We start from the raw sequence: 72,089 nt of genomic DNA on the forward strand, positions 1-72,089 counted from the left end.
AATGGGTGCACTAAGCTTCGCAACCGGAATTATTTTTATTTTTTTACTAATTATGATTTGCAATTAACTTTTTAAATTTCATATCAAAAATTTATGGGTAAAACTACCCTCATGTAACATTATTTAAATAAACTTTCCTACTCAAATAAAAATGCATGTGGGTCCCATACATGTAATAAAAATAAAAAGTAAAAAATGATGGTGCGAAAACCAATGAGTCAGTAGGTAAAAAATCTTATATCATGTTACATGATACTCCTTTTCCCCAAAATTTATATATAGGTCTAGATGTGTTATGATTCATGATTTGAGTAACTTACAGTATTTGTTTGAATTGAAATAATTGCAGGAATAGAGAAGTAGTCCTGGTGAAAATAATTTTGCCCCTTTTACTCGCATGTATCCTTATATATTTCACCATGGAGATTTAATCGATTAAATCTTCAAGTCAACTTTTTTTTGTCAATTTTGACCATTTAATCGATTAAATCTTCAAGTTAATCGATTAAAGAGGGGCAGATTAGTGAATAATTTTAAATCAGGGGCAAAATGATTATTAATTAATTAATAGTCATATCTTATATAATATTTAAATTTAAATGTACACGTACCTAGTATATATGACTTGTCAACCGTTTTTATTTAATTTGATGAAGGTAAGATAACAAAAGGATTAGCTTTTATATATTTAATTTAATTTGGTATACCAACCTTAATTATCTCTTTTTCTAAATTTTGAATTCTAAACCTAAGACTAAACCCTAAACCCCCTATCCCCACAAGCTAACTACTATCTTATATAAAGAAATAAATTCAGGAACTAAATTACAAATGTAAAATATTTTCAAGGCTTAAGTTGTTCATTTATTTTCAATATATTTTGTACATAAATTTATGTATAATTGTCAATATCTCTTCTGTTGGTGCATTTGCATTTAAAAATCACAAGCTTCAACAATATAAGTTAACAAACCAAATGCTATTTCTCGTAGAGTCTAAAACTCATAATTCGCACAAATATGATACAAATTATTTAGCCAACTATGAGATAAGGTGTATTCTATTTATATCTCCCAAAAAGAACCCTATATGTGGATGGATAAAAAACAATTAATCTAAGAAATGAATATATGTTCATTTGAAGATTGGGAAAAATATACATTAAGATTTCATGTTCTGTTTTTCCCAATAACTTTTCTCCCATAATTCCACTTGTTGAATTGAACCTTCCTTTCTCCTTAATTGCGCATGCAAAGATGAAGGATCATAAGGGGGAGGCAGGGTGCAGGGATTGGTGTTTGCAGGACCCTTGACCAATGATTCCATCATAAATTTCTTTTCCAATCCTTCTGCATTGCAAACCATTGACTCCACACATAGTTCAATTGCTTTATCACTTATAGAGGGTTTGTATCTAAAGAGTTTAGCGTAAGAATTCAGGAGATGAAACATGTAATCGTACACATAATCCGTCTTTAACTCTTCTTGAATGAAATCACTTGCTGCCTTTCCAATATTATGTGCCTGACGGATTCCAAAAATAGCAATGAGACATGATGAAGTAAAACATTAAGCAGCTTTTTTCTCTACTCCAAGAAGGTTGACATTAGTAATTCTTGTTTATTATTTGATCTATAAGCACATATTTTAGTATAATATACAGATTATGCAATCATATAAGGGTTGAAACATGCTAAGCTTCTTTACCAATGTCCCTTCCATCATTGAATAATCCATACTATTAAACCACATATTCAGAAGTGAAATCTTATTGTATGTAAGATTAAATTTGGTAAGAATTATATATTCTAACATCAATGAATAAGCAAAACTTTGAGATTACCTTTTTCTTGTGACCATTGCCCCAATCCACGGCAAATTTAATGGATCTGCACTTGTCATCTTCCTTAATGGGCCAATAGTGATGCACCGGAATTAACCCTCTTGTAAAAAAATCATAGTAATGTGGTTTTACAAGTAAAGTGACAGAATCACATGCCAGAATGTATTTTTCACTGACTGACCAAGCAGAACCTTCAATGTACACCTTATATCTGCACACATCATGATTGGAATAAAATTTTATTTATTGATAACTATACATATCCAAATAGCTATTAAAATATATTACTATAGATAATTATATAAAGCAAGCAAGAATTCAAACTTTGTGATCACTTTCAATGCTATACCTATGAGTGCATTGGCCTGCCAAGTCTGATTTCTTGTACCCTTCTTGTGATTCTCGTCCCCAATCCTGGAACAAATTTTTCATTTGTTAAGAAGCTAGTTGTAATTTTCATTATTGCAAGAATATCTTGCTTATAACTTTTGTTTATAAAGGAGATGGTGAACATAATCTTTTTTATCCAAAATAAGGTCTAATTTCATTTCAATAAGGGAATATTTTATACATACATAGAACAAAGTTATAATAAGATTGATACCTGGGAATATAAACGAGCATTCCATTCTTGTTTGTCAGAAACATTGCATTTCATAAGGTCTTGTCTAGTTTCAGCAACAGCAGGATTACCTTTCCAATAAGCATAAGGCTCTCTGTTTAACCATGTTGACCTCTTGTTACCTTCTTTCAACTCTCCCAACAAAATCTCCCATGGCTTTATATTAACCTCAGGCCTATCAAACACAGACACATTATGCATTAAAATACTTTATATTAACCATTGGCTAACTCTTATCTAAGTGTTCTTTCACAAAATAAAAAGAACCAAACTTATATTCTTTAACATATTTTTGTCGTGCTATATACCAACTCATATCGCATACCATAATGACCATACCAAAACTCCTCTTTTCTTAGTCATATAATTTTTTTGGTCAATTATAAATTAAATTAAAGAATAAGAACAACCTTACTATTAGACTTTACTTTGTAGATCCTTATAATAAATAAATAAAACTTAAGGCTAAGTGAAATTAATTTTATTTTTTTTAAGTTAGATCATATATTTTCATGAAAACTCTAGACTAAACTAACCTCTAATTAAATTTAAGAAAAAAAAAGTTATGAAATGTGCTTACCATCCCCAAAAGGACCAATCAGGGAAGACAATATCCAAGGTGGCATCATTACCACAATAGCGAAAGAGTGGTGGTGGGTTCTCAGCATTAGGCCCATTATAATGATCTGTTAAAACCACTGGCCAATCAACACAATCAAACATGAGTTCCAAATCAGGCACCTTTCCAGGGTACCTCCTTAACAATTGTAGAATACCCCACAAAGTATAAACATCCCTTGTTTGAAATGCCTTTTCATAAGTCTCCAAATAAGCCTTCCCTTTCAATATCACTAACTTGAAGTTTGCTGTTGCTTTTGCCCTCTCCACCATCTCCTTTGTTATCCCCGTGTGGGCCCAGGGTCTCAGATCTTCGTGGATCCAACGGAAGTACTCTGGACACGTGGGACTCGATGAACGGTGATGATTATCCCTTGAGATTGGATAATTGGTGGGACATGTTCGGGTGAGGTTGTATGCATCGCAGTTCAATGGGATCTCTTTGGGCTTTGGTTTTTCGGAGATTGTGTAAGGTTGTGTGTCAAATAATGTAGTGGTTAATATTGGTTTGGTAGATGAACCCCCGGAAACGACCTGCTACACACAACACAAAATGGCCACAAAGAACAATGTGTTAATTAGTATTGTTTTCTTTTGTTTATTTAGTAAAATTCAATTGAAGACATGAAATAGACAAATTAAACTACATCAGAGTCCACCTCTAATGCTTTAACGCAACGTTGCCCCTACGGCCTACATATCCAATTTTGGTAACACTTTCTGAATGCATTATGTAATTATTCGATAATCGATACATCATCAACAAAGCAAGTTAGGCAAGGTACATACATTGCTCTGAGAATATTATGCAATTTAAAGTAATGTCACAAGTATAAAAATTGAATATAAAATATTCATATCTCTATAATTATTCAAACAGTATAAGTGCATGACAAAAAAATATAACTCAAGGGATAACCCAAATCTCTAAAAAAATTGTTACTTTATCAAATCTTATTCACGACACAAAAAGTGAAAAAGAAAATCGGAAAACCCCTCCTCTTTCATTATTTCAGTTTTATTGTGCATAAAATAATTCATAAATAAAGTTATTAATGTATTATAATAAATTTGGTTTTAGTCATCTATAGATATTACAAAAAAAATTAATTCTATAAATTGGTAATCAAACAATTAATAATATAAAAAAGTGTCATATAACTCAACTACTTATGTTATAGTAACTCAATCACTTTTTCTATATTATTTTATTTGTACAGTCCATCGATAAGCATCAAATGCAAATAATATATGTATCTAAGTTAAATAAAGTCAAACAATAAAAGAATATAAAAGGATTAATGTCTATTATGTTGTAGGAGATAATTTTATCTCCTACACACATAAAAATATGTTGTGAGACCTATATGAAATTTATAATATTCTTTAATGTATGAATTCATCTAATCTCATGTTATATGAGAGAAAATCTCTCATATTATAGACACATATATGATGGGCCTACCATTTACAAAATGAGAAAAAAATAAAAAAAAGTGTCACAATTTTTAATGAATCTATTGAAAATAAAATTACTTGTTGCATAAGAATAAATTTTTTCCTTAATAAATATGTAAAAAATAAAATTTATAACATTAATCTCTTATATAAAAATAGTCAAACAAATCACAATACAAACAACAACGCGTCACGCACGTAATTTGACTGTTAAACTAAAAAAAAACAAAAATTACTGTTTGTCGCATGCAAATTAGGTTAGCGTAAGACTTACTCCAAACCTTTAAAGGGGTCAGAAAAAGTAGAAACTTGACGAGAAAACTGCGTCATAGTTAGGTGCAGAGTGCAGTGCAGTTCTAGCATGGTCCCCTTAAAATAGCACCATTTAATAATGTAAGGTTACAAAACAAGTTATACGGGTCTAAATACTTTATGTGCAATGTTTTTCTTATATTATATGAGATAATATTATCTCATGTAGAAACATAATTAGGTAGATCCCACGGTTTAAAGAAAAGAAAAAGAAAAAAGAAATGCTGACTCAGATTGGAAGAGATAAAAAATTTTATCTAACATGAAAAAAACATTTCTTATTCTTTATGTGCATAAAACAGGTGGCTGTACATTATCAGTGAAAGTCATAAGTGGACCCCACTTTTCGGTCTGTCATAAAATTTGAGGGACACGTGGAATGCAAAATACTTCTTACAACTCACGATCTTCGAATTTCTATGTCTGGTTAGCCGACACTCGCGGCGCCTGTTAAGCCTTAAACCCTATTGATTTCAATAATTAAACTAAAACGACGTCGCTTTCTTGTTATTATAATATTGGTATTATATTATTCAAGTCGCATTCCATGCCTTAAACCTATCTCAGAATCAAGAAGCATAAACTGAAGAGTCAAAAAAAAAATAAAAAAAGCAAAGTTCTCAGTGATATTAGAATGTAGATATTTTAATCAGGCATTTTTTTAATTCAAATTTAATTTGGCATGGCTCAACTTATAATTAATTCCTATAAAACGAAGAATCTAGTTAACAAATCCCAAAAATGTAAATGAAATATATAATATCGTCATAAAATTTTAAAGGTCAAAACTTAAAAATTAAGACATATTTTAGAATATAATTTTTAAAGAGTTATATTAATAAAAGATATTATTCTATTATGCAAAAAATTATTAATTTGAGTCTAGAAATCTCATAATTTGATTTTTATTATTAAGAAAAATTATAAATTTCAAAATATTACATAACATTAGACTCAGTCAATCAATTCAAAATGTGGCACGTACTCAGCTCAAAAAAATTTTACTTTTAATTTTCAGAACTCAAACTCAAACTCAAACTTGATTAGCTTTAGGCAAAGTCAAATCATTAGGTTGAGTGAGATCCTCTTTCCTAACTTTGTTGGCAAGAGTTAAACCTACCACATTTACACCTTTCAACTAAGTCACCTAAATAGCTGACATTTCTTTCACTCATACACTCTTTATCTTTTATAAAATCTCATGTCATTCTCATAATTTTTTAATTAATATGTTTTAATTTATGTAAAATATATTTAATTTAATTTAATTTATAAACAGATTTATGCGCAATCTAGAGTTCTAAGTTATATAAGCATAAATCACACACTCCTAAAAAGAGGTACGTTGTTAAATTATCTATGTAAAAGGTTATAAATATTATTTACAGATCAAATTTTTGTTATATAATCTTAACAACACTACCTTAATAGAGTTTCATTCATGGGTTTTATAATTACATGAGAATTGAAATCTTATACCATAGAGATAAAAAGTACATTAAATTCATATGTTATAAAAAGTTGTATATGGGACTCATATAAGCACAGAAATTAAAAAGATTTCAATTCTCATATTAAATTAAAATTATAAAACCCTTCATTTATTTCTTAACCTAGATGTTTGTAGTTGTAGGTCCATCGGCCTAAACCATACACACACAAAAAGGTGATATAAAGTACTGATTAAATGGACTTCTATGCTACATACCATGTGCATAATAATAATAATTACCATTTGAAAATGCAAATAATGGGTAAGAAATTGGGCGAGGCATAAGGCACACCAATCAAGTAGTGGGCTAACTAAGCAAACGACAATTTTTGGGGCATGCATGTCTTGGGCCAAGGGAATTCACTCACCTTCCAGAGGAATTCCCCTGCCTCCGTCTCAGTCAGACAACAGTAACGTGGGAAACAAATAACTAACGTTAAAAATAGTAAAATCATTGAACCAATCAACATTGGACGCAGAGGTATTAGAAAACTCACATGTGTGTCGAGCAAGCGCGTGCACAACAACGCGCCGACGATTAGGAAGATGGGGAAGCCGAGAATGACAGTGGATCTCGATTTCATGAATGGACGCCAGATTCCGTCCCTGAAATGACGAAAAGGTCCTGATCCGTAATTCTCTTGTCCCTGCCCAACAACCACGTTGTTCTCTCTCATGCTCTGCTTCTATGGCTATGTTATTGTCACGCTCTACCCTTTTGAGGTTTCGAGCTTCTCGTCCCTTAAAATACTCAAAGATTCAAACTTTGGAATGGTTCTTCAATTGGGTCGGTGAGTTTTGGCCAATTGGATGTGTCTGTCTGATGCAAAAATCGAACGCCTCAAGACCCTTTTTCTGTTTCGTTTTTTTTTGCGGGGTTCTGGTTGGCTGAAGAAGAAACAGAAAATCAGGTGAGAACATAATGCAGTTGTGATTAATTAACTGATGAGATAAATATAGAAGAAGATCACAACAACCAACAGAAAGACAGAGAGATAGAAATGAACCTGTGAATTTTTTCCCGTGTTATATGTGAATGGGTCTGAGTAAGAGTCTCAAAAAGATGTGTAACTTTTTAACATATTAAGGGACTGTAGATCGGAGATTCAAAAGGACAAAAATAGAAAAGGAAAGTGGTAAGTGTCAATTCAAAATGGAGATGTGAAACCTTTTGAGGTTAAATCTCGTGAGTATACAGCTACACAGTGTCTCAGTTAGGTGTTTATTTGATTGCTTATATATATAGACTATAGTGGTAGGAAATTAAATGGGACGAAGAGAAAGGGTTCACATGTATTTAATGGCGTTTGGAAATTAAGGCCAAAATTTGCGAAAAGTACAAAAGTTGGAGAACTACCGGTACAGTGGTCTCTGTTTATCAATTGGGAATTTTAGTTATTGCCTCAACCTGTTTTTCCTCAAGCATTTCTTTGCGGTTTTGAATCTTATAATTGCGAAATTTCCTTAAACCTAGTTCTCATACCTACATACCACCTAACCACTATTGAAATAAAATGCAAAATAAATAAAAAAAAGTTTGTCATCTTATAAAATTATAACTCATTAAATTATAAATCTTAAAAAGGAAAACTCTGTTTTCTCTTTGTGTGGTTAAAAATTAAAGAGTTAGTGAAGTTGCAAGTTTTTTATTTACTTTAATTAATTAATTAATACTTTGAGACTTTACAATGAATTCAAACCATTTTTCGGTATTATAGTTAATTTAAAATTATGCACGTATATCTTCTCCGTTCTTCCATCAAATATTCTACTTTTTCCCGGATATTCGGGCTCAAATATCCATGGATTCGATGTTTGTTTACTAGCTTCATATAATTCAGAAAATACTAATTTTCTCGAAGCCTAAAAAGTGCAAAATTCCTTTTACTCTGCTTTGATAAAGGCAGAAAATAATCATTTTTTATATAATACTCAAGAAACACATTTTCTTTCAATACATTTTACAAAAATATAAATGTAGATTTAGTGATCTTGTTATTAAACTACTAAGAAGTATAATGTGTATTGAACAGATATTTTTAAACATACATAAATTCTTAAAACTTAAATTAAAATATAAAAATAAATATTTTTGAAATTTTTAGTTTTAAAACATCTGAAAATTTGGTTTAATTGATGAAAATATAAAGTTATGCCATTTTAAGTGAGAGATAGACACAAGAAAAAAAATTATTTAAAATTTAAATTAAAAAAATTATCCACTTTCTCTCTCCAATAATTTTTATTTATTGTGTCTATCTTTCTCTTAAAATGACATAACTTATGTCATTTAAAATAACAAACATCAAACCTTAAATGAATATCCAATTATGCCTAACGTTTACTGAAATAATTTGAGTATTGATTAAAGAAATTAAGCAAATTAAAAAATTTCTTTAAATGAATAACTAACTAAAAAGGGAAAATATTGATTCGATTTGATATGAAATCTGTTGAAATATATACCTGAAAATAAAGATGGCGCGTGGATATGAATGGAAAGTACTTGCAGAAGATATTTCACTCTCCATAATAAAATCTTGAATTTGTCACATAAAAGTAGTGTTGCGAAAATCGCACTGGCCCGGCAGGTCCGACTGAAACCGGTCCATCAACCAGTTTGATTTTTGCAATAGACCGGACAAGCAATCGACTCGGTATTGATCCGGTGAACCGGTCAAGAACTACGGTTTGACCCGATTTTACAATTCAACTCGATTTTTGAAAAAATATTTTCAAAGTTGCAACCGCTGGGATTCAAACTTGAGTCCTGTGAGGATGTCCAACAACAGCTTATCACTAAGCTGAGTTTATTTGTTGGTTATTATGCACCATATATATATATATATATATATATATATATATATATATATATATATATTATTTAATAAAATTATTTCAAAATAGCATTTAGTGGAAATTGAACCCTTGTTATGAAGATATAAATTATAGTCTTTACCACTAAACTACATTTGCTTCTTTTTCTTTTTTTTAGAGTTACCCAACCCTAATTATCTCTTTGAGACGAGTTGGCTCCCTCCGGTATCCCCACGAGCTTCAACTCTTTGAGCCGGTTATGGGACTAATCAGGAGTGCGGGGGAACAGTGATGGCTAAAGGTTCAGCCCCCTCCCCAAGAATGCATTCAGCGGGAATCGAACACATATCCAACCCCACTAACTCAGCGCCAAGTTACCAACTAAGCTGCACCCATTGGGTAACTACATTTGCTTCTTAATTCGCTTGTACCATTCAAAATATTTATTATATAATTGAGTATAAAATATAAATTTATATATATATCCGGTTCATGCGGTTGAACCAAGGACTCACTGCTTGAACCAGTGACCCATTGCTTGAACCAGTGACCCACTGACCCGGTACCCCGACCGGGTCGATCACCGGTCCGGGTTTAATAACATTGCATAAAAGTGTACCAGAAAAAAAATTATTTTTTATTTTTTTATATTTGTATTTACTATGTAGAGATGTAATAGCCAAAAATAAAAATAAGAGTTTAAGGAAAATATTTAAATTAGATATGTGAAAAAAGAAATCAAATATTGTTTTTATAACATTAAGCCAATATATTTGTTGGTAAATGGGGATCCAAATGCATATAAATGGAATGAAGATTTCTCATTAACTATCCAGAAATTTGATTTAACTTAATTTTATATTGAAATTTGAAGCCACTAAGAGTAGTGGACGTAGTCTAATGAAGAAGAACTCATCGTCTGTATGAAGTTATAGATTAAATATGAGTATTAATATTATATTTAAAAAATTGAAATTCCATAATGAACTAGTTTAGGACTTTCCTGTTGGTTAGAACTAAAGCCAACTATGTTAATTAGTTATAAGTTTAAAAGTGCCTTGGACAAATTAAATGTATCCTCCCCAAGAAGTAATTATATTTAGGATAGGTTCGGGATTAAAATTTTAAAATTTTTAAAAAAAATAATATTAGAAAGAATCAAACATATACTCTCACTTTTATATACTCAACTCTTATATATAAATTGAAATACCGTAAAATGCTTTTGTAGATGGGCCATGAAATTATTGGGTTTAAACTTTAAAGCTCGCCGCTGATTAAAAGGTTGCCCTCTTTTTCAACTAACATGATTGAAACCTAAAAGAAATTTCGTAATAATAATTAAGGAAAAATATTTATACTTTTAAATGACACAACTTATATTATTTTACTTTTATAAAGAAGTGGAACCTACACTTTTATTTTTTTGGTCAACTCTTTCTTCTCCTTTATCTATCTTTTTCTCTCTCTTAAAATGACACAATTTTATATCCTTTAAAATGACACACATTTTACTTTAATAGTTAACTTGCTTTCCCATACATGATTGAACCACGTGCCGTGGCCGGCAGCATAAAAGGCCCGCCCTGTAATTTTTACAGAAGTTTAATTCCTTGTATTTAATTAAAATAAAATATAAAATAGTGACGTTTTTTTTAAACGAAGAAACAAATTGGGTTGAAGAAAAAAACAAAAGAGAAGAAATTAATAGCAATAGTTAAAAAAAATCACTCTAGTTATATTTTAAAAATAAAAAAACAATTAGTGTGATTTACATTCTTGATTTATCTTTGTTTATTTTGCCTCCTTTTTTCATCATAGCAGCTAGTTTGGTTGTGTTAAAATTAGTTACAAAGTTTAATGGTTAATGGAAAGGTGGTCTGGATTTGTGAATCGACCATGATTAGATGGCCCAATTCTCACGCTCCATCATAGGACAAAACATTCATATTATTTAACTTTTTTTTTTTTGCTTTCTCATCTAACAACCTATCATTATTCATTACATGAAACGGACACCCTCACCATTGACACGGTACACAGTCACTTATCTACAGAATCACACCACCATCTATTTGCATCACTCTCTAACCATAAGAAAAGAACCTTGGGCCATTTCAATATTCACCCAGGCGTTGCACTCTCTAAGCACCGCTATTTCACTAGGTGGGGCGTTGCTATGTTTATTTTATATACTTGGTACGTCCCTAAAGTCATTTTTTAGTGGGAGGTGTTTACTTTCACGGACTGGCCCGTGAAAAATTACTCTTATATTTTGTTTTGTTTTTCATTTTTTTAATGAATTCTGCAGATTTCCTACTTTCAAATTCCATGAAGATCCCTGGGGAACTCATGGATCATACCAAATGGCACGATCTCAGTTATTCAAACCTCCTAACCCTTCAAATAATATTGATGAATTTCCCAAAAAGAATATGCAAAACTCATTAAAAAAATTTAAAAATATTTAAAAAACAGTCTAGCAGGAGCCAATTTGTGCCTCCCATAGGAAAATAACTTAGAGGACACCACATCGACAAAAATTACTATTCAGGAACCCCTAAATGATCAAACTGCCCTCTAAGCACTTGAGCACTCTGTAGGTGACTCGCCACCCTCTCTTTATTGTATAGACGACGGAAACCACTACACTTCACTTCTAACAAATCACTTTGAGATTAATCAATGTATTGTGAAGTAAGAGAAAAGCGACAGAGTGAGAGTGGTCAGAAAACAGTTAACAAAGTGAACATATTAGTGGCAGGAAGGGGCTATTTCCTTCCTAAACTAGGCTCAAGTAAATAAAGACCGAACATTATGTATTGAAATTGACCCTTTAATTATTTTTATTATTATTTTTTAGATAAACCACGGGTATCTTCCGAGACCTCCACGAGAGGCAATTCTATTTGGGATGAATTCAAAATTAAGACTTTAAATTCTTCCCAAAAATAATACCGAAAAAAGATCAAACGCATGCTCTCATCCTTACCTGCTCAGCTCTCATACGCCACACTTTAATTATTTTTGTTATTATCATTGTACAAGTCTATCTCATGCAAAAACAGCTTAAGAGTTCTAAAATGCACAATCAATATAAGGATACTTGATCTTAAAACTGAGGTATGCAATATACAAAGAAAAGTAAAGTAAATATGAGTTTAATTAATGGGAGATGATTTTCTCATGTAGTTGGGGAGAAGTCATCTTTTGTTATCTGATGGACCTGTTGGGCCTGCACATGTTAATGGGCCTGCATCTGCACCTGTGGTTGAGGAGTTTGGTCCCTCTCTTGCATTCTTTGACAGAGTTCATAGAAGGAAAGCTTACAGGAGAGCCCAAGGGAGGAAAGCATATGACAAACTGAAATTGGTTAGGACCCTTGACACGTGGAATGTTGCACATGGGGAGGGAAGCGTGGAAGGAGAGAGGGGAGCTGAGGATATAAGTTAGTTATGAAATAGGGATGGGGGAGGAGAAAAAGGAGGTGAGAGTAGTAGGAGCAGGATACTGAGTATGTGTAACTCAGTGACTGTGTATGGAATAAGGAGTGTAGTCCGTTGAATCGGATAGATTGCTTACAAAGCTGTTTTCATTAATATTTGCATCTTGTTCATTGTAATCGGTTGACTCAGGCCATTGATCTGAGCAGCACAGTTATTTGGTTTAATATCGTTCTGAGTATTTGTCTTTACTGATATCTTGCTACCTGTAATTGCCTTTATTGCTGTGATTGTCTAAATTGAAGGTCAGGTGCCAACATTTTGGTATCAAAGCTCTTACGGTCGTTGGGGAGAGCTGTATGGTCAGGACAAGAATGGAAAATAGAGTAGAAGAGGTCGAGAGGAGGGCAGACCGAATGGAGGAGCATTTCAGAGAAGTTAGAAATGAAGTGCGTCAGATGAGGGAGGCATTGACCGATTTCTTTAATCGGGTGGAAAATGGAGGAAGGGGACCGCGGGGAATTACCGGAGGACCAGAAACAGGGGGTCCTAATGGAAACTTAGGTAGGGGGCCATTGGGGAGAGGGGAGGAAAGGATGCGTCGCGTGGAGGTTCCCTACTTCTCTGGCGAGGACCCTTACGGTTGGATATTTCGGGCGGAACGTTATAGAGTCCCTCCGGAGGAACAAGTGGAGACAACATCAATTTGTTTGGAGAAGGAAGCCCTTAGTTGGTTTCAATGGTGGGAACCAAGGAATCCATTGACCGATTGGGCAACGTTCAGAATGGCGGTCTTACAACGCTTCCACATCTCACCTTCAGGAAATCCGTATGAAGCACTGATGGAGTTGAGGCAAGCAGGCACGGTGGCGGAGTTCCGCAAACAATTTGAGGTCCTGTCAGCGCCGTTGAGGCAAGCCGATGAGGAGATGATGCAGGCGGCATTCCTGACTGGGTTGCAACCGGAGATTCGGGCGGAGATCCGTTTACATTCACCGGACGATTTGGAGGGGATGATGGTCATGGCACAGCGTGTGGAGGACAGGGACTCAGTAGTGGGTAAAACTTATGCTGGGTTGGGCCATGGGGGACATGGGCCCAATGCCCATCAGACTGGGTGGGGAAGGACGGCTTTGTCTACCAAGGGTGGTGGGAATGGACCCAGGGGAGGAAATTATGGGCCAGGATCCACAACCCAATTCACCAATTCTACTAATTCGAATTCTTCTCCTCAGGTTTCCGTGGCAAGCAATGCCACTCATACCAACACGAATCGGGTTGGAGGAGTAACATCCGAAAATGGGGTTTCGTCCCAAACTGGTGGAGGAGCGACGACTGGCGGGCGAGGCTGGAACCGTTACCGCCGTCTCTCGCCGGAAGAAGTAGCTGAACACCGGCGGAGAAATTTATGTTTCAAGTGTGATGGAGTTTTTGGTCCAGGACATGTGTGTCCGAACCCTAACTTATGGGTTATGGTGTTGAATGAGGACGAGGAGGAACCGACGGATGGAGACGTGGTGCGTGGCGACAGAGAGGGGGAACCTGAGGAAGTTCTTCAGCTTAATGTTCAGAGCGTGGTGGGCCTCACCTCAAATCGTTCACTGAAATTATGGGGAAAGGTAAATGACCAAGCAGTCGTGGTTCTCATAGACACGGGGGCTTCTAATAATTTTATTACGGACGGCACAGTGGACCGGTTGGGAATTCCGATTGATGATGCAAAAAGCTTCCGTGTGGGAGTGGGTGATGGTACCCAGGTACAGGGGAAGGGATTCTGCAAGGGGGTGCAATTAACACTTCCAGGTTTGTCAATTACCCAAGATTTCTATGTTTTCCATCTTAATGATGTTGATTTGGTGCTGGGTTACTCTTGGTTGGAAGAACTGGGAAACATTCAAGCTAACTTCAGGGAGAGAATTCTTCGCATTCCTTGGCAAGGAAAGGTTGTTCAATTACAGGGGGACCCTACTCTATCTTGCAGTCGGGTGTCATATAAGGGCATGTCACGTTCTTGGAAAAAATGAGAGGAAGGATATTACGTGGAACTGGGGTATTGTGCAATGGAGGTGCTTCATTCTCAGGAAGTGACTCCAATGATCTCTGATTTATTGCAACAATACAAGGAAGTGTTTCAACCACCACAGGAGTTGCCACCGTCCAGAGATTGTGATCACAAAATCTTACTGAAGCCAGATGCTACCATCCCCAATATTCGGTCGTATCGCTATCCTTACTATCAAAAGGAAGAGATTGAGCGGTTCGTTAGGGATATGATGGCAGCAGGGATGATTCGTCCAAGTTGCAGCCCTTATTCCAGCCCATTGATTCTGGTTAAGAAGAAAGATGGGAGTTGGTGCTTTTGCGTCGATTATAGAGCATTGAACAAGGTCACCATTCCTGACAAATTTCCGCTTCCGGTTATAGATGAACTTCTGGATGAGCTGAACGGGGCAGGAATCTTTTCCAAATTGGATTTGAAGTCCGGATATAACCAGATCCGCATGCGAGTTGATGATATTGAAAAAACTGCCTTTCGTACTAATGAAGGGCATTACGAGTACCTTGTGATGCCCTTTGGATTGAGAAATGCACCGTCTACATTTCAATCCTTGATGAACTCAGTCTTCAAGCCATTCTTGCGTAAATTTGTCTTGGTTTTCTTTGACAACATTTTAGTATACAGCTGCGATGAAGAACAGCATGTGGCACACTTGAAAGCGGTGCTGGAGATTCTGAGAAACAATCAGTTCTCTGCTAACGAAAAGAAATGCACATTCGCTCAGAAGGAGTTGGAGTACTTGGGCTATTTGATCTCTCAAGATGGGGTGCGGGCAGATCCCCAAAAATTGGCAGCCATCAAACAGTGGCCTGTTCCCAGGAATTTGAAGGGACTCAGGGGTTTTTTGGGTCTAACAGGCTATTACAGACGCTTTGTTACCCAATATGGTCAGCTGGCTAAACCACTCACCCAGTTACTGAAGAAGGATAGTTTCCTATGGAACGCTGAGGCACAAAGTTGTTTTGAGGTATTGAAGGAGGAAATGATGAAAGTACCCACCTTAGCCTTACCGGATTTCACTGCTCTGTTTGTCTTGGAGACGGATGCTTCGGGAGTAGGTATGAGGGCTGTTTTGATGCAAGCTGAGCACCCCATTGCTTTCCTTAGTAAAGCTTTTTCTGACAGAGACAAGCTGTTGTCGGTATATGAACGGGAGTTGAAAGCTATAGTATTTGCAGTGCATAAGTGGCGTCATTATTTATTTTAGGGGCCATTTCCTTATTAGAACGGACCAACAGAGTCTGAAATACTTGACGGAGCAACGACTTATGGTAGAGGGGCAACAGAAATGGGTTTCTAAACTCATGGGCTACGATTTTGAGATCCAATACTAGCCGGGACCTGACAATAAAGCGGTTGATGCACTGTCACGAGTTATGGATTGTAGGGAGCTCACACTTATTACCAGCCCGGATCTCCAAAAATTGTCTGAGGGTATCCTACTTGACCCTGCCACTAAAACCATTTTTACTGACCTGTTGTTAGATGCACAATCCCATTCGGGTTACCATGTCATTAATGGCTGCCTCTGGTATAAGAACCGATTGGTTCTCCCAAAATCTTCTCCTCATATTCCTATTATTTTGCAGGAATTTCACTCGTCCCCATGGGGAGGACATTCTGGAGAGTTACGCACTTTTAAACGCTTGGCTGCTGTATTTTTTTGGAAAAATATGCGTAAAGATGTGGCAGTTTTTGTTCAAGCCTGTGAGATATGTCAACGGCAGAAATACAGTCATTTAAAGCCAGCTGGTCTCTTGCAGCCGCTTCCAATTCCCCAGCAAGTGTGGGATGATGTCTCAATGGATTTCATTGGGGGTTTACCAAAGTCTTTGGGAATGGACACTATATTAGTGGTGGTGGATAGACTCACCAAATTTGCTCATTTCATGACTCTTAAACATCCCTACGATGCTCAAAATGTAGCTGTGGTTTTTATGAATGAGGTGGTGCGTTTACATGGTGTGCCTAAGTCTATCATCTCAGACCGAGACCGTGTGTTTGTAAGCAAGTTCTGGACTGAACTATTTAAATTGACAGGCACCAAATTACGGTTCAGTTCGGCATATCACCCTCAAACGGATAGGCAAACTGAGGTCGTTAATCGTACCTTGGAGACTTACTTACGTTGTTTTGCAAACGGGCATCCCAAGGCATGGGCTAAATGGTTGTCATGGGCGAAATTCTGGTTCAACACGTCTTACAACCGCTCGATACAGATGACTCCATTTCGCGCTTTATATGGCAGGGATCCACCCTCCGTCATTTCCTTCCAACCGAACAGCACTGCAATGGTTGCTATGGATTCTTGGATGGGGGCCAGGGATGGTATTTTGCAGGAACTCAAGAGCAATATGCTCTTAGCACAGCAGCGCATGAAGGTTCAGGCCGATAAGGGTAGAAGGGAGGAAGAGTTTCATACGGGGGATATGGTCTACCTCAAAATTCAACCATATAAGCTGCGTTCCTTAGCTAATCGTTTGAATCAGAAGCTTAGCCCACGGTATTATGGACCCTTTTCTGTACAGGAGAGGGTGGGGCCGGTTGCTTATAAATTAGAACTCCCTTCATATTCAAAGGTTCACCCAGTTTTTCATGTGTCCCAGTTAAAGAGGCATGTGCATCCTTCATTGTCTGTTTTGGAGTTGCCTCGTTGTCTATCTGATTCGTTGGAATTGCGTGTTCAGCCATCTGAGGTGCTGCAGACTCATCATCTCTCGGATGGACAAACATAGGTACTTGTCAAATGGGAGGATTAGCCGGATTGTGAGTGTACTTGAGAAAATTTAGTAAATTTGCAAATGCAATTTCCTACCTTTCACCTTGAGGACAAGGTGGATTTTGAAGGGGGGTGTTGATGGACCTGCTGATGGACCTGTTGGGCCTGCACATGTTAATAGGCCTGCATCTGCACCTGTGGTTGAGGAGTTTGGTCCCTCTCTTGCATTCTTTGACATAGTTCATAGAAGGAAAGCTTACAGGAGAGCCCAAGGGAGGAAAGCATATGACAAACTGAAATTGGTTAGGACCCTTGACACGTGGAATGCTGCACATGGGGAGGGAAGCGTGGAAGGAGAGAGGGGAGCTGAGGATATAAGTTAGTTATGAAATAGGGATGGGGGAGGAGAAAAAGGATGTGAGAATAGTAGGAGCAGGATACTGAGTATGTGTAACTCAGTGACTGTGTATGGAATAAGGAGTGTAGTCCGTTGAATCGGATAGATTGCTTACGAAGCTATTTTCATTAATATTTGCATCTTGTTCATTGTAATCAGTTGACTCAGGCCATTGATCTGAGCAGCACGGTTATTTGGTATAATATCATTCTGAGTATTTGTCTTTACTGATATCTTGCTACCTGTAATTGCCTTTATTGCTGTGATTGTCTAAATTGAAGGTCAGGTGCCAACATTATCTCACAATGATTTTTTTTTAAGTGTTTTTTTTTTTTTCAAGAAATTGGTGGGATCCACCATAACAATGTTACTAAGGCATCGGAGAAAAAATTGACTCCAACATAAGAAAAGATTTTGCCTTAATTAATATGCATTAATTATTATAGATTTATGATAAAAGAATTTCGCACCAACATTCATTAATATTTTAATTCATTATTTATAATTATATTATTCTCTTCGTAATTAAAATAAAGACAACAAAGATTATTATGTCAAAGCATTATTGGATGTCGGTGCTATTATAGTGAGTGTACAAACAAATTAAATTCAACCTTCTAACCAAAAAATGGGCAATTGTTGATATGGATTTAGATGAAAATTTACAATTAATCAAAAAGGGATTACCATAAATAAACAAAAAATCACATAATCATTCTTAAATCAATTTATACCATTAATTCTAATCAAACACAAATTATTTCTTTATTCTTAAGATTATAAATGAAATTTTTTTTAAGGAAAAAAACAAAACTTGGCTTTTAACATACATATGACAGCTTATCCATCAACAGTTATTATCATGCTCACTGTAATGACAGCTTTTGCTATGATTTAAATGTCATAAGCAAAAGTGATTCTAGCTTATCTTAATCAATACGAATTTCTTTTACTTGGTATATTTAATATTTCCATTACTAACAAATGAGGATAAACAACAGGATATAAATAAAAAGGGAAAATTGAAACCCCCATTACTTCTTCTTCCCTGCTTTTCCTTCCTTTCTCCTTACAATTTCATCAGCATATTTGACACCCTTACCTTTGTATGGTTCTGGGGGTCTCCATCTCCTAATTGAAGCAGCAAACTCGCCAATCTCAGACTTGTCATATCCACTAACTGTGATTCTGGTGTTTTCTTCCACCTTCACTTTGAGGCTACCAGGGATTTTCATCTTAACAGGATGAGAAAATCCAAGATTCAGCACTAACTCATTTCCTTCTATCATAGCACGATACCCAACACCAACAAGTTGAAGTTTCTTTTCAAAACCTTTAGATACTCCAACCACCAAGTTGTCTGTAAGCGTCCTAATAACATTTATATGCAAACCGCATAAGAGTCATATATATGAACATATAGACAAATGAAAAATAATCAGAAGTTATATTTGTCTGATTCCAAATTGTGACGCACAAATTAAGCTTTCAAAGGTGAAACCTGTGTTTCCACTCATACAAGAAAAACATCCATCCATGTAATGGAACTAGAATAATAATAATAATAATAATAATAATAATAACAATAACAAAAATAGCATTATGTAGCCAAGAGTTCAGTTCCCCCCAACAACATATGAAAAGTGAATGAAGAGTATCTGAAAAATGCACTGCATAAATTTGCAAAGTTTAGAGTCTATTCACAAATGCAGGTATAAGGCTAACTTGAATCTTTTAGGATACTACTATATCTCAAGTTTAATAACAAAAAATAACCAATCTCTGAAACTACCAAGGGTTAACTGTACAAGTTAATTGCACTGGGAGTGAGATGGATGTTCTCACCACCTCCAGTTTTAAAAAGCTGCAAAGAACACAAGCTTTTCATCACATATACACACACAACAAGAAAAGGGGGCAAGAGAGTGAGGGGACCATCAAAATGGAAGTTCCCAATAAAAATTTAATGGCACTCTATACCCAATATGATTAGTTACTTCCATTTTTTTTTTCTTTATGGAGAAATTTCTAAATGACTGTTTGTTGTAGAAGGGGCTAGGAAAAGAACGAGAACCTTCAGGGTTCCAATAACCAAGAATTCTCTGAATTCATTGGGTTTCTATACACTATTCTTTTTTAATCATTATAAAATCTGAATATCATAGGTATGTCTTAAGTAATTATTAACAAAATACTAACTACCAACATCTAGCTCAAATAATTCATTATCATTGCTCATGATAAAGCAACACCAACAAATGAATCAAAGGTTATAAATTTACAATCATGATGTCACAAACATTGGCAACATCTCTTGTTTCCGATTATCAAATAAAATGTTTTCTTCCTACTTCTTTTAAGCGTGTTGAGAAAATAGTTTTGAACATAGGTACACAAAGGCAATTAGCATGTATTGAGACAAAAACAGAAATGAAAGATTCCCAAGTCCCAATTGAATAAAGGTTCAGTAAACTGAAGTACCGGAAAAGCCCATGCATTTGATTGGCCCTTCTGGTTTCGACTGTCTTTCTAATTCTTAGAGTCCCTGGCTCCTGCCTCTCAACTGTCACTTCTCGAGGATAAGTTAATGCAAGTTCTCCTAAAGGTCCTTTTACTTGTATATCCTGCCCTTCCAATTTGATTGTAACATTGGATGGCACTGCAACTGGTTGCTTCCCAATTCGTGATTCCTTACACTCTGTAGTCTTTCTAAAGAAACCAATATGAACAGCAGGAACACTTGAAACTCTGAATTTTTTCCTCTCACCCAAGAAAACAGAATTCAAATTGCTGAAATACAACAGCAAACTACCAGTGAGATCTCAAATTTATAAAATACTTATCTTTGAATTAACGAGATTTTCATCAACTAAGAAATTATATCAATCATGTGAAAACATTAAAAGATAATAGAGAATAACAAAAATCAAGATTGTCCAAAACAGATACAAGGCCTGGTTAACTTGATGTTCTCCTAAAATATAGAAGTTATTTTTGCACTTCATAGTCTTGTGTTCAATGTTAAAAAATGCAATTTCGAGGAAAAGTAAAATGCAATGTCCCAAAAGAAACCAATGAAGTGGCAACAAGAATAATCTCCCAAGCCCTTTTTTTTAATAGTAAAAGTATGAATATTCCCCATGAATAAGTTAGTCAAGAATTCCCTGTTGGACTTGAACTTCTCTGCAAGCCTGCACATGTCACTTGTAATATGGAAAACAGATTCGGATTCATAATTCTTCAAATACTCACTGTGCTACTAACAAGCATTTCATCAAACATCCTCAGCGCAACATCCATTTTATTGAATTCCAAGCACAGATTGACAAGATTATTATCTTCAAGCAGGGCATTTTGACAACCAAATTCAATTGACAACCAAATTCAATTAAAGACCCATAAATTTCTTGAGCCAGCATATAATCCTAAACTACATTCAGGTATTGAAACATGGAGGGAGTTCAGAACACTGGGCTTTCCTCAAAGTTTGAGACTTTGTGTGCTCTTACGAAAAGGGTAGCCGAATCCCATAACGGGTGCTTTTGCTTTCAGTGAGATGTAACACTTGACAACCATATATAACCCATTATAATGAACAACAGTGAAGTGCAATGCAACATATGAATTTATCAGCATGATGATGCTTCAAAACACAGGAAATGAAGAAATGGGGTTTGCATACCTGAACCAAAGAAGAGAAAGAGAAAAGGTAGCAGTAGCTAAAGTTAGGGTCTTGACCTGATTTGGAAAGAGGAAGTAACTGAGGAAACCATTGTTCCAGCAACGTGCGAAATGTCTCGGTTCCACCAAGAACAAAAAAATGCCTTATCCAATGAGCTACCTGTTATCTGCCACAGTGGGGTGATCGGTAATTTCGGTTTCTGATCCATGAAATTTTGTTGCCTTGTCCTTCTTGGACCTTGGACTTTACCATTTAGGGCCCAAAAGCCCAATATCAAAGTATGCTCAAGTATCTTTCCAATGAAACAATGGGTTATTTGCTTCTTCTTCTTTTTTTAATTTAATGTCAGAGTATATCCTATACGGGTTATATTTATCTTATGTTGTAGGAAAATGATTGTCTCATATTATAGAAATAGAATTACAAGTGAAACCCACATGTAAGAGGAGAGAGAAAAATAGATGTGAGACCCATATCCACTTTGTGTGTGTAGAAAACTTGTTTATCTTACGCAACATAAGATAAATATAACTCATCCTATACTTAGTGTTCTAAATCCTAGTGCATTATCATATTATAGTCTTTTAAAGATTTTTTTTATCCAATTTCATCATATTTGTCCTCATAATAACACAAAAGGACCAATTTGATAATTGTTTTGTATTTTTGGGAGAGGCTAACTTAATGACAAAACTTTAGATGACTAATGTGGTGATATCTAGTCTTCAAGGGATGAATTTGGTAACAAAATTCTTTAAAAAATATATATGATGATACCATAATCTTTGAATGATCAAATAGAAGGTTTATTACTATAATCTTTGATTAAAGCAAGAATGATATGTTTTCCCGTCAAAGAAAAAACAATAATTTGTGTAAAGTATGGTAAAAAGTTTATATTATAAATAGTCTACACATTTGAGCAATTCTTTGAGGGTACACTTCCTAAGTGCAGTCCATGATGTTCCTTTTTCATATTGGTTTGTTACGAGATTACACGCAGTGATTTAAGTTTAAATAATAAGCGTTCTTCTCCGTTGTCTAAGAGGGGAGATCCTACTAGGATAGGTTAACTTGGACAGAGGTTATAGGTTTTTCATGATAACATCTATATGTGTTTAAAAGAGAAGTTACGTAAAGAATATAAAATGAGATAGATTTTGCTAATCCATTCTGCTTTTGAAAGAACTAAGAAGACGCTTTTGAATTGCTTCTTCAATCTTCAGTGGTAAAGTAGATTTTGCCAAGTTGGCTCAGGTCCTTATTTTAAGAGTAACTAGCAGAGCCAAAGCTGGATACTACCCAACTTTATGCTGTAAAGCCCCTCCATCTTTACATACCTAGTTTGTTGACTTCTTTTGCTGATAAATTGGTGTCAATACGAATATGATGATGGTATATTCAACAAGTTTCATGTGTACTTGGCTCTTTTCATCACATGTGAGAAGATCGTTGCACACTGCATGAAGATCTGTGCAGATTTTAAGCAGCGTGAGTTGTTCACCATTTTTTATACACAGCGTTTTGATATTGTTTGACGCATTTTTGTAATACTTATGAGGATTAATGTTTTTCATGTATTAAACTTTTAGAAGATAATCTTATGTGTTAGACGTATATAAAAGTGCATGAATCACATAACTATTATTATGTTTTTTTCTTCACATAATCTTACATGAGTTTTACACATTTTTATATGTATAAGAAATAAAATTATCTTCAGAAATAATAATAACTTTTGTTTGCAAGAGTTACTTTTTGTGAAAAGAAGCTTTTATGAGAAATATTTAAAATCAACTTTACTCCAGAAGATTGTTTTATGCTTTTTAGTTACGATTTCAAAAGTGCTTTCAACAGGTGGTCAAACTCCAATAAACAATAGTAAGATTTTAGTATAATTTATTTCAAAAAATTAATATAAACAAACTTAAAATAATTTATGATAAAAAACTTATTTGTGTTTAGAGTGATATAACAGTAGCTTCATATTAAATTTAGGTAGTTGAAACCAAACATTTCTTTTTGGCGTTTAACCTTTTGATGAGTATTGATGGAGGCACACCCATAGTTTTATTTTATTTTTAAATATCCACCAATCTCCGAAATTCTAATAAGCCTTATTAATCTGATTTTAAGTTTAAATTTCTCTACCCTTCTCATAAATTGCGATCATGAGAAATCAAATACATTACTTTTTGGACAAGTCAAATCCTAAGACGTGGGATGCTACTAAACAACTCTTGATAGCACAATCTTAATTTTAAGGGCAGTGCCCTTTATTCGATATAAGAGGAATTTCAATTTTTGGTGCGTTTACCAGTATCAAATAAAGTTTTACATACAATTGAGCACGGATGTGATAGCAGAAATTATGTAAATAACATAATCAATTTAGTTTCTGCCGTTACATGTCTAGCACAAATCTCCACTCCGGACACAATAATAACATATTGTTCTAATGCAAGAAAGATAATGATAAAACATTACTAATTATAAAAAATTAATTCAACCCAAAAACTTAAGCTATTCGTGAAGGTCTTTTTAATAGTTTATATTATATTTTAGGGAAAAGTTCATCAATACTCCTGTGATTTGCTTCAGAATTATCTATGCTCCTGTGATTTTTTGTTTATCGTATATGTCCCTGTAGTGTGTAAAAAGTAAAAAATCACAGGGGCATATATAATAAAAAAGACATACTCTTTTACAAATCACAGGGACATATATGATAAAAAAAATCACAGGGGTATAAATGATTCTGGAGTAAACTAGGGTATTGGTGAACTTTTTCCTATATTTTAATAATGGATAGGTCTTTTTAATAGTTTATATTATATTCTAATAATGGATAATGTATCAGGTCCAGCCTACCTGTACTAAGAAATTCCACAAAGAAAATGAAGGGCAAAATCGGAATTCGGGATACGAAACTCTGATACCATATGAAGTTCCAATTCAACCCAAAAATTTAAGCAATTGAACGAGGGACTTTTTAATGGTTTATATTATACTCACGGGATTTATTACTCTTATGTTGCATAAAATATAATCTATCTCCTACACACACAAACTCAAAATGGGTCCCACTTTACTTTTTATCTCTCTTCCCCTAAAAATGGACCCCACCTGCACCAATGAGTGTGTAGAAGATAATACATATCTTCTACAACATAAGAAAACTATTACCCTATACTCTAATAGCTATTATAAACTCGACAAAAATGTATGGAAGTACACCGATTGTCCATTTTAAAATCTACATTATATCTGTTAATTAATTACATAGCGACCCTCCATGCAACCACAGAGTGTACACTATGCACAAGCAAGGTCCTACACTACAACATATGCAACTAGTCATCATGTTGTGTGTCCAACAAAGAAAAGAAAAAAAAGGAAGGAATCAATCAGTGATGTCTAGCATTTGCATCATTCCACTCATAGAGATGTTCAAATTTCTTCATATGGTGTGGTCCATAGGAAACATAGGGAGAGGGAGTGTGCATATCCAAGCTTTTGCCATATCCACGCGTGAATATACTATACTGTGCATCCTTTTTGGGATTTCAAAACCCAATAAGGCTTTTGCAGCTTAACTGTTTAAAAGAGACCCTTCACACTTCACAGAGTTGAGTAACCAACAACAACATTACTTTGCTCGAAGCCAGAGGGTGACAACACCACGCCACCCTCTTCTTCTTGCACAGAGGGTTCAGTTCTCCAAACAAGAGCCTTCTTCATTTTTTATTTTTATTTTTAAGATAAACAAGCTATGTCTGTAAGTCCCTCCTTCTAATATCTCTCTCTGCAGGCACATACAAACACTGAATATGGTTCATATATAATATTTGTGTAGTTGAAGAGAAGGTAATAATTATGACTGAGATTGATGCAATGTGTGATATATATTGCAGAATATTGTAGAGGTGAGAGTTCCAAACCTTGATTGTGAGGGATGTGCTTCAAAATTAAAGAAAGCTCTCTTCAAGCTCAAAGGTACAGTTTGTATAAGCAATTTTTTTTTTTTTTTATTATTGGTACCCTTTTACTTTCTGGTTGCAATGAGTGGAACTTGTATACATGGGACACAGAAATAGTTTTTGGGGCTGATCTAAGCATGTTATTCGGGCTTTGATTCCCAAAATCTCATGTGCATTCCACACTCACTTTGGTTAGTGAAAATTTGGGCTTCTGTGATGAAGTTAAATGTACACCACCATTATGAGGTACATGCAGAGCTCCTTAATCTGGAGATCATCTTCTGTACAAATGTAATAGATGCTCTATCATTTAACAAGTAATACTTGGATAAAAAAAATATTTTTGTCTCTGTACAAACATCACAGTTATTCTTCAATTTTTATTGACTAGTTGCACCGAGTGAATGGTGTGACAGTTGTACCCTATTTCCCTTAATTTGGGCTCCAATTTTAGGATGGTTAGGAAGTACACACAGCTTTGTTAATTTTTTTTTTTATTTTTTTTAATAATGTGTTGTTTTGTAGATGATGTCTTAATTTGAATGTAGAACTTTTTGTTTTGGTCAGAGTAAACAAATAAGAGTTACATTATTTACTAAAAAAAAAAAAAAGAGTTGCATTTCCTTTTTTTAAAAAAACAAAATGGGCTTAAGAAAAACATGCCCAAAGATAAGTATTAAGTAAGATGAAACTACTCATCCCATTTCCTACTCTTATATCAGGTAATGTCAAATGATTATAAGTATCATAAAGAAATTTCCATTTAATCTAAGTTGGGTCACCTTGAGCCATTTGTATGTACCATGTTGATTTTTGAATGTGGGATTTAATTTGCAGGAGTAGATGAGGTAGAGGTTGAAATGGAGGCACAAAAAATAACAGTGAGAGGTTATGGCTTGGAGGAAAAGAAAGTGCTAAAAGCAATCAAACGTGCAGGGAAAGCAGCAGAACCATGGCCATTTCCAGGGCATGCACATTTTGCTTCATTTTACAAGTACCCAAGTTACATTGTTAACCATTACTATGATGCATATAAAAGTGAAGCAACCAATGGAGTCCATACTTTTTTCCACACCCCTGCTGTGTATTCAGTTGCTGTGGCATCTGATGAGGCCATTGCTTCACTCTTTAGTGATGATAACCCTCATGCTTGCACTATTATGTAAACTATGTTCATACTTGTTTTCCTTACTTCCATTCTCTTTGAAAACACGATTAAGGAGCAAAATTTGAGTGATTCATCTTTTTGCACTTCCAGGGAATCATGAAGAATTTTGTGTTTGTTTATTGGTTATTTTTTTTTATTTTTCTAATTTTCTTGAGTGTATTATCATATGCCTCCTTTTAATATCCATCGATTTTCTTTCTTTATACTTTTTTTATATTGTTGTTTAATTTACATAGCTCAGTTTAAAGCCATTCCAATAGTTAATGTGATTTTTTGTGATGGTTATTAATTTTCAATGTGATTATAAACTAATTAGGTAAATCGTATTTTACTCACAGAAGTCCTACTTTAACTCGCTTTTGTTACGAAGCTCGTATTAAATACTGAAATTGCTATCATGTATGTGATATTTTCTAATAAAAGCATGACACATGACTAATACTTTTTAATCACATCATCTTCTTTTGTTAAATTTCTTTAGTTGAAGAATAAAACAAATATACCCCATATTTTTGTTAAAAAAAAAAAAGGTGCCGTAACTAAAAGTAAAGGGTTTTATTGAAAAAAACTTTAAAAAAAAATTATTTAGGTACACAGTTATTTTTTCATATTTATAAGGGAAGATTATATTTACAGAATTTTTGTTTACAAACCATACTATGTACTTCCGGAAGTATACTATGAGCCTGTTTGAATAAGTTTTTTTTCTTCAAAAGCTGCTTCTTTTAAGAAAAAAAAGTACTTTTCGAAAAAAAGTCTGTTTGGATGTCTGCTTTTAAAAAAAGCAGAAGCCATAAAAAAGTCAAAAACCTACTTTTTTCGGGAGCTAAAAATTTTAACTTTTAAAAAAAGCAGAAGTCAAAAGCCAATATTTTTTTCAAAAATCAAATAATTTTTTAAAAATATAAATAGTTGTAGCTTTTATAAAAAGTACTTTTAAAATAAGGAAGTGGTAAAAAGAACTTTCTTAGAAAGCAAATACAAACAGACTCTATACACTTCCGAGAGTATATAGTATAATTTACAAAAATTTATAAACAAATATTTTCATGTATTTATAACTTAAAAGTTGGGCACGTGAAGGGTGTTGCATAAGAAAGAGTGAGGGGAGAGAGAAGAAGAGTTCGAGTTCGAGAGAGACGGACAGGGGAGATTTGCCAAACTTTCCTTGGTTTTCTGACTTCAATGGATAGGCCCAATAGTTTATTAAGTAAACTGTGCAACGGCCATTACTCAGACAAGGTTGGAATAGACTCATAGACAATACAATTGGAACACATATTTTTCTTCCCCTCCTAATTATAACTAACAAAATGATGAGAGAAACAAAAATAAAATTTGACTAGTTTTATATAGAATAAAAGTTGAAATGATTCAAAATATTCATGATGAAGGTTTCTTTTGGTACTCTATCTAAAAATTAAAAACTATATTATTTTTTTAAAACTATAAATTAAATATCAAAAGTCTATAATTTTTTAGTATAAAATTTTTATTGCTTAATTTATAACTTTACAAGTCTACAACTTTTATTATAATATTTAAAATAAAATCTATTATTTTTAAAAAATTAGCAGAATATTGTTTATCAAATAATAAGTGAATCACTTCTATCCTAATTTATTGTATTATGTCCCTGTGTATGTGCAAGTATGAGTCATTTCCTGTTTCCACTGACATTACTGCTTGACAGAGCGAGCTTGGGACAAATTAAAGTGCTGCGACATTGATATTATTCGCTATTCCAGTTCTACTATTGGCATTGGCTTACATCAATCCCATACTCATTTAGCTCTACAACCCTTTTTTCTTTTTAAGAAAAAGATACAAAATGAAGAGATGTACAAATTAATGGGGGGAAAAGATGTATCATGTTGTCAACTATATGATTTGTGAAGAATCTCCAACAACTTTTCTTTTTCTTTCTTTGTCCAAGACAAACTCCACCTACTTTGCGTGATGACTCCTATCCAAACTTGAATTGGGTTTCTAAAAGAAAAAAATTCTAACTTTAGAGTTTAATGTTTAATATGAAGGTAAATACAAAATGTTTTTGAGAGTTTGTTTCGATCCTTTCTTTTTTAAATTAGAAATAGAAACTACTTATAAGGTAAAGTTAAAAAGAAAAGCTTAAAAAAAAAAAAATCTAAAAACGGTTTGATTGTTACATAAAAAATTTAGTTTAAAAGCACATATTTCAAAAAAACTAGTTCTCTAACTTTTCATTTAAAAAAAAACACAATTTAAGAATTGCTGATAAGAGCTTAAAAAAAAGCTCCTCCTAGGAGCTTTTGATTTTTAGCTTTTTTTCCATTATAAAAAAAAAAATTTATTACAAGAGTTTTTTTCAAAACTTGTTTGGCCTAACTTCTGCTTATAAGTAGTTTCTAGCTTAAAAAAAAAATTCAAACGGGCACTAGATAATTTAGAGTTGAGGAAAACATATTTTTAAATTTTAATATATTTGGGCCATATTAATTTTTATTATAACAATCTTTTTCCTCCCACTCAAAATTATGTCGATTTTACATTATAGGACATATTTTTATCTCAGGATAGATATTAAGTCATTTCTTAAAACTATGTATGTCAGTATAAGCAGGCCCGGGTTATTAAAATTAGTTAAGTTAATTTCAACAGACCATGGTTAAGTATAATTCAGATTGGTAAATTGTTAATCAAATCCTGTCGGGTTAAATTTCCAGGGTGGCCTGTTGGACTATATTTTCTTTATTTATTTATAAATTAGAGTCTAACAATATTAATTTTAAATAATTTGTTAATTAATTTGTATTAAAACATTTAAAATTAATTATTACTTAAAATAAAGAAATGTTTGTTTTCAATAATATTTGGGTAAATTTAATTATAATAATTTTGGACATGTGAATTTGTATTATTGGGTTATTTGGGATGACTCATTAAGCATAACCCATTTTTCATGAAATCAACTTTCCGATGAAACTAGCCAAATAAAATAAATAAATAAATAAATAAATAATATATAATTGTTACACATTTTATAGGAGCATACTACCTCATGTCAGGTATCAGAGCATCTAGAAAGTAAAGTGAGATAAGTTGTAATCAAATAATAAAAGTTGTACAAATGTGAGAGCACATATATAAGTAAAATAATAAATATAGGGATTAATTTTCTCATATTAAAGGAGAAAATTTTATCTTTTACACACACAAATGTGTAGGGTCCATTTTTTTCTTTCTTCATTTCGAATGGCCTCACAGCTCACATGGATCTCAAACATTTTTATATGAGTAAGAGATGAATTATCCCCTACAACATGAGAAATATTAATCCCATAAATATAACAATATTGTTTTGACTTTTTGACCACTGTAGCCTTTAATTAATAATTAATTACATTTTCGCCCCTCTACCAAAACATATCACTCATCTGTCCCAGTTTTACCAGTTTTACTGTTGACACCATAAAATATCCGGGTACATAAGGGGTTACCTAGGTATACTTCGAAAAAATAACACTACCCGAGTACCCAGGTGGGCTACCCAGGTATTGTTCATAATCTGGGAATTACTATGAATTATTTACCCGAGTAGGAAGGGGACTACCCAGGTAAATGTCGTTGGTAGGGTTTTTTAAAAATCCAGCAGCCTCCATTTTCAAAAACCCACAAAAGGGATACCCGGGTAGAGCTGCTATGAAGGGCGAAATCAGTGATTCCCTCACCACATTGGTTAGACAAGCTTCTTCTTTTACGATCATCCTTTGTGCATCATCGTTTCTGCCTTCAACCAATTGAAAACCAAGAAATGTACGTTTTTTTACTTTTTAATTTTTGATAAACCCTAACCTTGCATTTTGATTTTCGTTTGTGGGTACCTTTCAAGTGCCCAAATATACTTTAATCATTGATTACACTTTGCATTTTGATAGTAATTGAACTGTTTACTAATTTAATTTTTGATTCTTGAAATTGAATTTAATTTTTTGTGTCCACGATTAATATTTGATCTTTGAGTGTTAATTATATTGCGATTGGTATTAATACGGGTGCATGCATTTGTATTTTTTAGTTTCACATTGTGACAAAATGACTGACAGACGCATTTCGAAGAAAAGATGGGTGGATATCGAGAGGAGGACCAAGAGTCGATATGATGGGTCGTCATCCTTTCAGCCACAGGCTACTATTCATCAAGCTCCTGACTTGCCTTTCGGATATTTATTTGAGGATGACATTGATGCACATGGGAAGTTTGTGAAGTCCTTCATGAGCCGCAAAATATGTGAGCCGAAATCACTAGATTCAGCGTTCTTCAACTTGGAGCGGTTCGACATTGTGCCACTTCTTGATCAGACACATCTCCTAGTGCTTGCGGAGCCGAAGTGCTCGTATTCGGAGGTTATGGTAAAGGCTTTCTACCAGATCCTCCACTACCTACATGGAGAGCTGACTTCCCGCGTCTGTGGAATTGATATTGTCCTTACTGCTCCTATCTGGACAGAGCTCCTCGGGTTTGACTTTGATGATTTACCAGACGCAGCTTTGTATGACGGAGACTCCCATCATATATTTGGTGGTTATGATTGGGAGGTGATTGTTGCAGAGACCAATAGAGCTGATGCAGAGGCTGGACATTTTGCTCATTATCTTATGAGCAATTTATCGGTATCCCCCCCCCCCCCCCACATACTACATGATATTGTGACACATATTTTTCCAGTGCAATCATAATCACTCGAAGGTGCTAGAAGGTGACTTTGTTGTTTTGTGGGCCTCCTTCACCATATTCAAGTAAAATGGAGGCACTACATATGCATCCTTATGTGGAAGGCTTCCAAGACTAGGAAGGCTGAATTGTCTTTTGTATTCCTAGTGCAGAAGATTTTGCACAAATTTGGTGTGCCTATGGAAACTGAGATGCTTAAGACAGCCACAAGATGGAATGCCATATTTGGTGAGCGTCTACTGAAGCAGTGTGGGATTATACAGAGCTGTGCGGGTGTGTAGTACTTGAGGAGGGCACCTGAACCACCTGAGGTCCCCCTTCACCATGATGTTCAGATGGAGGATGCACTTGCAGGTGATGTTTGTGATCTTTAATATTTAATCTATATTTTTAACCTAATGAAATTTTAATATTTATTATTCTTGGTGTGGATGCAGGCCTTGATGATGATGACAATGATGATGATATTGTTGCAGCTGATGATGGACCTGCACGTCCCACCCATACTGCTGATACTACTGCAAGTATAAAATATTATCAATAACCAATTCATTAAATACATAACATTGCCATAACAACTTTGATAATACAACATCGTATAATACATACTCATAATGGCCGCACAAACGACATCTTAATCCGTTGTCTATGATCCTTTGCAAGGACCTGATTCAGGCAAGTGTGATCTTGGCCCCATTTACGGACCACCTAATTAGCTCCCTTCTTGGGCTTGATTGCCTTCATATACAAGGGACAATCGTCAGCATTGTTTCGACACTTCATCACAAATCTTGACCCGTCGCTTTTTTCGACTATGGAGCCAAATTCCTGTTGCACAAATAATGGATCTCCTAATTTCCAACCTCCGAGCAAATCATTGTTCCCAAAGAGGATCTCCAACTCGTCATTAGGGGCGCCCAATTAATGAATGAATAATGCTGGCTTTCATTCCAAAATGGCTCTACCTCAGTCCCTGCATCTAAAACATGATTATTATTGTCAGAAGCAATACTAACGCAAATATTAAATGTTTAATACAAATTGAAATTTAATAACTTACCACTACTAACTAGGTCAACATGAAGTGGTGACATAGTAGGGGTACCCTGGCTTACCACATTCGTGTCAGCATCAAAATTACCCTCCTCGTCAGTATTTGACAAATCACCTTATGGAATAGCACTTTCAGGTTCTCCGTCGTCTTCGTTGTCCATATACTCCTCCTCCGCATCCTCCTCACCATCATCCAATGTTATTTAACTTAATACCTGAGAAGGTGCAAGTAAACGTACAACTGTATCTTCTTTACCAAAACACTATGGAGTGCTTGTATGCGTCGGTAAAGATGAAGACTGACCAACATCAACTTCAACATATATCTCAATTAATTTTAATACTTTTCAGTCAATAAATGCATCTGTGACGAACTCCACATCTTCTTCATCATTGATATCGTTACCAATGTAGTATATTGTATCCATATCAACTACAGTCTCTAATATGGCTATCATGCGATGAATGAATTGGCTACCTTGTAGCCCCAATTTTTGATGAATTCTCTCCTTTAGTTCATTGCATGTAGTGCTTACTTTGATTTTCATTGCTTTTGTTTTTCCTTCAAATCGGACACCATTGGGACCTTCAAATTGCCTCCCATTATGGTAAATAACTACAGTAATCATGTTTGAACTTGAGCTCATCTTTCACACGAAAATTGGGTCTAGGGTTTGGGTTTGGATTTGGTTCGGATTTTTTAGATAAAATAGGAATATGTAGGTGTAATGTCAATGATTTCACAAAATTAAGCCTTTTGAGATGGTGGGATGAAATATAATTTTGATGGCTGAGAATAGAGATGATAAAAGAGAGAGATTTGGGGGTACAAAACGTATAAATGATAAAAGAGGTTGAAACCCACTAATATTGAGGTTTCTGGCCAACAAATACTCGGGAAACGGGATGTGTACCCGGGTAAATAACTGCGTACCCGGGGATTTGGGTGGTCTACCCAGGTGTAAACTCAAGTTACATAAGAACAATTATGTTCCGCGAAATATACCCAGGAAATTGAGTCACTACCCAGTTAGCTACATGGTCAACGATTAAACAAGGGTAGATTAATGTTATGTTTGTTAAAAAGATTAAATTTTTCGAATAGTTTATAAGCGGGGCAAGATGATAATTTGTTAGTAATTAAAGGATATAATGATCAACAAGCCATATTGTTTTGCCTCACTTATACTACTTAATAACTTTTTGTATAAGGGACGGATCCAATAAATTGCAGCGTCAGAAACCCATGGATCAATGGTTAAAATAAATGTAAAACTTTTTTATTTTTACACAAAAATATATATAATATTTCATTACACATTCACAACTGTATATATAATACTCGATATTATTTATATTTTAAAAGTATATCACACATTAAAGTAAAGTGATGTAATAAAATATTGTTCTTTTTTAAATTTGTGTGAAAAATTATAAATTTGATTTACTTCATGAAAACTTCCAGTTCAGCCATTAAGTTAAAAAAATAAGTAATAACAAAAACTTTATTCTATTTAATGTAAAAGACTTCAATTCAAAGTGAGGAGTTGAGGAGTGACTAAACATTTACAAATGCAACTTAAGAACTATTTATGATTTTATTCTTACATATATATATGTATATATATATATATATATATATATACTAAATAATAATTATATTTTAATAAAAATAAAATTGTGATCAAATGAAGATTTTAAAATTTAAATTATTATACTTTATATTAAAAATATGTCATTTTAAAATATATGCTTTATTTATTAAATAAGAAGTTTAAAAATATACTATGTAAGAACATACTTAGAGAAGAAGATGGCAGAGGTGATGTTAGTTGTTACTTATATAAATATAATTTTTCTCGTAAAAAAAATATAATTTTATTTCTTACATATAAATGAAAGTGAGTGAAGCTTACTTTTTCTTTCTTTCTCTCTTTTCTTCTCCTAGGACCTAACTGCTTCATGTATATTTAGTAGAAACATGAATTCCTAAATATAATTGCATTTTTTGTGTGTATATAAATCATATTTTGTCAACATAAGTCTTAAGGTATATATTTAAAAAAAAAAAATATTTATGATTCATTATTAGTTTACTTAAAGATAAAAGTATTACATTTTATTTATTTCAAGGTATTATAGTTATTACCTTTTGACCCATACATTCGTTATAAACAATCTTATGAAATATCATGTTAGCAAATTTCTCTAAATAGGGTTCTGTTTCTGACAAAGTGAGTGGGGATATTCAAAACCCTTCTTTCATTTAATTATGATATGTACCAATTGCCACTGTACTACTATTAGGAGTACATGCAAGATAGGGGAAAGTTATCTTCCATTACAACTTTTTGAACAAAGAGATTCTTGATATGGAAAAAATGCAGCAGAAAAGGGTCCTTTCCAATGGTTGGGCCTGACTAACTTGACCCACCATCTGTAATTTCAACTTTGAACCATTGAAATTGAATCCACCATAATTATTCACCCACTTGGCCCCCCCATCGTCCTTGCATAACTTATAGTTAATGGTTTTTATTAAGATGGATTGAGTTTTATAGAGAATATATGAACCACTTTCTAGATAAACTCTTATAGGATCCTAGCTTGTTTTAGATATGTATGATTAAGAATTATATATTGGTTTTATAATTCTCATTCAACGTGAGAATTAAAATTTTTTTACACACCCTTCGATTTTCGTGCTGACATGGATCCTACATATAATTTTTTCTAACACATGAGTCTCACATGCTTTTTATCTCTACAACATGAGAATTGAATTCTCATTCAACATGAGAAAATCAAACCCCATTATATATATAGCATTATTCCTTTTCCAAAGTTTTGAGGCAACATGAAGAAATAGCCTAATCATAGCATATACTATTAGAAAAGACAACATGCGAAGAATATTATGCACGTAAGCAATTTATATAAGTCTGCTATGAAGTGACAATGTTTTTTTTCATGTTAGTTTTATTTCAAGATTTTTGTCTTGATAAGGAAATTTTGGTTGGTGTCTCGTTGGCATTTCTATAAAAAAATATTTGGAAATGATGAATGTATTTGAATATCAGCATTTGTCGTATAACATCTCTACCACCAAGAGTGTTGCGTTTTCTTTTGACATAAAGTATAATGGACTTTTGAGCAAGATCTTATGCAAAATTACGAAAGATCTAAAGAAGATATTCAAACTTTTGTGCTACAAAAGAAGAAAGAAACATGAATTCTAAAACAAATGAAATTTGATCAATAACCATTGATAAACTTGTTTTCGTTAATGAAAAGTCTTCAATTTAAGTATGAAGAACAGATAAAATGATATTGGGAGAATTATCCCAATATGATGGCCCTTGCTTGTTTTCTAATTCAGAAGGTTTTTAAATGGTTAGTTATGTAAAATGGTTGGTTTCCTCCCTAATTGTTGGCTTTGGCACTGGCTTCCTCTATTATTGGCTAATTTTTGGCTCAAACTTTTTTATTTTTCTGACTCCGCCAGCGGTGGGAGAATCATCCCAATATGAATCTATTAGTGCTAGAACATGTTTAAATCAACTTGAATAAAAATAAATAAATTCAACATTGCATTTGATTTGAATGCTTTATATTTTGTTCTATATTAAAGATAAAGATGTCTAGTCAAATATTAATGAATTTATTTTGAATTTAAGGGCTATCTTAGGTATCTATGGAGGATATATCTTTGAGGTAGGTAGATTAATGTACACAAGAAAAGAAAGTTGTAGCCAAAGGGGTGGTTTGTAAGTTTTGAGGTTGAATTGGTTCTTTACATGGTATAAAAGCATCGATGTTCTGGGTTCGATTCCCGTCGCTCCCCATTTTCTTTATGGAATTTCTTAGCACAGGTAGGCTGGGCTTAAGTATCATCCACCTTTCAAATATAATGGGCTCTCTTGTGAGAGAAAATGTTAGAGATATATAAATTATTAATGTAGTCTCACCCAACAACTTAAATTTTTGGGTTGACAATAAGTAGAGAGAGATTTTATTTCTTGTTTATAGAGTTTAGTTGTGTCTAGTGAAATTTTGAACCTTTAGTAACTTTTTGGAAGTCCAATACTTGATCCATTGTTGTCACAGTAGAATTAACATCAATTAAGAATTTTTTTTCTTAATTTTTCTTAGTTTTCTTTTTATTGTTGCCCTTTTTCGACCTTATGAAAAATGGGCTAGGCCCATAACATATTTATTATCCTAAATATTTTCGAAAATGAAATAATAAGAAGGATGAAAAGAAAAGCTAATATATTGAAGACGAAAATTTTGAGTAATTAACAAGTGACTAACCATGCCAAAATAATAATTTAGCTTGAGCATAAGAAAATTTTCTTTTTTCCTTTCCAATATTCCCTTACGTGATCAAGTTTAGTTTTCTTGGAAAAGATAACAAGAAAATTTGAAAGATAAAGGAATAGAAAAATCGAATGGCACAGAAAATGACATCACAGTGTCAAACATTTGCGTGCGCTGCTGTTGAGTTCCCCATGTGGCAAGAAATTTGCATTTTAAAGGGTCCCTCTGTTGAACATAACTTTCACAGTCACACGCACAAATAAAAGAAACTCCACAACCTCACGCCTTTACACTATAGTACAAAAGCCTCAAAATTCTCAAGCCCTTCATTTCATTCTTGTTTTTCACACCCTTCTTCCTCTTGAAATGGCTCAGGTACTTATTTTCATATATACCCTCTTCTCTGTATAACTCTTTTTGATTCCTTATGCACATGTTCATCCTTGTTTTGCTATATACTTATATGTATGATTCAGAGAAATAATTTAAAAAATCATTTATTTACTAATTTTATTTATCATTCACTGGATCCATAGCAGAAGGTTGTGTTAAAGGTTTTGACTATGACTGATGACAAAACAAAACAGAAAGCTATTGAAGCAGCTGCAGATATCTATGGTGGGTTGTTCACAAAAGATCAAATTTTTTAACTTGAATTCATGTTAATGGGAAACATGTTATGTAACTAGAGACTGATCTGTTTAATTGTTGGTGCTTTGATCAATAGGGGTTGATTCAATTGTTGCAGATATGAAGGATCAAAAGTTGACAGTGATTGGTCAAATGGACACAGTGAAAATTGTGAAGAAGCTGAAGAAAGTTGGGAAGGTAGATATAGTATCAGTTGGACCTGCCAAGGAAGAGAAGAAAGAAGAAAAGAAAGAAGAAAAAAAGGAAGAGAAGAAAGAAGAGAAAAAGCCAGAGAAGAAAGAGGAAAAGAAAGAGGAGAAAAAATAAAGAGAATGCTTATCACTGGTTTTTTCAAATTCTTCCCCTTTTTTTTTTTCTCTGTGTTTTGCATATTTTCCTATTTATATTGAGAAGTTACTGTAAGCTGCAAAAATTGTCCATAGATCGAATCTGTTGCTCACAATCTTTTTTAAGCATGGATCAATTTCAATTGCCATGATGGAAATGAGTTATAAAAGAATATCCAAAAAAAAAACTAACCATTGGATAGAGAAACTATGGTAATTGGTATGCTTTAAATTTTTTATTTTATAGTAATATCGTTTGTCCAAATGATTTTAATCTTCTCTTTATTGATTCCAATATTTTTTTTTTCATCTTTTGTTTTATTATGTGAATGGATCTTATGACTGGTAAAAATCGATGCCTTTTGTTTGTGCTTGTGACTTGTTACAGAATTTGGGGGTGTGTAAGAGAATACCAAGAAACTTTTGGTGTCATGAAATTCCTCTTATTCGTTTGTGGGTCATTTTCTCCTAGTTCAATGGCACCAAAGTCGAAAAGGTTAGCAGATCCATCCTTCCAAATAAAAGAATTTATGTGCAGACGAAAATGGTTTTCAATTCATTCTTGTGAGAGTGAAAGGAGATGGCTCGGGCCCAAGATTGTTAGACAAGTACAACATTTAAGAGAAAATTACTATATATTATCATGGTAGCTCAGTTGGCGCCAGAAAATTGAGCAGGTGAATATGAGAGCATGTGTTCGATTCTTCCTAATACCAAGTCTTAATTTTGGGACCCGCTCCAAATCGAATTAGTCGCGAAGCAATGAATCTATTGAAATATCTCCAGAAAAAAAAATACTATAGATATGAATTATATTGATTTTTCTTTTTCTTTTTTTAAAATTAAATTCCCTATTTTTTAGAAAAAAATTGTATTGTATATTAATATATTTTAATGTAAATAAACCTTTAGCAGTTATTTTTTTAACACTCTTATTATTGGTTTTAAAGTTTTAAAGTTTTGAACATTTCATGTGATCCATAAAAAAATTATTGTGTTGGGAGTTACAAAGAAAAAAGATTGTCTCTTAGAAATTCGTTAACATTAAAATGGATTGATGATGTAATATATATTCAGGAAGAAAGTGTAATGTTTAAAATAAAAAAGGAGAATACAATTTAAATATCTATCAAAGAAAATATTATAATTTATCCTTAAGTTAATCATTTTCTTTAGTCATTTGATTAGGTTCGACTTTAAATGATACATTACATTCTCTGACACTCTTTTCTAAGCTATTGATTAGAAGTCTTATATTACCATATTTTGGGACACAACCATGTGATTATTTCAGCATTTCTACATGGCGTGTCTTTTATTAATCTAAATTTTTGTCCAAAAATAATAAAGTAAAATAATGTCTAATCAATTTTATACAATGTTGAAGAATTTAAATTTATGACATCATTAGGCATGGAAACAGGCGAGGTTAGATCAGGTTTCATCTTAAATAGAAGTGATAAGTTCTTTGAACATAATGCTTGAACATGACATTTGATTTTTTTTAGGCTTGACCTAATTTTTTTTAAATTTTCGCATGAGATTTTAAAATTAACATGTTTGGTTTTGCGCAAAACATAGCTGAGGCTTTTGTCCAAACCATGGTTTGAGACTTCGCAAATACAAAACCGAACATACACTAAATAGGGTAGGGAGCCAATAGGTTTGGCTTTAAAAGGAGTTCATTTTTAGTGATCCGGGAACTTGTGATCCCTTTTTACAAATAGGAGGAAAAAAGAATTGGAAGGAAATTCAGAAGGAATACAAGGATATAAATAAAAAAAACATTTTTTTTTTTATAAAGGATCACCAAATATGATTGTGATCCGAGAACATATTAAAAAAATCCTTTAAAAGATACATTTCTGGCATCAATTCTTACAAAGCAATGTTTACGATCCAATATTATTATCCTTCTTGTCAAGCCAACATATTTTGGGTCATCATATTAGCTCATTGATCAATCAGGGATATTTTCACCCATCACCCAACACACACACACACCCCCAGTTTTGGGGTTTGGTGGGAAACCTTAACATCCTCCTTCTTGCCAAATTCTCTCTCTTTTTATTTTATTTTTTTCTTTATAAAAAACGGGTCAACTAGTAGTCATGATATTAATTATATGTGAAGTACTAGGGCCCTTGTGACTTGCAAGTTCTTGTTTATATGTGATGATTTTGTGAAATCCAAGGGGCCATTCCGTTGTGACTCGTGAATTCTAGCATGGAATTGGCAGTGATATTGCGCTTGATATGGTCAAATATATTTATAACAGAATGAATCGGTCAAATCTCTTTATAATGTTGGATTTACATCAAGATTGAATCTAGACATGAATGAAGCCTGCAATAAATTGGAACGAGAAATTCCATTGGTAGTTTTGGCACCAAAGCCTGCAATGAGCATGCCCATTACGGAACCCCAACAGTTTGTGCTTTAATTGCATTGATCAATTTGTCTTACTAGCCGTTCCATGACTCGATTGTACGCGTATAGGAATGCCACCCTGTGGACACTGGACACTAAAAGTATGCAAGTGGCCAATTAAATGAAGAATAAGACACAACATTCATCAAAATAATTAAATATGAAAAAAAAATATACAACCAAGTGGAAATGACCAAGATGAACCTAATGATGCAATACAATCTAAGAAAGGTATCAGAGGGGTAAAAAAAAAGTTTGGGTTTTGGGATGAATGCCAAAAGCAACAGAATGAAACATAGGGGCATGATTAGTAAACATCATTTTAGTATACGTTTGGATTAGGATGAAAATCATTGTTCAAAAATAATTTATTTATATTTGGGAATGATATTTATTTTTAGGGTTTAATCTCTCTAATTTTGTAAGAAATAAAATTATTTTCTACACACATAAAAAAGTTTAAGGCTCATTTTTTTTTTCTCTCTCTTCTCTTCTCTTCACATGACCCCACATAAGCTGGCTTTTTGACCATTGTAGCCCTTTATTAATAAATAATTACCAAATTACCCTTGATTAGAAACTATTTCGAAAAATTAACCCTTCTAAAAAACATAACATCAATCTGCCCCTTTTTTTTGAAACCTACCCGGGTATTTTTTGAAAATTCAATTCTACCGGGATATAGAGGGAGATACCCGGGTATTGTTCTTAAATTTGAAAAAAAACTTGAATTATTTACCCGGGTAGGGAGGGCGATACCCGGGTAGATGTCGGTCAGAAACCCCAATATCAAGGGTTTCGGCCATTGTTGCGAGTTAAAGTTTTTTTTTCCCCAAATCTCTCTCCCTTATGTAACACCCCGTATATATCCGGTAATGTTATCATAATATCGTATTAAGCTGCGCTTAATTAAAAATGCGAAATTACTTTTTCTTTTCAATTATGATGCCATTAACATTACCAGCTTGCTTAATAATCAATTAATAGAACATCGCCTGTATGTAATTGCAATAAAACAGCTAACTGAAATACCTCATAACATAGATAATATAAGTGTGGCTCTAGTCGCGGAACTACAACAATGTAGACCGGACCATCTAACAGTTTATACAACTCTAATCTAAAAAGTACTAACAGAGAGTGTCATGGACAATCCCTATGCTCACTCAAATAAGGCAACATGCCCAACATCAGTCTCAACAACAACATAATGATAAAAGGCATAAAACATAATCAGCATCAATATCCAGTCATGCTAACAAATAAGCAGAAACAACATAATCAGCTAAGCTTCGGCCTCCTGTCGCCTGAGGCATCAGTACCCATACTACCTGATCCTGAAATAAGCATTCCCCAAACGTGGGGTAAGATCTCTAATCTAGAATCTCAGTAAGTCAGTGAGTCCTCAAGGATCTTCCACCCCAAGCTCACTTACATGTGCAATATAAGTTCAAAAGCAGTTTATCATTTATCATTTCTAAAACAATGCAATGCAGCAGATAATCATGTCATGTGTGTCAATACTAATCTACTGGCCAGAGACAGTGCAGGTATACGTCTATCACCTACACACCGTGCAAGTACCACTTGCATTCACCCCGGTACACCGTCTTGTATGGCGCTACATACTCAGGCTTCCCGTCAAGATGAAACAACACATGCATATTAAAAGCCATTACATGTAAAGTTCAATCAACATATCAAATATCCAAAAGCATGTACACAGCATGCATAAACCATACCCCCATGGGACATGGTGGAACCACAACATGGCTAAACCGAGGACACGAAAGCTTACCTCTAAGCTAGCTATCCAAAAGCCAAGAGTCCACAGCTCAAAGTCCAATCACAGCAGATTCACAATCTGTTATGGACCAATACTATATCAATAATATGTACCACATGCATACGAATTAAAGACAACGCCTTTTCATTACGCTTTATGTCTTAAGGCTTCTCACCAAGCCATAAGCCCTTAATCACTTGATTCTGACTTAGTTCATTAATTCCAGAAGTTCCATTTCATCAATCTAGGGTCCACAAACCCCCAATAGCCTACTGTACGCACAACACAGCTACTATTCTACGAAATCCCAGAATATCCGGATATTCCTCAGAACCATATCCGGATATGCAATATCCGGATATCTCACTGGACATATCCGGATATGCACTATCCGGATATCCAGAATCCCATATCCGGATATCTGATATCCGGATACTCAAAACCCATATCTGGATATCACATATCCGGATATTCCTCGGGCACATCTCTGGATATTTCACGACAGAATGCAGAAGATACATTTCGTGAAGATATCCATCCAAGGTTGGGTTTTTAACGATTTAAAGCACCTAAACATGCATTTCTAGGTGTGTTCAACATTACCCAACAACAAGTTATCATCTTTAAGCCTTAACATGCATCAAGCTTTCATTTTTAAGCATTAAACTCATGATCAAAGGTTGGTACACATACCCCAGCTCAAAACAGAAGAAGAGGTTGCTCTTTGGAACTCACAATCAGCCCCTCAAGACTGACTCAACAAGGTGCACGAAAATGGACCAACAAGATGAGTCATTTCCTCACCAAGGAAGCTACTTGGAGCTCTAAACCACCAAGAACAAGATGACTCTCCTCCAAACTCTCCAACTCAGAGCAAGAACCTCACAAACAGCAACTCATAAACTCAGAAAGATGACTCTTTTATGCTCACAAGACTCACACCCTCAAGACCAAGTGTTTAGGAAGAGGTAACATGGAGGTAGAAGATCACAAGGCTCACACAAGGGAAGAGAGCACCAACACAGAGTAAAAATGATCAGCCACCACAAGACACTCACGCATAGAGACAGTTTTCTAGGGTTATGTGCCCTTAAAAGGGTATTTATAGCCCAAACGCACTTAAACACACAGTATTAAATTTAATTGCTACGCTTAACATTTTAATCCCAAACTTTGGAATCTGAAACTACATATTTTTCCAAGAATTATCATATTTTTCTTATAATTTTCTGAGCACTTTTCCGGTACGCGCTTTTCCAAGCCAGTACCGGTTTCTAGCACCAGTTCTCATTATCTGGACTTGAAACTCGTTTTAAAAGTCCTACATATTATTCTAGTAATTAAAATGCACTTACTTTAATTTTCCGGGACACTTTTTCGGTACTCATTTATACCGACTAGCAGAACCGGTATCTGCACTTTTCTTCCGAAAAGCGACTTTCAGCATTATTACTCACTTACTATAATTATTAAAGCCTCATAATAATTATTAGGGTCAATTATGGAATCATTTCCTAATTTTGCATAATTAATTAATTAAATACCTTAATTAACGGTGCGGGTTCTTACACCTTACATCTCTATTCCGAAACATCACACATATATTTCATCTCATCATCTCAAAAAGTTTAATCTTGGTAGGACATTGGAATTACACCTCCACATTCCCATTTTGTGCTAAAAAATCCGAACCAAGATCCAAACCCAAAACCTAGAGCCAAATTTTCGTGTGAAAGATGAGTTCAAGTCCAAACATGATTCCTATAGTTTTTTACTACAATGAGAGGCATTTTGAAGGTCCGAACAGAGTCCGATTTGAAGGAAAAACAAAAACGATGAAAATCAAAGTAGGCACTATATGCAATGAGCTGAAGGAGAGAATTCTCCTAAAAATGGAGTTAGAAGGCATCCAATCCATCCACCGCATGATAGCCAGGTTAGAGACTGTAGTGTATATGGATATAATATACTACATTGGTAACGATATCAATGATGATGAAGATGTGGAGTTCGTCACAGATGCGTATGTTGGATGGAAAGTATTAAAAATGATTGAGATATATGTTGAAGTTGATGCTGGTCAGTCTTCATCGTTACCGGTGCATACAACCACTGCGCACTGTACTGGTCAAGAAGATACAATTGTACGATCATCTGCACTTGCTCAGGCAACATTGGATGAGGATGAAGATGAGGAGTATGTGGACAGCGAAGATGAGGGAGAACCTGAAAGTGCTTTTCCACAAGGTGATTCGTCAGACACTAACGTGGATGGAAATTTTGACGCTGACACGAGCGCTGTAAGCCTGGGTACCCCAGCCATGTCACCACTTCATGTTGACCCTGCTAGTAGTGGTAAGTTATTAAATTTAGGCATTTGCTTTAAACAATTATTATTTGCGGTGGTATTGATTCAGACAATAATGATGAAGCTTTAGATGCAGGGACTGCGGTAGAGCCATTTTGGAATGAAAGCCAACATTACTCATTCATTAATTGGGCGCACCCTAATGATGAGTTGGAGATCCTCTATGGGGATGATGACTTGCACAGAGGTTGGAAGTTAGGAGATCCATTATTTGTGCAACAAGAATTTGGCTCCAAACCTGAAATGCAACATGCTGTGAAGATACATTGTATGAAGGGGCGCAGGACAGCCATAGTCGAAAAACGCGACGAGTCAAGATTTGTTATAAAATGTAGAAACCATGCTGACAGTTGTCCCTGGTATATGAGGGAAATCAAGCCCAAGAAGGGAGCTAATTGAGTGGTCCGTAAATGGGGTCAAGATCACACATGCCTGAATCAGGGCCTATCATAGGATCATACACAGTTGGATTCAGATGTCATTTGTGCGGCTATTATGAGTATGTATTCTACCGTGTACTTAGCAGCCATGTATTAGCAGTTTGCAAGGCAGCTAAGTTGAACCATTATGATTATGTGGATCCTGTTTTCAAAATCCTAACCATTACTAAAGTATATGTTGTACACTGGTATCCTATTGGCAATGAACTGTTGATTCCATCCGTTGTTGGGCCTACTGTAATTTCGGATGTGCGGTTGGTACGCACAAAAGGAAGACCAAAGTCTTCAAGGATTCAGAATGAGATGGATTGGGTTGAGTCTCAACCCTCGAGCAGTCACAACAGATGTAAGCATTGCAAGCAAGTTGGACACAACATTCGTACATGTCCATCGAGGCTAAGACAAGCATGATTGGCATTTATGAAATGAACTTCGTTGTGTAATGTAATGTGTTGTATTTTGTTTTGTAATGACTATGCATTTATGTATTGTGTTGCATTGTGTGAGGACATCCACTTGTGTTGTTGTGTAATGGTTATGGTATCCTAAACCCTAACTTTCATTTAAGTCTTTTGTTGCATTTGTGTATGGTTGAGACAACTATGTGTACCATTTGGTTATGGTATTAAACGATCCCACGAATGTATACCATATCCCATTACCCCCAGGTTGAGTCGCATAAGGGTATGGTATTAGACAACAATCACTAAAATTGCCAAAAAGAGGGTGGACCAACTGCTGATGTTGCAGAACCAACTGGTCTACCCAGGTAACTCATAATTACTTGCCCGGGTACACCAGAACGAGTTGCCCGGGTACACCAGTTGGTTTTGCAAGATCGGCAGCTGGTCCACCCTCTTTTTGGCATTAGTGGTCCATGTTATCTGATAATAAGATATAATATGACTTGTTGATAACAGAATTGAGCACATACTATAATCGGTTAAGATAATGTGTGCGAATGAAATTCTGAGGTTTACAATTATGAGTAGACAATTTTCGTTGTGATTGTGGACATCCAAGTTAAAAATATACAACAGAATTTACTTCGAATTTCATTCAAAAGGTGGACAATACAATACAAGTTAAAAATAGACAATTTTCATAAATGGGTTCTTCATATATTTCAAAATAGACACAATTACATCATGAGATAAAATCCAATATCACCAAAAATGCGCTGGATACATACACAATAATCCAAGGTATAGCCTAACAAACACAAAATACATCAAGTCAAATCTACCCCAGCCATGTCACCCTAAACCCTACTGCCTGGAATCCGATTGCGTATCCTCCCCATCATCGTCCTCATCATCGTCATCCTCACCAGCAACATCAGCCTCCTCACCAGTGTGATGACCCGGTCTGTATCCAGCCTCCAAGCGTGTCACCCTGCTTTCGATCGTGGTTCTCCACTTGCTTGTGCTTTGTCTATAGCCCCTAAACTCAATGGTCAAGGAGTCAAGGCCACATGTCAGGCTATACATGGAGCACATCACATGATCAAGTGTCCATCCTCCCTCAGGAGCTGTCCATCCACCCTCAAGAGATGGAGGAGCTGGTGGTCGCCGGATGCGGGTGGGACGTGCAAGTGCATCATCAACAGCAGTAACATCATCTTTATCATCATCATCAAGGCCTGCATCAACATCATAAAAATCAGACATTAAAATTTCGTTATGCAAAAACATTAACCCTACTGCTACCCTAAACCCAAAATACATTAACCTGCAGGTGCATCCTCCATCTCAACATCATGGTGGAGTGGAATCTCAGGTGGTTCTGGTGCCCTCTTCCAGTACTAGGTACCCGCTCGGCTCTGCAAAATCCCACACTGCTTCAGGAGCCGCTCACCAAATATAGCATTCCAGCCTGTGGCTGTCTTCATGGTCTCTGTTGCCATAGGCACACCAAATTTATGCAAAATCTTCTGCACCAGAAATGCAAAAGGCAATTCAGCCTTCTTTACTTGGCCGCCTTCCACATCAATATGCATATGTAATGCCTCCAGTTCACCTCAATATGGTGAAGGAGGGCCCACAAGATCACAAAGTCACCTTCCAGCACCTTCGAGTGATTATGCCCGCGCTGGAAAGTAATATGTATCACGACATAATGAAGTATGCGGGCAGACACGGACAAATTACTCACAGGATAATGAGCAAATTGTCCGGCCTCTGCATCTGCTCTCCTGGTCTCAGCAACAACAGCATCCCGATCATAACCACCAAATATATGATGGCTATCTCCGTCATATAGGGATGCACCTGTGACACCATCAAAGTCGAACCCCAATAGCTCTGTCCAGATAGGTGCAATAAGGATGATATCAATCCCGCAGACACAGGAAGTCATCTCACCATGCATATAGTTAAGGTTCTGGTAGAATGCTCTCACCATAACCTCTGAGTAGGGGCACCTCATCTCCGCTAGCACCAGCAAGTGTGTCTGCTGAAGAAGTGGGACTATGTCGAACCGCTCCAAATTTAAGAATGTCGAATCCAGTGATTTCGGCTCACAAATCTTGCGGCTCGTGAATGACTTCACAAACCTCTCGTGTGCATCAGTGTCATCCTCAAATAAATATCCGAACGGCAAGTCCGGAGCCTGATGCACAGTAGCCTGGGGCTAAGAGGAGGAAGACCCATCATGTCGGCGCTTGCTCCTCCCCTCAGTATCCACCGCTCTCTTCTTCGAAACGTGCCTCTTCGCCATGCAATCACACTGTAAAACAAAATCAAAATAAAAATCCAAATTCAGAAACAATATACAGGGTTAGGGTTATGGTCAGGGTCAGGGTTAGGGTTAGGGTTTTTAATTGGCAACAAATCAGAATGCAATTTGAAAATGAAAATTCACAATACGCAAAGCAATAAATTAAAATGCAAACATGATTACCGCAAAGTCAGAATGAATTTTATGCCGAATCAAAAATTCAAACGAAAAAAAAATTACATTTCTTGTATTTCAATCGGTAGAAGGAACCAATACTGTGCGCCAAGGATGATCCGAAAATCTTAAGATAATCCAACAAATGTGCTCAGAGAATGGACGAAATCGCACTCCAGCAGCTCTCTACCCCGGTACCCCTTTGTGGGTTTTCGAAATGGGGGCTGTTAGGTTTTTAAAAAACCCTATTCGCGAAATCTACCCGGGTATCGCCCTCCCTACCCGTGTAAATAATTCAAGTTTTTTCCAGATTTAAGAACAATACCCGGGTATCCCCCTCTATACCCGGGTAGGGTTGAATTTTCAAAAAATACCCGAGTAGGGAAGGGGATATTCGGGTAAGTTTCAAAAAACAGGGGCAGATTGGTGTTATATTTTTTGGAAGGGTTAATTTTTCGAAATAGTTTCTAATCAAAGGTAATTTGGTAATTAATTATTAATAAAGGACTACAGTGGTCAAAAAACTCACATAGGCCTCATATACTTTTATATATATGTAAAAAAAAAATTTATCTCCTACATCATGAAAAATATCATATCCTTATTTTTATCTTAAAATCTTTCTTCGCATTTATGAGGATACTGTACTTTTGGTAATATATAGAACTCTCTTGATTGAAATATAAATATAAAAATAACTTGTATTTTATATTTAAATCAAGTAGAACACCTATTTGCAACTAATTTTTTTAAAAAACCAATACCCTCTAAGAAAGGAAGGGTACAGAAGAAAAGAAACCTTCATTTTATACAATTTTATTTTATTTAGAAAATGAGAGGTGAAATTACAAAATTACAAAAAAGAGGATTAAAAACGGATGGGGAATCGGAATTGGTGAACACACCCCCACAGGATCACTTCTTTGCAGCAACGCTAGTGTCCCCACTGACCATTGGTAAAACGGGAAGTTTATATTTGATGTGAGTAAAGCAAATTAGTGAATGGAAAAGGTACAACATCCTTGCTTTAAGAAAAAAAATCTCTCGGTGGTGAGAATGGATACATCTCAATGAAAAAAATTGTTCATTCTGGGAATCTTATTAGTGGTTCAAAGCCTCCCAAAAGCTAAACCAAACAGCCACTAATCCACTCCACATCATGTATCAAACTAACTAAACAAACACAATCTGGGACTTTACGTGGATCATGCAACGATCACTAGCAAGAAAAATCAGAGGCAAAGACTCAGATTGAAGACATGTATATAAATGAAATTGCAGATTAAAAATATCATTTATCCAGCAGATCTGGGGGCAAATATTTGCATAAATATAATGTATACAATAGTACTATATTAATTCTAGATGGCGAGAATTGATTCTACTCGGTGCCAGAAATCCACCTAAACAACATTGTTTACTCTAGGAATCTGTTTGTGATTCTGAGCAGCCAAAAAGCTAAACCAAACTATCCCTAATCTACTCAATAGCATGTATCAAACTAATTAAACAAGTACTATCTGGGCCTCCGTGGATCCTGAAAGAATCACTTGCCATATGAATCAGAAAGAATTAAGACATCTGTATATAAATGAAAATTGAAGATGGAAGACAGTTATCCAGGAAATTTGAGGCAAACAGTTGAATGAATATCATGAAGTATGCAATTACATAAAAGTCATCATTAGGGATCATTGGACTGTTTCTCAGCTTCCAATCTCATTAGGTTAGCAGAAGAATGCGTATACAAAAATCACACATTTGTGATTTCTACCTAGGAAATTTCGAAACAAATAATAGGTAATGGAAGTTGGCGTACAACAAAAACAACTGCATAGGTTTCAAAGTTAAAGCTTGCACTAATAAGGTTGACAGAACTATCAGGTTTGAAAATTGCTTTCCACTTTGTATCTTCAATCCTATTTGTAAATTGTTATACAGAAGGAAGTGTTTTTACTTTTCCGAGGCCAAAAAAGAGGGTGGTATCTATCTGCAATAGATCATGTAGTGCAAGGTGCATATAGCATACTGCACAAGCAATAGCATTCAGATATGTCAGAAATAGCATCCAATAGAGCATGTCCTGCAAGGTGAATACTGCATATTGCATAGGCAAAACCGCAATAGGATTCATACATGTCTAGGATGGCATCTAGGTGTTGAGAATCAGCACACACTGCTCGCTACATTCTGGATGATGACAGAAGATGCCTATCATGAGTTACAGTTAACTCAGCACATGATATCTTGCCAACAAATGAGCCAGCCAAACAATAATCAAACAGTAACAGGATACGCTTCTCAATGTTCATCCGGAACAAGAGAGCAGACAAAATGGCTGTCTTTGAAGCGCCAGAAGCAAAGCAACCAACTTAAGCATGTGTGTGGAAAGAAACAAAATGAAATACTGCACATCTAGCTCTTGGCAATAGTATTTAGCGCAATTTTATGCTGTTATCGCCTGCTTCAGATTTGAGGAAATTGACCAATGAACCAGGTGACCAACAACAACTCATTGCTCCAATTGCTTTCAATCTTAATAGTTCAAAATCTGCAAGCAATAATATAGAACTGAGTATATCCAACATGTTTATTGAATTTATATTATTATTACGACACTACATAGTCATCTGCAACTTCAGAGTACTATTAAAATTGCTGCCAGTTTGAGACCTGAGTCAGCTGACTAAAACAGTAATATTATGAATGCTAAACACACATAACAAACAAAATTGATAATGTATTATGAAAAAGATGGGGTTACAGGTTTACATGACAGTTATTGAGGATTGAAAGAAATATATATTAGAAGGAAGAAATCACATACTTTATTTCTCCAGCTTCTACACCAGCAGGTAATTGGTCTCAGTTAACCAGATGAATAAATTGATGCCCCATGAGTTGATATCACCAACCAGACAATCTACCATCTGACTATCTCTTATGTCCTTTCCCTTTGAACCTTGAAAGAAGGTGGACATACTTCCCCTTCTCCATCATCTGTCTTATCACTTGATGAGCTTCAGCAAGCTTTCCAGCATTCCGCAGACTACTCACTAACGTAGTATAGACAACAAAATTTGGACTACAACCTCTGGTCTCCATTTCCTTGAGCATTGAGCATGCTTCATCAAACTTTCCCGCCATACATAATCCTCGAATCATAGAATTGTATGTAAATACGTTTGGGATTTGCCCTCTAAAAATCATCTCATTAAACATTTCCTGAGCTTTCTCAAGCTCACCAGCCACCACATATCCTGTGATCATTACTGTGTATGCCACCACATCCGGCACGCACCCGTTCTTCATCATTTCATCAAAAAAATATTTGCAAGCATCCAAATTTCCAGCTCTGCTCAGTCCATCTATCAACGTGGTGAAGTGAAGAACAGTTGGCTCTGTACCTGTTTCTCTCATGCGATTTAAAAGATTAAGAGCAGCAAGTGGTTTGTCTCCTTTACCAAGAACATGAAGAAGAATGTTATAAGTATGAAAATCCGGAGAAAGGCCATTTCTACCCATCTCGTCAAGCAGCCTGTGGAACTGATTCAACTTCCCAAGCCTGTACTTAGCAAACATGACAATATTATAAGTTAATACATCCGAGGAAAGACCCTCAAGCAACATCTGTCGGTAAACCCACTCAATCAACTTGTACTGCTTCAAAGCGAGAAGACAATGGAGAATCGCGTTATATGAGTGCTTGAAAGGCCGGTAGTTAAACGACTTCGACTTTATGAACTTCACCACCAACTTCCTAGCAAAACCTGCCTCCCCACAAGCACAAATCAAAATGTTGAAAGTCCGTGCAGTGGCCGGAAAACCTCTCTCAATCATCTCATCAACAAGCCTCCACATTGCCTTAAACTCCTCACACTCCGCGAATATCTTCATAACCAAGTGATACGAATTGGCAGTGTGCCAGTAACCCTCCTGCTGACCACACCACACGAAAAACTTAAACGCCAATTTAGCACACCTGCCCTTATTTTCACAGTTCACCTCTCTCAACACCCCATATAAGACCTCTCTCACAAGAATTCCCGACGGCCTCACACGCAACTCATCTAAGGCCACCCGAAAATCAAATTCAACGCTATCTTTATGAAAAACCTCAAGAACCCTCTCCACATCCATCCTTACACTTTCTAAGAACCCATCTCTAAAATGTAAATTTTGCTTTCTATCATAATCAACGCTTTCACACGTAGCTACAAACATTTTCTTCAAAGGCTCCTCAACCAATTCATAACCGCTTCTAACAACCCCTTCATCACTGTGAAACGGTTGGTCACATAATTTCCGCGAAATGTTCAAACAATGAGAAATTTTCTGAACCATTCTATGAACTAAAAGGGTTATTGAATTCATGGTTCGAACCCATCATTATCATTTCTGAAACGCTGAAACACTAAGCAAAAGCGATTTTCGCAATAAGAGAATCGGTTTTTTTCTTCGCGATGGCAGCTTCGAGAAGCTCATTGTGCTAACGGTTCGAGGAAAGGTTCATCAACCGAAAACCTAACCAAGCAAAGTAGAACGAATCTAGATGATGCTCGATGAGAAAATCAAGGGACAAAAAACCGTACCGTGTCGCGCGATAATTTAGTGTGGGTCAACGAGAAATTGAAGCTCGCGTCGAGAAATTGCGTCATTGCGAGCTCCACCAGTGCATGGTTACTACTGTGAAGTGTGGCAGTGAAGAAAATGGAGGTCATGTAAATCTGCAAAACCCTAACACGATGGAGTAACATGTCTCTTAACGCGCCGTTTCATTAGCAAATGTTTTTATTCAAATAAAGAACAGATACTTGGGAATAATTAGGAGTTGGGAAAGTTTACAATTACTTTCGTTCTTTCCTTTTATTATCTTTTACTATTAATTTTTAATTATTGGTTTTCGTTAATTCAATGGTTATAATTTATTAAAATTTAATAATTAATTAATAAATATGACCTAATATATTATAACCGTTAGATTGACAGAAATCAACCGTTAAAATTTAGTAGTAAGAGATAGTAAGTATAACTTCTTCAACTTACTAGATAAAATATTATATCTACTTTTTTTTATGTTTACTCAACTTATTAATTTCCAAAATTATTATCTCAGGATCTCAATTAGAATAAGTATAAAAAAAGTAGACATAATATCATATCACACATAAGAATCATATTTACTAAAAAATTGAAATGAAGATTTTTTTCTGCACTTTCAAATTCTTTCATCCAGACATATACTTGAGTTTTAAAAATCTTGGTAGGTGAAAATAATTAAGTTATGAATTAGATTTTTAGTTTAAGAATTTACAAAATAAGTTAATTTGTTTTAGATAATTTTGATTTTATGTATAAACTTGTTATAAATTAGTTGTTTTTATAAGATTTTATCAAAAAAAATTACATTTTGATTGTATATGTGTAAAAATGAACATAAATCTAGTCAAATTCAACGGGCTTTGATTTGAATATCGTTGAAGTTATTTGAACTAAACATTTTACATGTATTCATTCAAGCATATTGATAAAAAGAGGAAAATATATTTGTTATATTGCGTTGAGATAATTTTGTTTTATGCAATACACAAAAAGTGAGTGAGATTTATTTATTTTTTCTTTCTTTTTCATCTTTTTAGTGGATTTCACCTATTTTTTGTGTATTATATGATACAAATTTTCTATATCTCATTCAACAATGCAACATGAGAAATATATAAATTCTAAATTCATGATAATCTATATACCCAAAAAAATTCATAATAACCTAAATTTTACTTTTTTATAATAAACTCCAGCGACAAAAAGTTAATTTATAAATTACATTAAATTAACTTAAAATAAATTCGTTATTTGATCATTCAAGCCATAAAGGATGAAACTTCAGTGCACCAGGATCATCGAACTCGGTGCTTCCTTTTATTAAAAAGGAAAAAAAAAATTCCCTTTTTACCCATATTTTTTTATATTTTTTTTAAGTCTTAAATTTATTTATTTTTTAGTAAAAGGAAGCACCGAGTTCGGTGATTCTCGTGCATTGAAGTTTTTCTCATAAAGGATAAGGATTATAAGCATTAAGAAGTATTCGTATATGACATAAATTTAAAAAAATTTAAGTAAAAAATGAAATATTCAAAACAAAATATGTTTAAAATAATTTTAAAAAAATAACTAATTAAAGTAGAATGTAAATAATATAATATATAATTATAAAAAAAATGGTCCATAACTAAGTCAAACTTATCTCGTAAATCATTTTTGTACGCAAATGATTTTGGTTTGGTTTAGTTTGGTTTTTAGCAATTTCTTTAAAATCATTTTTTTGGCTCTACATTCAACTTAAGAATACAAGTAGTCAAGTCACTTGAGAATATGGAAATATGAATATTGTATGTTGTGTATTGAACTGATATAAATGTGTACAATATATAGAGACCCTAATGGTTTAAAGGAGAAGCTCAGACCTAACCCAAATCCTAATGAAATAAGAAAATAAATATTTACAAATAATAACGTAATATATGCATGCAACATTTCTAACGCTCCCCCTCAAGCTGGCTGATATATCATAAGCTCCAAGCTTGTTACATATATGATCTATTTGTGGACCTCTAAGAGCCTAGGTGAAAATATATGCAAGTTGATCACTCGAATTGACAAATGTTATCTTGATTTCTCCCGACTGAATCTTTTCTTGAACGAAATGACAGTCAATTTCTATATGTTTGGTCCTCTCATGAAAGACTGGATTAGCGGATATGTTCAATACGACTTGATCGTCACAAATGAGTTTCATAGGTCGTTGTTCACAGAGACGTAGTTCCTTAATCAATTGCCTTAACCAGATGAGCTCACAGATTGCATTTCCCGTTGCCTGATATTCTACCTTTGCATTTGACCTGGCTACCACAATTTGCTTCTTACTTATCCAAGAGATCAAATTTTTACCAAGGAGAACACAATTCCCCAAAGTGGAGCGTCTGTCTGAATGAGATCCTGCCCAGTTAGCGTCTGAATAGCTACACACCTCTGTATTCCCTTTATTTGTTATAATAAACCTCTTCCTAATGCTCTTTTGATGTATCAAAAAATCCTAACAATTGCACCCCAATGAGAGTCACAAGGAGAGTCAAGGAATTCACTTGCCACACTAACTGCAAAAGATATGTTTAGCCTTGTCACAATAAGATAGTTCATTTTTCCAACTAATCTGCAATAATGATTAGGGTCTGCCTATGGCTCCCCCTTTCCGGGTAATAGCTTAACATTAGGATCCATAGGTGTATCAATAGGATTACAACCCAACATACCAATCTCTTCTAGGATATCCAGGACATACTTTCTTTGACAAATGGAAATGCCCTGCCTGGATTGTGCCACTTCGATCCCTAAGAAATAACGAAGTCTGCCAAGGTCTTTGGTCTGAAATTGACTAAATAAGTATTTCTTTAACTGATCAATCTCAGCTTGATCATTGCTAGTAATAATGATGTCATCAACATAGACCAGAAGGTAGATGCACTGACCAGAAGAGCTATGCCGATAGACAATAGAATGAACGGATTCACTCCGGGTTAGATAGAAGGCTTGAACAGCAGAATTAAAGCGACTAAACTAGGTATGAGGAGACTGCTTCAGGCCATATAAGGATTTACAAAGCTTACATACCATTCCAGAACACTCCCCTTGAGCAACAAAATCAGGTGGTTGATCCATGTATACTTTGTCTTGCAAATCACCATGTAAGAAGGCATTTTTTATATCAAGCTAAAAGAGAGACTAGTGATGAATGGTAGCAAGTGCAAGAAATAAGCGAACAGAAGCCATCTTGGCAACAGAAGAGAAAATGTCCCCATAGTCAAGGCCAAAAATATGAGTGTATCCTTTGGCCACTAAGCGGGCTTTGAGGTGACCAACGGTGCCATCAGGACCAACTTTGATTGTGAATACCCATCGATAAACGACAACCGACTTCCCGGGAAGAGCATGAACAAGATCCCATGTGCCAATGAAGTGAAGTGTCGTCATTTCATCAATCATCGCTTGGCGCCAACCCGCGTGAGGTAGTGCTTCATTTGTGGTCTTAGGAATGGAAACAGAAAGGTAAAATATTGTGAAGAAAGTCAGTCATAACTCAATAAAACATAAAGTGAATGAGGTTTGCGAGTAGACCGTATACCTTTGCGATGGGCAATATGAGTAATCTCTCATGAAGGTTTCAGAGGGGGAAGAGACAACCGTTTAGGGTGGTGAGTTAGTCAGAGTAAGGTCTGCAGTAAGGCCGACACCTGCAACTGGTAAAGACAAATCAACAAGGGAAATTGGAAAAATATGATCAATCTGTGACACAAAAATTTGGGAACTAGAGAAGGGTTGATGATCCATGAAGATGGCATAGGCAGACACATTATAGCGCTAGAGGTCAGTAGAGTAGCCATGATATCCATTTTAAAAGCGAGTATAACCAAGGAAGATACACTTGAAGGCTTTGGGTGTTAATTTGTCTTTTCCCGGAGTGACGTTATGAACAAAGAAAGTACACCTAAATACATACATAGGCAGTGGATAAGGAGGCGCACCTAGAAATAAGACATTATGTGGGACTTCATTATTAAGCACGGAAGAGGGCATGCGATTAATGAGAAAATAAAATGTCATAATAGCATCTGCCAAAAACATAGTGGAACATTCAAATGAATGAGAAGGGTACGAGCAATTTCAACCAGATATCTATTTTTACGTTCGACCACTCCATTTTGGTGTGGAGTATAAGAACATATAGTCTGGTGTAACGTCCTATATTTCTTCAAAAAATCAGAAAATTCAAGAGACATGTACTATTTTGCATTATCACTACTCAAGACTCAAATAGAAACACCAAATTAAGTATTACTCTCAGCACAAAAGTTTTGGTAGATAGGAAATAATTCAGAATGATTTTTCATTAAATAAACTCAAGTACAACAAGAAAATCATCAATAAAAGTCACAAAATACTGAAAAACCAAAGCAAGCATAGTTCGACTCAGACCCCAAGTATTAGAATGAACAATAGAAAAGGCAGAATAAACTCTTTTATTGACTCTATTAGCAAAGGAGGAGCAAGTGTGCTTTCCTTGCTGACAAGACTGGTAATTTAAAGACTAAAGACTAGACAAAAATGGAACCATATGGTGAAGCTTGGAGAGACTTGGATGAACCAGACGACTATGGATTAGTTCAGGAGACTCTATGGGAGAGCACACTGTAACGCCCGGCTTCTTCAAGAATCAATGACTATCTCCATATACTAACACGAGACTTTTCAGTAAGTTTTTTCCTCACTCACACAATTTCTGGAAAAACTTCCCAGGAAGCCACCCATCCCAGAATTACTGCAAGTCAAGCACGTTTAATTATGGAGTTATTTCATTTCGGGCTACCAAAAAGTAGATGCATCTTGTTAGTATAGTTAGTCTTATAAGCTATCCCCAACTGTGCATTCTCATACCTGCACAGTCTTTGGATTTTCTCTCTTTCGGGTGTCGATTCGATTCATTCATGTATCTTCCTGCTGGAAGTTTGTCAGGAGTCGCTCATTGGTTGTGCCCTTTCGTACCAGTGATCACTCCCCGCCCTCGTCAGCGCTTGGGATGTTACACACATCACTGGAGAATGAGGTTCTGTCAGATAGTAGAGACCTCGTGACTTACGGCCCACTCCAATTGTCTTTCTTATACCTGAATCCTGCATATAGACAGATTGGTCACAGAAGGTAACAACACATGAAAGAGAATGGATCAACTAGCTAACAAAGATTAAATTCAAGGGAGTGTTAGGTATATAATAAACAGAGGTCAAAGTCAAATAGGGAGTTGGGTTGGCTTGCCCAATACCACGAGCAGAGGCATTGTTGCTGTCAGTAAGAGTAACAGAAGGTAAATTATTAGAATAAGTAATATTACCACAAAGGTGATCAGTAACACCTGAGTCTATTATCCAGGGTCCAATAGATGATTGAGAAAGACAAGCAACATGATTACAAGTATCTTGGGCAGGAGTATGGGAAGAAATCTTCTTAAAAAGAGCCTCATAATATGCACTCGAAATAATTACATATCTAGTAGAAGGAGGCGCAACATCATTATGAGAAAAGTTGGCAGTTGGTGGCTTCAAGTGAGGGTACTTCTTATAGCAACGCTATTCAACGTGTCCAAGGTTCTGGCAATAGCTGCAATGAGGCCTATGTCCATGGCCACCTATCCACGACCACATCCGAGACCGTGTACACTGTTCCAATTAGAATTATTGCCATGAGAGATAAAGACAATTGAATTAGTGGTTGGCATATGAGAAAGAATAGGTGTGGGTGCTGCTTTATCTTTAAGGTTTAGGAGGCGCTGGAAAGTTTGTGACAGGCTAGGAGTCTCAGCTCTGGTTAGAATATTCTCATGAACACTTTCTAACTCCTTTGGAAGATCGGAAAGGATTACAACCATAAAGAAGTGCCCCATCTGCTTCTTGTACTCAAAAGCATCTGCAACATTGGTAACATAGCTAAGAATTCCCGCATCAAATAATGAATCTTACCAATATAAGCCTTCATTCGAGCATCGGGTGATTTACGCAATTCCATTATCTGAGAAATAATAAAATAAATTTATACAAAAAAAAGAAATAATAGAATAAATTTGTTGAATGTCATTGGTGTAGAGGCTTTTGGCTTCCTCTCATACGTCATAGTAGGTCTTAAAGGGGATAAAAATATCTATAACTTCTGGATTGCCAAAGGATACTCAGAAGTTGGGCATCAATAATTTCCCAATCAGATTTATGATCCTTGGGGATATCAGCAAACTTGGTCGTGAGATGTTTCCTATGTCTCTGACCAGTAAACCAGATCTTATAAATAAGGTTTATCAAGTCTTGTAAGTGGTAGATTTGGTTAGTTTCATTGGTGTGATGGATGGGACAGTATCAGAGATAATGTCGGTAGTGTTTTTGATCATATTACTTGAGCCCTCCATCACAAACAGATGTGAGAACCTGCAAAAAATGTTTGTAAAAAAGAAATAAGAAATTGCGCGAAAACTTTGCAAAATGTGTCCAAATAATGAGTTTTTGGCCAGAATCTTCCTAACGGATGGGACCCATAACAAATGAAGACCAGATCTAGAAAGAGGATGAGAAGGCGAGCAAGATGTTGGTGATCTGGCCCGGAACGGCGGCTCACGCACCAGAAAAGTTGTGTTGTTGCCAGAATCTTCCACCAGCGCGTGGCTGCTCCAATGACGGCATGGCTTAGACAGACGAGGTCGTCTCTTCGACCCAGTCCTGGTCGCATAGCTGTTTGCTAAAAAACTTGTCGGGAAAATGCTCTGGCGGCGATGAACAGTAGAGGACGATAGTTTTCGGTGATGAACGATGGTTGATGATGGTGTTTCTGACGATCCGAGGTTGAGGACAGGAGATTGGTGACCAACTAAAGTTAGGTACTGAAAGTGGGTTGCCGGTATGATGCACGACACAGATGACTTGCTGGAATAACGCATGACAATGTTTTTCTATGGAAGCTAGATTTCCTATAACACAAGCTCTGGTACCAACTTGAGAATATAGAAATATGAATATTGTATGTTATGTATTGAACTGATACAAAGGTGTACAATATAAGAGACCCTAATGAGCTTAAAGGAGACGCCTGGACATAAGTGATGTCCTAATGAAATAAGGAAACAAATATTTATAGATAATAACATAATATATATAGACAATATTTCTAACAAAGCCTATTTAAATTTTTAAGCTAATATTAATGCACCTTATTTTGATGCACTTGTTGGTTGACAATATAATTAAGCTGGTTTTTTGTCAATATATTCTTTATTACCTATAATATGTAAAGCTTAAATGAGTTGAACCAATAATGCTTTAAATTACTCGTTAAGTTGAGGATAATGAAGAAGAACGTCTCGACATGGAAGCTACTAATGTAGTGATCTCGAGGAAGGAAGTTCTAATTTAGATATTTTTATTTGAATTTTGTTATCTAATAACTAATGTGGTCTTTGTTTGGTTAAGAGAGATTTCCTCTTTAGATGAAGAGCAATTTTATAGCCCTGTTTGTTTTGACTTGTATCCACCAAGAACTCACATTCCAAATAAGTAAGGGTGTGCATGACAACTATTAGAGAATCAATTTATTTTTAATTTCTGTTTCGGGGAACAGAAACAGATAGAAATAGCGTTTGGTAAAATTAATTTATTTTTTCATTCCGAGGAGGAACTAATTTAATTTTTGTGCTGGGGAAAAAAAAGAAACAGAATTTTTTTGCTTCTCCATTCCAGGGCACAAAAAGAGAATCACTGTTTTTTTTTTCAACCCTTTCTCTAAAAAAAATAAAAAATGATGCCTCCAGCTATTTCCTCCTTCAACGCTTCTGCCTAATAATCAACAAAGTGAAAATTTTAATCAATTATTCTTTATTCAAAAATAAGAAATAAAAAAATAAAACTAAGAATAACACAAATGAAGTACTTGAAACTAAAAGGATAGCAGAAGAAATGAATAATGAACCTGAGAAAGGAAAGACATAGTAAATTTCCCTCGTCAGAGATAGTGCCAGCAATGCCGATGAACTTGGATTTCTAGATTTCTTTTTGAAAGGAGACTCTCTCTTGGATTCTAGTGAATGTGTAACACCCCGATTTATATCCGGTTAGCTAACACACATATGATAATAAATGCAGCATAAATATATGCTTTAGCAGAAGACTTTACTTATAATAGTCACTGCCACGGTATGTGAACATGTGAATAAACTTTTTCTTTGTCTTTACGTATTGCTTTACTAATTCCTATACCAATTATAATATCTGTACAATCTCATAACTGCACTAACCTCATACTTAATTTACCAATGTCCATACTCAATAGTTAACAACTATCCGAAGAGGAAATCATGTATCATTTAGCATAAAATCTCATGGACAACATAACGGTTGTAATTACACTTAACCAGGGATCAAATCCCACAATAATCTTGTACCTGAAATCCAGCAAAGTCCATTCCAAATATAACACAGAATATGGCTTTGTGCCATTTCTGTCAACATCTCAAAATAATAAAACATATACATATCTGTGTATCTATATCAAACCTAATGTCCATCTCTTACAGATATGTCTCTCCAACATATCAGCACATCTATCAGATACAAAAACTATAATATACAAGTACATGTTCCTACATCATGCTACCAAAGTGTATACAATCATCCTCGAACAGATAACAAATATAAAATATCTATATCCATACATCAGCTCCTCTTCCTGACACTCTGGTCCGGAACACTTCCTTATCCTTCGCATAATTTTATGCTGCAGACGAAGCACCAGAAATGTAAGTCCCCAGACGGGGTGAGATTCAACTATCTCAGTAAACTCAAGGTTTATGGAGAAGTCTTCACCCATGCACTTCCTACATGTAAGGTCAGATAACATAGTATAATCTACAATATCATACAGTTTATAACATGCATATAACATCTAATCATAATTCATATCAACATACGAGAGCCCAAAATCCTCCTTCGGATCGCCCGTACATGAACTCCTAGAACATAAGTCCTTATGGAGCTAAACATATTTTACTTAGCTTAACTTTACGTATCAAACTTAACATGACTCTACTAAATTTACATAACTGAATAATCTTAACATAACCAAATAATAAAGAACACATCAATTGCATATAACTTACAACATCCCTTTCAACTTAACAAAACATAACCCATTTTAACTTACCAAACTAAATAAAACTGAACATAATAGCGTAACTAAACTTAGCCGTATCAACTTAACAAAATCAATACACTATAACCTAGCAGACATAACGTACGTAACTTAACATAACCTATAATAACTAATTAAAACCTGACGTATCCTAATACATCTTTTACGACAGATTCTAACAAACCCTTACATAATTTAACAGATCATATCAAATCAGAATGTACCTGCATCAAAACTGAACATAAACTTATCACAGTCAAAGCTGATTAAATACTACAATCAGACTTAACCGAACTTAATCGGAACATAAAAATACGTCACGATAAAATAGATTCTACTATATTAATCACATAATAACATAACATATCTCCGAGCATCATAGTACCCATGGAACCATAACATAATCTTCGAGCAACGTAGTACTCACGGAGCAGTAACATAACATATTGTATTTCCGAGCAACTTAATACTCACGGAGTATGTTCAATGGCCAAGAACTGTAATGACATACAATCATCCGTACATATTAATACATAATAGCATAACATATAACATGTCATAACATGACTAATGAATTTTGACATCTTAACTTAATACATACATCTTAAGAACATAATTCAATGTACACAAATCCTACTATCATATCTAAAATTACGCACTGCGCACTTAACTTGAACCTCTAATACATAACTGTCAAACATATTTTCTAAACATACCTATCAACTTACCAAACGTACTTACCATATTTATCAAAACATACATAACAGACGGAATCAGACATAACTTATCACATTGACTCCAATGTACTTACCAGACTTATTTATACCTAACTTATCAACTTAATCATACATACTTATCAAACCTACAACTTATCTTAACTCATAGAATTGCAACTATACTAGTATCTAACAGAATCATAATTACAGACATACAGACATCCAACCCTAATCCCATTGGACCCTGGTGGAACATACACGGAGAAGAAACCTCCTTAAACCAAGAGGTTACCTGGACTCCTGCTTTACTTTCAACTTGTTTAAGATCCAAGAAAACTATCCATTCACCCTTGATCAACAAAAATCACCTATTAAGGAATGACAATGGTCCACTTACTTCAAAACTAATAATATATACAAAATATCATTAACCACTTATGGCATTTTACTTATATTTGTTGAAATCCATATTCATTCATGTGTAATTTGAGCACTTCAATTAAGGGGTCTATATAGTCATACATACATCTTAACGTACCTATTCATGCCATCCAATCAAGTCATACAATAATTTCATATATTTATATTAATCTTACATAATAGTTAATTAACCTAATTACTAGGTTAACTTGGGTTTTAAAACCTAAACCTTCTTAACATAAGCATGTTCATACTTAATACACACTTCCATAAACTCACTTGACCTTAAACCAAAGCCTAAGCCATAACATTAAGCCATAGTCGAATTGCATCAAGTGACAAACCATAATTTAACAACTATACTTGACCATAAACTTACTTTTACTTAATTTGTTCTTTTAAAATTCTTACACTTTACCATCATAATCTAGATATTATGAGCTTTCTAACGATATATCATAAGACTTATTCTAATAAGTATAGCTCAAGATACGTCCACCGTAAGTAATTGGCTTAAACCAGTCGTCACAAAGAACATGGTTGTGTATCATTTCTTAATTCTAGAATTTTTCACTGTATAGTTTATTCTATAATTTTTATGACAAATAATAGACACCTATATCTTTAATTTGACACAAGAATCGTCCCACTTCGTTGAGTAACGAAGGAGATATGAATTTCGCAAACTCATTGTTGCTTGCTATAAAACTATAACAACAACAAACAATGCCCACTCTTTCTTTTTCAAAACTGAAACATGAAATCATAAAATTTCCATATTTTAGGAAAAGAAACTAGACATCCTAGGCTTCAATTTGGTACCTCACACACTCTATTTGGTTAAAAATTGAGTGAGATATGTTTTTTTCTAAAACTGAGCTCACTACTACATAAAATTTTGACAGTACTACAACTCTACACCCATACGTTTTTTACACTAAATTTTCAAAGTAATTTAAACTTTGTTCTCTTATCACCATAACACATGACATACCTTAATCTTTCATAACAAACTATAAAACAATCTCAAACCCTTTGAAACCACAATATGGCCGAGGCTTGCACAGCAACAAGGAACTTATGAATTTCATGCATTAATGCAACTTCTAATCAATGAACCATAATCTTACAATTAAAAACATCTTCTCAACTTAGCATAACATCATTTAACTCATTTCCATGTACCTTATTCATGCTAGTTTGAATTGCCCATTTAAAGTTCATCAATTTTCTTATAAACTAATAACCATCTTCTTCACTTAAATCATCATAAAACAATTCCAATTTAAGGATTCCATTTAGGCAATACATCAAACACTTGATATACATAATTAAACACATAAGGGCTGAATTATATATGGTGTCATAGACCATCCCATTTTTAGATTTTCACTCCTTTATACAAAGGAATTTAACAACCAATCAACAACAATTCATTTACCCATAAACCCCCCAACATAAACTATCATTAAACCTTTATAAAATTCATCAAAAACATGTTTAGAAACATGATTTCCAGCTATGAAAACAGCCATCATAGTTGGGGTTTCTTACCTTGAAAAGCTTCACTAAAGGCTAGAGATGATCTTCCATCCAAAGGACAAGCAAAACAGTCCATTAATGGACCTTGGACAGCACCTAGGCATAACAAAGAAGGAGAAAAATATCACTATATACAACCCCTCTCAAAGAACTAAGTGGATGGTTTTGATTACAAGGTGAAACTCTTCAAGTTTCATGAAGCAACCTATAATATCTCTCACCATGAGATTTAATTAATTACATGTAATTTGGCAATTAATCTTGTACTAGTGAATTAAATTAAGTAAATATCTAATTAAATAAATTAGGGTCACTTTTGAGGTAAAAAATGCAGTCAGTAAAAATTATGGGATAAAAATGGGTGTAGGCAAAAGTACCCAAAATATAAAAATAAAATTAGAAATGTTTCTAGAAAAATATTTCAGGCCATTGGTTAAAATTTGGTAATGAATGGAGGTGAATAGATAGATAAGCTTTTATCCGTTTAAGAAGACTTAACTAAGTTAAGTGCAAATAAACCAAAAGAGCCCCTCATTTTTCTCTCCTTCTTTGTCGGCCAAAAATAGAGGGAAAGGGAAAGAGAAACCATTTTGGAGAGCAAAACCCTAGCCACTCTATTTCTTAACCAAATCCAACAACTCCAAAGCCAAAATCACTTAAAATCTTCCCCTCATTGTGAATCCAAGCTTGGTTTGGAGTGAGAAGCTTTGTGGAGAGAGATACCTCTTTCCCAAGAATTTGACCTACTTGGTGTTTGGAGGAGTTTTAAGGTATTTCCTTCCATGGCAGCTTAAGAGATCAACATTCCTTGGTTGTGTGACCTTTTGTGGTAAGTTTTCACTCTTCAAACCTAGTTTTTATGGATATTTCATGAGGTTGAAGATGATGAATAATGTCATCGTGAGTGGTATGAGTTTGAGTTTGATTTAAGCTTAACCCCTTTGTAAAATTTGTTAGAAATGATAAATAAACGGTAGAAATTTGTTTAGATAGTCATTTGGTTATTATTCAATATATTGGAAAATTCATGCTTGGGCTTATGAATGTTCTAGCATTTTGAGAAATTAATGAGTTGGATGATTGATTGTGTCCCTTGTGTTGCTAGGCTTGAGGCAAGTGGACCAACTTTGAGTGACCACACATTGAAGCAAGCTATGGAGCTTGATTAGCTCATTTGGATTGGTAAGTTCATGCCTTAATCATGATTTGAAAGTGGTTGTTGGTTGATGAATATTGATATATTCTTGGATGCAAGAGATTGATTGCATTACACCTTTGTGTAGGTGTTTGTTTGTGAAGTTTGATTGTTGTATTAGTAGTGAACAAAGGTTGAGTTAGAAGCAAATTGAGGTAAGCCTTCGGACTTTGGGTGTAAATTCCTTTATTGTTCCACCAAGCCCTGAATGGGTGGTGGTTGTTGATAGTGTATGTAAACGCAATAAAGTAGTTTAATGCTTTGTTATACGTATGTGTATGCACTGAGTGTGGCATATGATAGTGTTTTCCTATGTTTGTATGTTGCATGACGATGCGTAAATCCTACTTGGTAGATTCTCTGATCAGTAGGATTATTTGCATCTGAGTATCCTTAGGACAATATGAGAGCTCGAGGGATGTCTCCTATAGATGTTTTTGCACACTGCATGGATATGTAGTTACTGTATTATTTACTATTATTGCTATTATACTGTGGAGTGAACTATGAGGTGAAGAGAAGCTCCAAGGACCTTGGTTTACTGAGATGTATTCATATATCTCACCCCGTGTTGTGGGGACCCTCTTTCAGGTACAGATGCTGCAGGAGCCTCTGGTGGCAAGTGGTCGTATTTGGACTAGATGTCTATGTTGTTAGTTTGTTATTTTGGATTGCATCTCTTATAAGATTGTAGATGTATATGTCATTTACATTGCCACATGTATATGTATATTTTGAGGCCACATGATGTATTTTGGGGGACTTAATGCATAATCATTGTGGTGGTGAATGCCTTGTTGTATATAGCTAATAGCTTTGATCATGTTCCTTTTGTAGCTAAGTCCTTTGGCATGTATATGAAATTTGGAAGAACATTGATATAATTGAGACTTTAATATATTGATGAATATGTAATTATGTTTATCATTTTGAATGGCATGGTGAATTGGTAAAGTGTTTATGGGATGTAGGGGCCACATGGTGTGTGACCATGGTTGGCCTTTCCTTATCAATTAGGTGTTATGACCCTTGAATAATGAAAGAGGAATGAAATTTCCCCAAGAAAATCACCAACAAAAGGGGAGACCAAGTTTGCCCCAGGTGTAGGAAGCTCAAGTGCTGATTTGGACGCTCAAGCGCGCTGTGTGCGTGAAATCTGGTGAAATTCCCTGCCTTTGGGCGCTCAAGCGTGCTAGTGTGCGCCCAAGCGCATTGAAAAACCTGACGATGGCAAAATTCTTTGCCTTTGGGCGCTCGAGCGCCCAGTTGAGAGCTCGAGCGCGCATCCCAAAAAAAACACGAACATAGTTTAGTAAAATTGGCATAACTCAAGCTACAGATCTTCAATTTGAGCGCGGTTTAAACCCACACGAAGTTAGCAGAGAGATAACATATTGTGAGATGAGAACTATAAAGGAAGTATATAATTCTCAATTTAATAAAAAGTGAAGATAATTTTGTATTGAACTTGAACAAAGTAAGAATATGATGTTAAGCTTAGTTTTAATTATTCCTCAATGTCGTACGGTTATGATCATGCCATTGGTTATTTTAAATTTGGTGTTGTTCAAAAGGAAAAATAAGTAAGTTTTGAAAAGAAAAAGAAAAATCTATCCAGGTTTTTAATTGAACCAATGTGATTGTAACTGCACTTAATATCATAAAGCAATGATAACAAATCGGTTCTAAAACACGGTGTTACACAACCAAGTCCTAAAAATGGCTAAATTGAAAACTACCAACTTGCTCTTCACAAGAAGAAGCTCACGACTTCAAGGAAGAAGAAGAAAAGGAAAGCATCGTGAGATGGTGAGAAAGAAGAGACATGACCGACTATACATATTAGAATTAGCCAATCATATTAATTCTTCATTTATATTAACTTTTCAACATTAAATGAATTTCTATTGGCTACAATTTTACATAAACTTTAGCCATTTCTTTTAATTTTTCTAAACATAATTGGATAAAATTAAGACCACTTAAAAATCATAAATTTACTAAAAAATTTAATTATAAAATCTAATTCAAGTTTAGACCAATTCTTGTTTATTCACACAATGGTCCTAAACATTAACCATAATGACATATATGTCCTATATACTTATCCTACCTATAATTAACTACTAAATAATTAGCTTGACATTCGTATAAAATTTATCATGTTTATAACATGATTAACTTGACATAATTTACATAAAAGGATTACTCAATTCCTAGTCCAAAAAGCTTTTCTATCAAAGCTTATAAAACCTACTAATCATTTGGCATTTTAAAACCTTAAAGGTATGGGTTGTTATAGAATGCACCCGAATTGCTGGTGCTGGTGCTTGCCATGGTAGTTTTCTTGGCCTTGGCGATGGTGAAGAGTGAAGCGTAGATGTGGTGTTGATAATTGGGTATCGTTACAGCCACATGCATTTATCTGTTAAGAAGATCTCCTTCGGAAATATTAATGTAAAATTAATCAAACGTTGGATACCAAGGGCTTCTCTTTCTCGTACCTTAGCATTGTCCCCCTACTTCTTCGGTCTTTGTCATTTTTTTCCTTTGTTTTTGTTTTCCTATTTTTTGTTTTTTACTTTTTCTTCTATTTCTTTATTACTACTGGGATCAAAACTCAATTGTTTGATAAAAAAAAGTTTTTGTTTAGAAATGATTGGAAGCTCTTAGAAAAATAAAATGTGTCAACAAATGTAAGTCTAATTCTCGGAATAAAAATAAAATGTGTTAACAAACATAATTCTGATTCTCAAAACTCTTCCAAAGCACAAAATCAGAAAAAACTGTTTCATCTCAGAAACAATGCTAGGGAACATAATGGTTGTCATGCACCTCTAATTCTCATGATTCTTTTGCTCATCGCTCAATTGGAAGTGAGAAATATAACCAAATAAATTTTTAGTTAGATGTCTCTGAGCTAGAGAGTGCAATGGAGCTGGTTATATAAGTTACACTTCGACAGTATATAATAACCATATTTTGTGATCAATTTTTATAGGTTTATTTGTGGATGAATAAAGTAAAGAATAGAAAGATGAAAGCTTATAGGTGATGTAATGAGAAAAAAAGTTAAGCATATATATTTTTATTTCTTATTTCCACTAATAATTAAAATAATATCATTACACTACTAAAAAAGGCTTAATTATCAACGAAATTTATCGATGGAAACAATTCCATTCAAATTGCTAACGAAATTTCCAATAAAAAACGTATTCTGTTGAAAATAGAGAAGAAAATAAATTCTGTAAAAAATAGAGACAAAATCTGTTTTGGTCATTATCATTTACGGGATCTTTCGACGAAAAATAGATTTCGACAAAAAATTTCAAAGAAAAATAGATTTAATTGAAAATTTTCGGTGGAATATAGATTATTGCGAAAATTTTGACCGAAAATATTTTTGTTGAAAATTTTGACAAAAAAATTATTGATTTTTGAATAAATTTTACTAGTCAAGGAATCACATACTATTTAATCCTATTATGATATGATTTTGGCATTATGAAAAACCCTAAATTACGTTTGCGCATGAATGTAGACGTATATAATTATTTATGTTATTGTAAATACATATTTGAACTTCACATGTGAAGGAAAGTAGTGGCTATCTACAACTGAAAGTGTTAAAGTAGTAGGTGGAGTTAAAAGTATCATTTTGTAAGTATACAAAAATGATGCTCAAATCCACTCACATGATAATGAAACTGACAGTACATAAATATGTTGTTAAGAAATATCTGTAATCTTGATAAAATTAAGCTCCAAAGAAAAGAAAAGTACTCCATCAATTAATTTAACAATTTATTAGTCCAAATTATGTGAATCGATTGATAGTTACAAACTCTTCAGAATTAGAATATCACAATTCCAGTTAATGAATTTTTTGTTACTTAATCCTATTATGGTATGATTTCGACGTTAATTAACTTACCTTAAATGTCTTTGTGCAAAACATATGTAACTAGTTGCGCACATGATCCATATGCAACTACCGCATGATAATTTCCTGTCAGTTGTGTATTGACCATAGGTGCAAATAGTTGCGTACTGAGCATCTATAACTACTTGTACACCTTTGTGCAAATATGTACTTAGACAGAAATTAATTGCGCTTATGGTACTTGCACAACTCATTGGAGCTTGCCATGTGATAGTTGGACATGTTCGTGTTCGTAACTAGTTGCACATTTCGTAACTAGTTGCACATCAAGTATATACTACACAACCAACTACATTAGTTGGATAATATGTTTGGATTATGCATTAATGCAATAATTGCGCAACTATTTGGGTTATTTAATCTTACTATGATATGATTTAATCCTTCTTATGGCCGACTTATGGGTATTATGCCCACCCACATGCGAGGCTTGAACACGCACATATACCATGGCACGCTTTGCAAGTTGCACATAAACCCCATGCTTTCCTTAGACACGCATACCCACCCAGTACAACTTGTGGCTAATACGCACACCCACATGCGCATTCTTAAACACGCATTCACACATAATGCAATACATGTGGTTAATATATACTTTAAAAAAGGGTAAAATGGTAATTTTTTTTAAATATGGGGGCACAATGGTCAATTATCCGAAGTATATGCACACCCTCCACGTGTATCTCAGCGCATTATCCAAGTCTATTATTTGACTCTTGATGCAATGTGGGAAAATATCAACCTTCATGTTGACGTTTTGATGGCTTTAAATTTTGCCCTTTTGTAAATATGATAAACAATTATAATGTAACTAAAGAATTTTTGTTATAAATATATTGTGGGGTCCCATAATATTTACCAAAAAATTATGGCATTTTTAACTAGTAAATAATATTAATAAATGGTAAAATATGTAGCCATTTAATTATTATTTTATAAATAAAAATAATTAACAACATTACTTAACTAAATGAATATTTTTAAAATATTACAAAAATACAAAGGTTATAATTCGAACCCAACTCCACTTCAGACTCAGAATATTTTTAACCTTTATGACCACTAAACAAATATTTTTGAAAATCCAAATTTTGCACTTCATTCATTCCTTCACATCATACACTCCCTAGTATGGTGAAAGTGGGTTGGGTTGGACCGAACTTTGTCCTAAAAAGCCTAATCCTATCTCAAAAAATTTCAATTTGACCTGGCCCAATAGCATAGTATGAGTCTTTACGAGTTTAACTATTAGTCTGGCCTTTATAAAAAAACAAATGGCCCGGCAGACCCGTTAGCCTGTTGGTTTTTAACTTCCAAGCAGAATATGAATCAAACTTCACAAAATACTCAAATTTTGTTGTTAAAACAAAAATTACAATTTCAACGTTCAAACAAAACCATGAATCACAATAAAAACTTATCACAATATGCATTTAAGTCACTTTCAGAAGCAAAATGTCCAAACTAAATAACATATATTTCATCAGATCCAACAAATCAATCCATATTATGTAAATTAAAATAACTCCATGAATACAACAAATGTATGATGATGCTTGTAGTAATCAAAAACATCTTATCATCCTTTCTCCCCTGCAAATACAATTCTAAGGTTACATAAGTTGGCAAACAATTTGTGGATGTATAAACAAAAAACAAGATTAAAGAATAAAAAGAAAAAAAATAAAAAAAACCTTTTTATATCTTTTATTTTTTCTTTAAGCCATACTTATTACATAGCCAACCCCACCATATATTAAAGCTTGGATGATATCTTTAGTCAAGCTAGAACGATAAGCATCAATAACTCTTCCTCCAACATTAAATGTTGATTATGATACTACGGTAGAGATTGTACAAATCTTATACTATTCCTAGAGATAGTATTGATGAGAGATCGAACCTAGGTCATTCCATTACCTATTTAGCTCAAATGCACCAATTGAATTATCATCATTTGATACTATTATGAATAATATTATTATTTAATTTAAAATAAATAATATGATATAAGTCGATCTGTAGGTTTATAGATTCGACATGTAAAAAAAGTTTATAACCTATTTTTTAAATATGTTTTTTGAAAAACTCGAATCTATTCTATTTAATTATATGTAATAGGCCGAATCTGAGTTAAATATAAACTATGCCATACACCCTCAAAACCGATTCGGTGAGACTTGGGATGCTAAACGAACCAGGGATCTTTCAGGGGCCTTAGACTCGGCTCGAGAAGGCTTGAGCTTACATGTCTAAAATTGATTGTTGGAACCAGGCTTGAACTTGTATAAAAGCTCGTTTAATTCTTTACAAAAAAAAGCTCGTTTAATAAAAAGACCTCAGCCTCTAATTCAAAAGCTCGGTCTTAGACTCTTTTAGGCTGACCTAGTATATTAATTTTTATTTTTATTTTATATTTTTTTACAATTTATAATAACTCTCTCTCCTCAACCCATTTCATCTCATTTTATTGGTTAAACAATTTTTTTTGAATATTTTTGTTCTATATTATACTTTTTGGATATACATTGAATATATGAATCTTTTTGAAGTTATTAGTGTTGTTGAACATATATTTTGTTTGAATAAATTTCTGTTGTATTATTTTTTTTAAACAGACTAAACAGATTCATAATAAGTATCAGGGCAGATGATACTGACACATTTAAAGACAAACTAACCTTTTAAAAACAAAAACCCTAGGCGAGGCACACTTACACTTAGGGGTGATAAACGAGCCAGGGGCCTTTGACTCGGCTCGTGAAGGCTCATGCTTACATGCCTAATATTGGTTGTTGGAACCAGACTTGGACTTGTATAAAAGATCGTTTAGTAAAAAGGCCTGAGGCTCCAATTCAAAAGCTCGGCCTTGGAGCCTCTCAGGCTGACCTAGTATATTAATTT

At 34.6% G+C, this 72,089-nt stretch overlaps 5 protein-coding genes across 11 annotated transcripts; 2 read left to right on the forward strand and 3 right to left on the reverse strand.

The window, feature by feature from the left end:
* Nucleotides 1-1,031: 1,031 nt before the first annotated feature.
* On the reverse strand, nt 1,032-7,022 carry LOC133303114 (uncharacterized). 3 transcript variants are annotated; one of them, XM_061502981.1, is made up of 6 exons: nt 6,843-7,022; nt 3,046-3,620; nt 2,448-2,640; nt 2,193-2,257; nt 1,844-2,054; nt 1,032-1,524 (listed from the first exon to the last, which is right to left on the reverse strand). In XM_061502981.1, exons 1-6 carry the CDS (start codon nt 7,020-7,022, stop codon nt 1,162-1,164), a joined length of 1,587 nt encoding a protein of 528 aa, XP_061358965.1. In that variant the 3' UTR covers nt 1,032-1,161. The 3 variants fall into 3 exon arrangements, with proteins under 3 accessions (XP_061358965.1, XP_061358967.1, XP_061358966.1); XM_061502983.1 differs by having other exon boundaries at nt 3,046-3,617; nt 6,843-6,965; XM_061502982.1 differs by having other exon boundaries at nt 3,046-3,617; nt 6,714-6,876.
* Nucleotides 7,023-18,599: 11,577 nt separating this feature from the next.
* On the reverse strand, nt 18,600-21,629 carry LOC133303115 (large ribosomal subunit protein uL6c). Its single transcript, XM_061502984.1, has 3 exons — nt 21,519-21,629; nt 20,262-20,570; nt 18,600-19,151 (listed from the first exon to the last, which is right to left on the reverse strand). Exons 1-3 carry the CDS (start codon nt 21,551-21,553, stop codon nt 18,815-18,817), a joined length of 681 nt encoding a protein of 226 aa, XP_061358968.1. The 5' UTR covers nt 21,554-21,629; the 3' UTR covers nt 18,600-18,814.
* Nucleotides 21,630-25,234: 3,605 nt separating this feature from the next.
* On the forward strand, nt 25,235-26,608 carry LOC133303103 (heavy metal-associated isoprenylated plant protein 31). The gene is made up of 3 exons (XM_061502968.1): nt 25,235-25,240; nt 25,377-25,458; nt 26,280-26,608. The coding sequence occupies exons 1-3, from the start codon at nt 25,235-25,237 to the stop codon at nt 26,606-26,608; spliced, it is 417 nt and encodes a 138-aa protein (XP_061358952.1).
* Nucleotides 26,609-36,957: 10,349 nt separating this feature from the next.
* On the forward strand, nt 36,958-38,519 carry LOC133303118 (heavy metal-associated isoprenylated plant protein 39). Of its 4 annotated transcripts, none has more exons than XM_061502987.1 (3): nt 36,958-37,072; nt 37,237-37,315; nt 37,425-38,519. In XM_061502987.1, the coding sequence occupies exons 1-3, from the start codon at nt 37,064-37,066 to the stop codon at nt 37,652-37,654; spliced, it is 318 nt and encodes a 105-aa protein (XP_061358971.1). In that variant the 5' UTR covers nt 36,958-37,063; the 3' UTR covers nt 37,655-38,519. The 4 variants fall into 4 exon arrangements, with proteins under 4 accessions (XP_061358971.1, XP_061358974.1, XP_061358970.1 ...); XM_061502990.1 differs by having other exon boundaries at nt 37,446-38,519; XM_061502986.1 differs by having other exon boundaries at nt 36,962-37,072; nt 37,234-37,315.
* Nucleotides 38,520-49,239: 10,720 nt separating this feature from the next.
* On the reverse strand, nt 49,240-52,229 carry LOC133303119 (pentatricopeptide repeat-containing protein At3g60050-like). 2 transcript variants are annotated; one of them, XM_061502992.1, is made up of 3 exons: nt 50,418-52,229; nt 49,727-50,141; nt 49,240-49,618 (listed from the first exon to the last, which is right to left on the reverse strand). In XM_061502992.1, the coding sequence occupies exon 1, from the start codon at nt 51,962-51,964 to the stop codon at nt 50,525-50,527; it is 1,440 nt and encodes a 479-aa protein (XP_061358976.1). In that variant the 5' UTR covers nt 51,965-52,229; the 3' UTR covers nt 49,240-49,618; nt 49,727-50,141; nt 50,418-50,524. The 2 variants fall into 2 exon arrangements, with proteins under 2 accessions (XP_061358976.1, XP_061358975.1); XM_061502991.1 differs by having other exon boundaries at nt 49,240-50,141.
* Nucleotides 52,230-72,089: the final 19,860 nt, after the last annotated feature.

Source organism: Gastrolobium bilobum, unplaced genomic scaffold (assembly GCF_033153095.1).
Source record: "Gastrolobium bilobum isolate Gb01-03AN ecotype WA unplaced genomic scaffold, APGP_CSIRO_Gbil_v1 utg25931, whole genome shotgun sequence".
Taxonomy (NCBI): domain Eukaryota; kingdom Viridiplantae; phylum Streptophyta; class Magnoliopsida; order Fabales; family Fabaceae; genus Gastrolobium; species Gastrolobium bilobum.

Excerpts from the sequence above, each read along its gene's own strand:
- LOC133303114 (XM_061502981.1), bottom strand. The coding sequence starts at position 7,022 with ATGAGAGAGAACAACGTGGTTGTTGGGCAGGGACAAGAGAATTACGGA. Across the intron at positions 3,621-6,842 it reads CGCGCTTGCTCGACACACAT|CAGGTCGTTTCCGGGGGTTC; the intron begins GTGAGTTTTCTA and ends TGTTGTGTGTAG. Across the intron at positions 2,258-2,447 it reads ATGCTCGTTTATATTCCCAG|GATTGGGGACGAGAATCACA; the intron begins GTATCAATCTTA and ends AATTTGTTCCAG.
- LOC133303118 (XM_061502986.1), top strand. Across the intron at positions 37,316-37,424 it reads AGCAGCTGCAGATATCTATG|GGGTTGATTCAATTGTTGCA; the intron begins GTGGGTTGTTCA and ends TTTGATCAATAG.
- LOC133303119 (XM_061502992.1), bottom strand. The coding sequence starts at position 51,964 with ATGAATTCAATAACCCTTTTAGTTCATAGAATGGTTCAGAAAATTTCT.
- LOC133303103 (XM_061502968.1), top strand. Across the intron at positions 25,459-26,279 it reads AGCTCTCTTCAAGCTCAAAG|GAGTAGATGAGGTAGAGGTT; the intron begins GTACAGTTTGTA and ends TTTAATTTGCAG.
- LOC133303115 (XM_061502984.1), bottom strand. The coding sequence starts at position 21,553 with ATGGTTTCCTCAGTTACTTCCTCTTTCCAAATCAG. Across the intron at positions 20,571-21,518 it reads ACTTCCTCTTTCCAAATCAG|CAATTTGAATTCTGTTTTCT; the intron begins GTCAAGACCCTA and ends GTTGTATTTCAG. Across the intron at positions 19,152-20,261 it reads CAAATGCATGGGCTTTTCCG|GACGCTTACAGACAACTTGG; the intron begins GTACTTCAGTTT and ends AAATGTTATTAG.